This window comes from Bubalus kerabau, unplaced genomic scaffold (assembly GCF_029407905.1).
Source record: "Bubalus kerabau isolate K-KA32 ecotype Philippines breed swamp buffalo unplaced genomic scaffold, PCC_UOA_SB_1v2 scaffold_56, whole genome shotgun sequence".
Taxonomy (NCBI): domain Eukaryota; kingdom Metazoa; phylum Chordata; class Mammalia; order Artiodactyla; family Bovidae; genus Bubalus; species Bubalus kerabau.
This window is the reverse complement of record NW_026577910.1, coordinates 253,664-324,065: the sequence shown is the minus strand read 5'-3', so window position 1 is coordinate 324,065 and position 70,402 is coordinate 253,664. Positions and strand designations below refer to the sequence as shown.

General features: G+C 51.6%; 1 long non-coding RNA gene across 1 annotated transcript; it reads left to right on the top strand.

Moving 5' to 3' along the window:
- Positions 1–21,031: 21,031 nt before the first annotated feature.
- LOC129641025 (uncharacterized) lies at positions 21,032–45,289 on the top strand. Its single transcript, XR_008709047.1, has 3 exons — positions 21,032–21,105; positions 33,837–34,099; positions 44,989–45,289. It is a non-coding gene; the product is annotated as an uncharacterized LOC129641025 (long non-coding RNA).
- The last annotated feature ends 25,113 nt before the right edge of the window (positions 45,290–70,402 follow it).

Below are 70,402 nucleotides of genomic sequence, written 5' to 3'. Positions count from 1 at the left end.
GGGTGCCTCTGAGAAGACACTGATACTGTGGAGTTGGGAGGGGCCTCTCGGGACTCCACTGGGTGTGGTATAATACAAGAGGGCCTCATCTCGTGTTGAGGAAGGAACCTCAGGGTTCCTCTCCATTTCAGACTCCGATCTCAGGATTCCTGCAGAGTTGGGACAGGAGAGTCAGGCCTCGTATTCTGTGGAGAAATGAAACTTAGCTTGCCTCTCGAGTTGTTCACGAGGTAACAGGTCACTTGTCGAGCTGTATGTGGAACCTGCAGAATTTTCCAAAAGATGCACGGGTGTTCAGGGTCCCTCCTTGTTGTGCCTTCATCCTACGGGATGCATTCCAAGAAGTGTACGGGCATCGGGTTCTTATTAATAGCTGACCGGGAAATGGGGTCTTTCTGCATGTGGCACCACCCACGAGGCTACATCTCCAATTTCCTCGTGAGACAGGCCTCATCCTGATGTGCGCTGGGAAGATCGGTAACCCCTTCCACACAAAGCAGGAGAAAAGACACTCCTGTTGCAATCAGGAGGGGAGAAGGGGCTCAAATGATGTGGTGCGGGGAACATGGGTGTTACCCTCGAGTGAGGCCTGTATGTTGGGGAACTTTGGGGGTGCCATCATGGGTGCCAAGTACCGTTTTGCACTTCAGTAGGAACGTGGGACTTCTTTTGAGACGCTGTGGCGGGCAAGGGCCTCATGCTGCGAAGACGATGGAACCACGTGGTTTTTCTCGAGTTGCGGCGGGATTCTCGAGTTACGACGTGGATTTCAGGCTTCCTCTTGTGTTGGCCCTGGGAAGCCCAAACTTCCCTTCGAGTTGCGAGGGAAAGCTGGATGTTGTGCTCGAACCACTGCAAGGCCAAAGAGACCTCATCTAGGCGTGTGTCCAGGACCTAATAGTCCTCTCAAGGGAAGACAAGGATCTCGGGATTGCACTCCAGACTCCCCCGGGGAGTCAGGCCTCGCCTCGAGGGGAAGCAAAGGACTGCGCTCTCCTCTAGAGCCCCGACGCGGATCTCTTGGAGCCCACTGAGTCGCCTCAAGGGAATCCATCCTACTCTTCAGTTTGGAGAGAGGACTCGGGATTGCACTCCAGGCCAGGCAGGAAAAGAAGGCCCTCAGCTCGCGAGGACGGGGGCGTCTCAGGGGTTTCCTCGAGCTGCGGCGCCCGTGGGGGTTTTCTCCCGAGGCACGACGAGGATCTCAGGGAGCCTCTCGTGCAGCGCCAGGGAAGTCAGGTCTCCATGCGCGGGGCGAGGGGGAGCGCGTCCGGGCTCTCGAGTCACGGGAGGGGACTAGGGCCTCGAGATGCGTTGAAGAAGGACTCTCGAGGTCTTTGTCGGGGGGCGGCGGGAAACCCTCGTTTCCCTCGACTTCTGCCGGGAACCTTAGGGAACTTCCCAGGGTGCCTCTGAGAGGCGAGGGATCCTGTGGAGGTGGCGGGGCCCCTCGGGACTCCGCTGGGTCTGGCGCAACGGAAGAGGGCCTCACCTCGAGGGGAGGCAGGAACCTCAGGCTTCCTCTCCATTTCGGACTCCGACCGCAGGGTCCCTGCAGAGTTGGGACAGGAGAGTCAGGCCTCGTCTTGTCTGAAGAAGGGAACCCCGCTGGCCTCTCGAGTTGCTCAGGGGGTCTCAGGCCCCTCGACGAGCTGTGTGTGGAACCCACGGGTCTTTGCGGATGATACACGGGGGTGGCAGTGCCCCTTCGTGTTGTGCCTTCACCCACAGGGTTGCCTTCGAAGAGGGGTCCGGGCCTCGGGTCCTTCTCAAGGGCAGACCGGGGAATCGGGGGCGTTCGGCATGTGTCACCACCCACGTGGCTCGTCTCGAATTTCCTCGTGAGACCGGCCTCCTCCTGAGGTGCGCCGGGAAGGCGAGGAACCCCTTCCAGACCACGCAGGGGAATCGCCTCTCCTGTCGCGATCAGGAGGGGAGAAGGGGCTCAGAGGAAGCGGTTCCGGGACCCTCGGTGTTCCCCTCGGGGGAACCCGGCGTGTCGGGGGACTTTTGGGGGTCGCAGGAAGGCTGTCAGGGACCGTTTCGCCCTTCAGGGCGGAACAGGGGACTTCCCTTGAGACGGCGTCGCGGGCAAGGGCCTCATCTTGCCAAGAGGTGGGAACCACGTGGTTTTTCTCGAGTTGCGGCGGGATTCTCGAGTTACGACGGGGATCTCAGCCTTCCCCTTGGGTTGTCCCTGGGAAGCCCAATCTTCCCCTCGGGTTGCGAGGGAAAGCTAGGGGTTGCGCTCGAGTCACTGCAGGGCCGAAGAGACCTCACCTAAGCGTGTGTCCGGGACCTAATATTCCTCTCCAGGGAAGGCAGGGATCTCGGGGTTGCACTCCAGGCTCCCCCGGGGAGTCAGGCCTCGTCTCGAGGGGAAGCCAAGGACTCCGCTCTCCTCTCGAGTCGCGACGCGGGTCTCTTGGAGCCCCCTGAGCGGCCTCAAGGGAGTCCAGCCTCCTCTTCCGTTTGGAGAGAGGACCCGGGATTGCTCTCCAGGCCATGCAGGAAAAGAAGGCCCTCGGCTCGCCAGGACGGGGGCGTCTCAGGGGTTTCTTCGAGCTGCGGCGCCCGTGGGGGTTTTCTCCCGAGGCACGACGAGGATCTCAGGGAGCCTCTCGTGGGGCGCCAGGGAAGTCAGGTCTCCATGCGCGTGGCGAGGGGGAGCGCGTCCTGGCTCTCGAGTCACGGGAGGGGACTAGGGCCTCGAGACGCGTTGAAGAAGTACTCTCGAGGTCTTTCTCGGGGGGAGGCGGGAAACCCTCATTTCCCTCGCCTTCTGCCAGGGACCTTAGGGAACTTCCCAGGGTGCCTCTGAGAGGCGAGGGATCCTGTGGAGGTGGCGGGGCCCTTCGGGACTCCGCTGGGTCTGGCGCAACGGAAGAGGGCCTCACCTCGAGGGGAGGCAGGAACCTCAGGCTTCCTCTCCGTTTCGGACTCCGACCGCAGGGTCCCTGCAGAGTTGGGACAGGAGAGTCAGGCCTCGTCTTTTCTGAGGAAGGGAACCCCGCTGGCCTCTCGAGTTGCTCAGGGGGTCTCAGGCCCCTCGTCGAGCTGTGTGTGGAACCCGCGGGTCTTTGTGGACGATGCACGGGGATGGCAGTGCCCCTTCGTGTTGTGCCTTCACCCACAGGTTTGACTTCGCAGAGGGGTCCGGGCCTCGGGTCCTTCTCAAGGGCGGACCGGGGAACCGGGGGCGTTCGGCATGTGGCACCACCCACGTGGCTCGTCTCGAATTTCCTCGTGAGACCGGCCTCATCCTGAGGTGCGCCAGGAAGGCCGGGAACCCCTTCCAGATCATGCGGGGGAATCGCCTCTCCTGTCGCGATCAGGAGAGGAGAAGGGGCTCAGAGGAAGCAGTGCCGGGACCCTCGGTGTTCCCCTCGGGGGAACCCGGCGTGTCGGGGGACTTTTGGGGGTCGCAGGAAGGCTGCCAGGGACCGTTTCGCCTTTCAGGGCGGAACAGGGGACTTCCCTTGAGACGGCGTCGCGGGCAAGAGCCTCATCTTGCCAAGAGGTGGGAACCACGTGGTTTTTCTCGAGTTGCGGCGGGATTCTCGAGTTACGACGGGGATCTCAGCCTTCCCCTTGAGTAGGCCCTGGGAAGCCCAAACTTCCCCTCGGGTTGCGATGGAAAGCTGGGGGTTGCGCTCGAGTCACTGCAGGGCCGAAGAGACCTCACCTAAGCGTGTGTCCGGGACCTAATATTCCTCTCCAGGGAAGGCAGGGATCTCGGGGTTGCACTCAAGGCTCCCCCGGGGAGTCAGGCCTCGTCTCGAGGGGAAGCCAAGGACTCCACTCTCCTCTCGAGTCGCGACGCGGGACTCTTGGAGCCCCCTGAGCGGCCTCAAGGGAGTCCAGCCTCCTCTTCCGTTTGGAGAGAGGACCCGGGATTGCTCTCCAGGCCATGCAGGAAAAGAAGGCCCTCGGCTCGCCAGGACGGGGGCGTCTCAGGGGTTTCCTCGAGCAGCGACGCCCGTGGGGGTTTTCTCCCGATGCAGGACGAGGATTTCAGGGAGCCTCTCGTGCGGCGCCAGGGAAGTCAGGTCTCCATGCGCGTGGCGAGGGGGAGCGCGTCCTGGCTCTCGAGTCACGGGAGGGGACTAGGGCCTCGAGACGCGTTGAAGAAGGACTCTCGAGGTCTTTCTCGGGGGGCGGCGGGAAACCCTCGTGTCCCTCGCCTTCTGCCGGGGACCTTAGGGAACTTCCCAGGGTGCCTCTGAGAGGCCAGGGATCCTGTGGAGGTGGCGGGGCCCCTCGGGACTCCGCTGGGTCTGGCGCAACGGAAGAGGGCCTCACCTCGAAGGGAGGCAGGAACCTCAGGCTTCCTCTCCGTTTCGGACTCCGACCGCAGGGTCCCTGCAGAGTTGGCACAGGAGAGTCAGGCCTCGTCTTGTCTGAGGAAGGGAACCCCGCTGGCCTCTCGAGTTGCTCAGGGGGTCTCAGGCCCCTCGTCGAGCTGTGTGTGGAACCCGCGGGTCTTTGCGGACGATGCACGGGGGTGGTAGTGCCCCTTCGTGTTGTGCCTTCACCCACAGGGTTGCCTTCGAAGAGGGGTCGGGGCCTCGGGTCCTCCTCAAGAGCAGACCGGGGAATCGTGGGCGTTCGGCATGTGGCCCGACACACGTGGCTCGTCTGGAATTTCCTCGTGAGACCGGCCTCATCCTGAGGTGCGCCGGGAAGGCCGGGAACCCCTTCCAGACCACGCAGGGGAATCGCCTCTCCTGTCGCAATCAGGAGGGGAGAAGGGGCTAAGAGGAAGCGGTGCCGGGACCCTCGGTGTTCCCCTCGAGGGAACCCGGCGTGTCGGGGGACTTTTGGGGGTCGCAGGAAGGCTGTCAGGGACCGTTTCGCCCTTCAGGGCGGAACAGGGGACTTCCCTTGAGACGCCGTCGCGGGCAAGGGCCTCATCTTGCCAAGAGGTGGGAACCACGTGGTTTTTCTCGAGTTGCGGCGGGATTCTCGAGTTACGACGAGGATCTCAGCCTTCCCCTTGGGCTGGCACTGGGAAGCCCAATCTTCCCCTCGGGTTGCGAGGGAAAGCTGGGGGTTGCGCTCGAGTCACTGCAGGGCCGAAGAGACCTCACCTAGGCGTGTGTCCGGGACCTAATATTCCTCTCCAGGGAAGGCAGGGATCTCGGGGTTGCACTCCAGGCTCCCCCGGGGAGTCAGGCCTCGTCTCGAGGGGAAGCCAAGGACTCCGCTCTCCTCTCGAGTCACGACGCGGGTCTCTTGGAGCCCCCTGAGCGGCCTCAAGGGAGTCCAGCCTCCTCTTCCGTTTGGAGAGAGGACCCGGGATTGCTCTCCAGGCCATGCAGGAAAAGAAGGCCCTCAGCTCGCGAGGACGGGGACGTCTCAGGGGTTTCCTCGAGCTGCGGCGCCCGTGGGGGTTTTCTCCCGAGGCACGACGAGGATCTCAGGGAGCCTCTCGTGCGGCGCCAGGGAAGTCAGGTCTCCATGCGCGTGGCAGGGGGAGCGCGTCATGGCTCTCGAGTCACGGGAGGGGACTAGGGCCTCGAGACGCGTTGAAGAAGGACTCTCGAAGTCTTTGTCGGGGGGCGGCGGGAAACCCTCGTTTCCCTCGCCTTCTGCCGGGGACCTTAGGGAACTTCCCAGGGTGCCTCTGAGAGGGGAGGGATACTGTGGAGGTGGCGGGGCCCCTCGGGACTCCGCTGGGCTTGGCGCAACGGAAGAGGGCCTCACCTCGAGGGGAGGCAGGAACCTCAGGCTTCCTCTCCGTTTCAGACTCCGACCGCAAGGTCCCTGCAGAGTTGGGACAGGAGAGTCAGGCCTCGTCTTGTCTGAGGAAGGGAACCCCGCTGGCCTCTCGAGTTGCTCAGGGGGTCTCAGGCCCCTCGTCGAGCTGTGTGTGGAACCCGCGGGTTTTTGCGGACGATGCCCGGGGATGGCAGTGCCCCTTCGTGTTGTGCCTTCACCCACATGGTTGCCTTCGAAGAGGGGTCCGGGCCTCGGGTCCTTCTCAAGAGCGGACCGGGGAATCGGGGGCGTTCGGCATGTGGCACCACCCACGTGGCTCGTCTCGAATTTCCTCGTGAGACCGGCCTCATCCTGAGGTGCGCCGGGAAGGCCGGGAACCCCTTCCAGACCACGCAGGGGAATCGCCTCTCCTTTCGCGATCAGGAGGGGAGAAGGGGTTCAGAGGAAGCGGTGCCGGGACCCTCGGTGTGCCCCTCGGGGGAACCCGGCATGTCGGGGGACTTTTGGGGGTCGCAGGAAGGCTGTCAGGGACCGTTTCGCCCTTCAGGGCGGAACAGGGGACTTCCCTTGAGACGCCGTCGCGGGCAAGGGCCTCATCTTGCCAAGAGGTGGGAACCACGTGGTTTTTCTCGAGTTGCGGCGGGATTCTCGATTTACGACGGGGATCTCAGCCTTCCCCTTGGGTTGGCCCTGGGAAGCCCAATCTTCCCCTCGGGTTGCGAGGGAAAGCTGGGGGTTGCGTTCGAGTCACTGCAGGGCCGAAGAGACCTCACCTAGGCGTGTGTCCGGGACCTAATATTCCTCTCCAGGGAAGGCAGGGATCTCGGGGTTGCATTCCAGGCTCCCCCGGGGAGTCAGGCCTCGTCTCGAGGGGAAGCCAAGGACTCCGCTCTCCTCTCGAGTCGCGACGCGGGTCTCTTGGAGCCCCCTGAGCGGCCTCAAGGGAGTCCAGCCTCCTCTTCCGTTTGGAGAGAGGACCCGGGATTGCTCTCCAGGCCATGCAGGAAAAGAAGGCCCTCAGCTCGCGAGGACGTCTCAGGGGTTTCCTCGAGCTGCGGCTCCCGTTTGGATTTTCTCCCGAGGCACGACGAGGATCTCAGGGAGCCTCTCGTGCGGCGCCAGGGAAGTCAGGTCTCCATGCCCGTGGCGAGGGGGAGCGCGTCCTGGCTCTCGAGTCACGGGAGGGGTCTAGGGCCTCGAGACGCGTTGAAGAAGGACTCTCGAGGTCTTTGTCGGGGGGCGGCGGGAAACCCTCGTTTCCCTCGCCTTCTGCCGGGGAGCTTAGGGAACTTCCCAGGGTGCCTCTGAGAGGCGAGGGATCCTGTGGAGGTGGCGGGGCCCCTCGGGACTCCGCTGGGTCTGGCGCAACGGAAGATGGCCTCACCTTGAGGGAAGGCAGGAACCTCAGGCTTCCTCTCCGTTTCGGACTCCGACCGCAGGGTCCCTGCAGAGTTGGGACAGGAGAGTCAGGCCTCGTCTTGTCTGAGGAAGGGAACCCCGCTGGCCTCTCGAGTTGCTCAGGGGGTCTCAGGCCCATCATCGAGCTCTGTGTGGAACCCACGGGTCTTTGCGGATGATGCACGGGGGTGGAGGTGCCCGTTCTTGTTGTGCCTTCACCCACAAGGTTGCCTTCGAAGAGGGGTCCGGGCCGCGGGTCCTTCTCAAGAGCGGACCGGGGAATCGGGGTCGTTCGGCATGTGGCCCCACCCACGTGGCTCGTCTGGAATTTCCTCGTGAGACCGGCCTCATCCTTAGGTGCCCCGGGAAGGCCTGGAACCCCTTCCAGTCCACACAGGGGAATCGCCTCTCCTGTCGCGATCAGGAGGGGAGAAGGGGCTCAGAGGAAGCGGTTGCGGGACCCTCGGTGTTCCCCTCGAGGGAACCCGGCGTGTCAGGGAACTTTTGGGGGTCGCATGAAGGCTTGCAGGATCCTTTCCGCCCTTCAGGGCGGAAGAGGGGACTTCCCTTGAGACGCCGTCGCGGGCAAGGGTCTCATCTTGCCAAGAGTTTGGAACCACGTGGTTTTTCTCGAGTTGCGCGGGATTCTCGAGTTACAATGGGGATCTCAGCCTTCCTCTTGGGTTGGCCCTGGGAAGCCCAATCTTCCCCTCGAGTTGCAAGGGAAATCTGGGGGTTGCGCTCGAGTCACTGCAGGGCCGAAGAGACCTCACCTAGGCGTGTGTCCAGGACCTACTATTCCTCTCCAGGGAAAGCAGGCATCTCGGGGTTGCATTCCAGGCTCCCCCGGGGAGTCAGACCTCGTCTCGAGGGGAAGCCAAGGACTCTGCTCTCCTCTCGAGTCGCGACAAGGATCTGTTGGAGCCCCCTGAGCGGCCTCAACGGAGTCCAGCCTGCTCTTCAGTTTGGAGAGAGGACTCGTGATTGGTCTCCAGGCCATGCAGGAATATAAGGCCCTCATCTCGCGATGACCGGGGTGTCTCATGTGTTTCCTCGAGCTGCCGCGGCAGTGTGGCTTTCCTCACGAGGTACGATGAGGATCTCAGGGAGCCTCTCGTGCAGTGCCAGGTTAGTCAGTTCTCCATGCACGTGAAGAGGGGGCGCGTGTCATGGCTCTCGAGTCATGGTAGGGGAATCGCGACTCAACACATTTTGAAGCACTCTCGAGGTCTTTCTCGAGTCATGGCAGAAAACCCAGGGTTCCCTCGACTTGTGCCTGTGACCTCAGGGAGCTTCTCATTGTGCCTCTGAGAACTCAGGGATACTGTGGAGTTGGTAGGGGCCTCTCGGGACTCCACTGGGTGTGGTGCAATGGAAGAGGGCCTCATCTCGAGTGGACGCAGGAACCTCAGGCTTCCTCTCCGTTTCTGACTCGGATCCCATGGTCCCTGCAGAGTAGGGACAAGAGAGTCACACCTAGTCTTCTGTTGAGGAATGGACCTTCGTTTGCCTTTCGAGTTGTTTACAGGGTGACAGGCCACTTGTCAAAATGTCTGTGGGACCTGCGGGTTTTTCTGGACGATGCACGCGGGTGTCAGTGCCCCTTCGTGTTGTGCCTTCATCCACAGGTTTTCCTTCAAAGAGGTGTGCTGGCATCGGGTTCTTTTCAAGAGTGGACCGTGAAATTGGGGTCTTTCGGCATGTGGCACCACCCACGAGGCTACGTCTCGAACTTCCTCATGAGACCGGCCTCATCCTGAGGTGCGCCCGGAAGGTCGGGAACCCCTTGCAGACAGAGAAGGGGAGTCGACCCTCCTGTCGCAATCAGGAGAGGAGAAGGGGTCAGATGAAGTGGTGCCGGGAACCTCGGTGTTCCCCTTGAGTGAGTCTGGTATGTCGCGGAACTTTTGGGGTCGCATCAAGGGTGCCAAGTACCGTTTCGCACTTCAGGATGGAACGTGGGACTTCTCTTGAGATGCTGTAGCGGACAAAGGGCCTCATCTTGCGATGACGAGGGAAGCACGTGGATTTTCTCGAGTTTCGGTGGGATTCTCGAGTTACGACGGGGAATTCAGGCTTCCTCTTGTGTTGGCCCAGGAAGTCTAATCTTCCATTCGAGTTGCCAGGGAGAGCTGTGGATTGGGCTCCATTCACTGAAGGGCAAACTAGACCTCATCTAGGCTTGTATCCAGGACTTAATGTTCCTCTCCATAGGCGACATTGATTTGGGGTTGCATTCCATACTCACCCGGGGAGTCAGGCCTCCTCTCGAGGGGAAGCAAAGGACTCCACTCTCTTCTCGAGCCGCGACAGGTATCTCTTGGAGCCCACTGAGTGGTCTTTGCTCTGTAGGAGAGCTCTAGTGTACATAAGCCTGTACATAAGTGAACACAGACATTCTGTGTGCATGTTGCTGCGTACCCAAAATAGGGCCACAAGGAGCCTCATGCTCTCCATGCGGCGCGGAAGCTGTGCAGCCACGCAGCAGCTGAAGAATCCAACAAATTGCTCTTTTCTTACCTCTGACAGAGCTCGCATTGCCGTAGCCCTTGGCAGTTTGGAAACACTGGACCCTAACCCCTCTCAAAGTAGGCCTGGGTTCTAGTTCGAATAGAAAGTCAATAGCGGAGCTGAGGACAGGAACGCGGCAGTCATTTATCACACGCTCCTGCAGCCTGCTACTACAGGGACACTAACGCTAGAAGCTAGGAATGTCTTTGCAAGGTGCGCAAAGGACAAGGGAGAACCTCGACCCTGACTCTAGTATTTCAGCCCCCTGAGCAGATCTGAGGTTCTCCCGCTGTAGAAGCTAACCCATTCCTTTCAAATACAGGCTTCCTAACACAGGGCCAGTTGGCTGCTTGCTCTTCCACGAAGCAGGCTTCCTTAACTTGCAAACTGCGAATTCCGCTTAACAGCCTGGAGGAAAAATCGCTTCTTGGAAGATTTTTTTCAGAGGCTGTATCCCCGGAGCTGGGGCCAAGCTAGGGGACCCATACTGGCAAGGGAAGGCAAAACCACATCCAATGTCTTTGCTCTGGAGGACAGCTTTGGTGAGCCTAAGTCTTTCAGGAATATCTCTGGCTCCAACAGAGTCAAATTCTGTGTGTGAAGCTGCACAGCCAAAATAGGGGAACAGAGAGCCTGATTCTCTCTGTGTAGCTTTGAAGCTGTCATTCAAACAACAGCTTGAGAATCCATACAATGCTCTCCCTTACTGCTAAGAGAATTCTCATTGCTGTCGTCCTTGACAGTTTGTAGAAATCCGCACCCTAACCCTTCTCCAAGTAGGCCTGGGTCCTAGCTCGGAACAACAGGCAACGGCGGAGCTGAGGCCAGTAAGGCACAAGTGAGGTCTCACACACTCTTGCAGCCTGATCGTCCAGGAGCAGTAAGGCCTCTTTTTCCCTGCAGGAGGCTCGCTTGCCTTGCCTCCTGTGAACTGCATTTCCCAGCCTGGGCGCAAAGCTGTTCCTGGAGATTTTTTCTCAGGGGCTGTTTCCCTGGAGCTGGGTCGGACCTCGGGGGCCCAACTCACAGGGGAAGACAAAACCACATGGACAGGTCTATGCTCTGTAGGAGAGCTCTAGTGAACCTCATCTCTCAGGAACATTCTTGGCTTCTACAGAGACACCTCTGTGCATGAAGCTACACACCCAACATAGTGGCAAAGGGAGTCTGATTCTCTCCGTGGGTGCTGATGCTTTGTGGCAAAGCACCTGCTAAGAATCCATCCGCATAGGCTTCCCTCACCTTGACAGAGGTCTCATTGCTGTAGTCCTTGGCAGTTTGGAAAGAAGCAGACCCTTACCCTTCACCAAGTAGGCCCTTGTCCTTGTTTGAATGGAAAGGCAGTAGCTGAGCTGAGGCCAGTAAGGCACCAGTCAAGTCTGACATATTCCCGATGCCTGCTCCTTCATGGAAAATAACGTTAGAATCTGGGAATGTCTTTGCAAGGCTGGCAAAGGGCAGTCAGGAACCTCGACCCTGCCTCTGGAATTTCTATCTTCTCAGCACATCCGGAGGTCTCGGTCAGGAGAAACTAACCCATTCCTTGCAAATATAGGCTTCCAAACACAGGTCGGTTGGCTGTCTCTTCTTGCCGAAGGAAGCTTGCTTATCCCACCTCCTGCGAACTCCGCTTCCCAGCCTGGGGGATAAGAGGTTCTTGGAGATCTTTTCTCAGAGGCTGTTTCCACGGAGCAGGGGCTGATCCCGGAGACCCACACGCACAGGGGAAGGGAAAACCGCATGGATAAGTCTTTGCTCTCTAGGAGTGCTCTAGTGAACCTCAGTCTATGCGGAATGTTCTTGGCTCCAACGGGGACATCTCTGTGTGGGAAGCTGCATACCCAACATAGAGACACAGAGACCTGATTCTCTCTGTGCAGCTTTGACGCTGTCATTCAAACAACAAATTGAGAATCCACACAATGCTCTCCCTTACCACTGAGAGAGTTATCATTGCTGTAGCCCTTCGCAGTTTCTGGAAATCGGCACACAAACACTTCTCCAAGTAGGCCTGGGTTCAAGTTCAGATGAACATGCAATAGCGGAGCTGAGGCCAGTAAGGCACCAGTCAGGTGTCACACACTCTGGCAGCCTGCTCCGCCAGGGACAGTAAGGCCTCTATTTCCCTTCAGGAGGCTCGCTTGCCTTACTTCCTGTGAACAGCGTTTCCCAGCCTGGGCGGAAAGCAGTTCCTGGAGATCTTTTCTCAGGGGCTGTTTCCCCGGAGTTGGGGTGGACCTCGGGGACCCAACTCACAGGGGAAGGCAAAACCAAATGGACAGGTCTATGCTCTGTAGGAGATCTCTAGTCAACTGCCGGGGTCCAGCCCCAGCTGATCCAGGGTATTCGAAGCAGAGACGGCGTAGGCGAGGGTCAGGGAACAACTGCTTAATTAAACGTTAATTAAGGATATAAAGAGTAATAAAATGAGGATAGCTCAGTAGGAAAATTCATTGGAGAAAAGAGGCTGAGTAGCTTGGTTTACGCGGGGGACCAATAAAACTTCAAGACAAGAAGCTTGCACCACTTACATAGGCCGAAGGCGTCCTTCCATTCTCCCGAAGAAGAGGAGACACTGAGGCCTCCCCGGTCGGATCTTAGAAGCCCAGGCAAAATTAGTAAGCTTGGTGGGTTCCGCGCTCCAGATGGAGACTCAACCAGAGTGAGAGAGAGAGAGAGACATGGGGAGACCAGTATTTCGAGAAACTGATCCCAATTCTTTATTTTCCATGGTCTACTTTTATACACTGAGATGTTATGCAAAAGTCACGTGGGGTCAGCAGTCCTGACTTTTATCAAAGTCAGGTGCTTCATACAAAAGTATACAGAGGTCTTAGGGGTGTTACATCATCTTCTGGCCGGGGGGCCTGCTGACAATTTACGACCCTCTCCTTGTGACAGCGGTCAGTCAACCAGGACACTTATTTCTCCAGGGGTGATTATTCTTAAAACAGACGCCACCCAAATAAAGTTACATTCCTATAGGGTGAGGGTGTAGTGGGTTTTAGTTAAGGAAAGAATTTACTTAGCCTAAGGTCTAACGTGATTTATATCAAAGGTTAATACTTATTTCTTCTATATATTCATTAATGTGTATAAGGGCAGGGGATGTGGAGACTTAGCAGTAAACATCAGCTCAACAAATGAAAAACCCTTCACCAATATGATTTCTAATCAGCCCATTATACTTATACTAATAATTTTCTAACTTTTCTAAGGAACCTGTTTTTAGAAGGTTTAAAGCATCTCGTGCCTCTCATGGTTGGGAGGCTGTGAGCAATCACATGTGGCCAGACAAGCCTGTCAGGCAGGCTAGAGAACCTTCAGAGGAGTTTGTAGGTTAAAACGCTCTTGTCACACCCAGGGGTTTTTATCAACTGGAGCTCTAGGTTAACTCCTTCTCCGAAAGAGGTGGTGGGGGACAGCCCCCCGTAAAGTCAGAGGTGTAGGTGAGAGCACAAAGTAGTAAGGTAGGCAGGCTCTGGTTATGGGGGTAGATGCTCGAGGATTTCCAGGGGGACTCCTGAGGCTCGATCCCGCCTTTGCGTATGTCGAGCCTCCTTCCTCATGACCTTTGCCATGGGCGGAGTGCCTCACTCTGGCCCCCAACAGTGAACCTCCTCTCTCAGGAACATTCTTGGCTCCTATCGAGACACCTCTGTGTGTAGCTACACACGCAATGTAGGGGCAAAGGGAGCCAGATTCTTTCCGTGGGGTGCTGATGCTTTGTGGCAAAGCACCTGCTTGAAAATCCATCAGCTTACGCTTCCCTCGCCTTGACAGAGGTCTCATTGCTGTAGCCCTTGGCAGTTTGGAAAGAAGAGGACCCTTACCTCTCATAAAGTGGGCCCTTGTCCTAGTTTGAAAGGAAAGGCAAGAGCTGAGCTGAGGCCAATAAGGCGCCAGTCAAGTCTGACATATTCCCGAAGCCTGCTCCTTCATGGAAAATAACGCTGTAATCTAGGAATGTCTCTGCAAGGCTGGCAAAGGGCAGTCAGGAGCCTGCACCCTGCCTCTGGAATTACCGACTTCTGAACAGATCTGGAGGTCTCCCTTAGGGGAAGCTAACCCATTCTTCCAAATAGAGGCTTCCAAACGCAGGCCGCTTGGCTGCCTCTTGCTCTCTGAAGGAGGCCTGCTTTTCCCGCCTCCTATGAATCCCACATCCCAGCCTCTGGGAAAAGCGGATCTTGAAGATCTTTTCTCAGGGGTTGTTTCCACGGAGCTGGGGCTAAGCCTGGAGACCCAAACTAACAGGGGAAGAAAAACCACATGTACAAGTCTTTGCTCTCTAGGAGAGCTCTAGTGAACTTCACTCTGTCACGAACATTCTTGATTCATATGGAGACACCCCTGTGTGCGAAGCTGCGTACCCAACATGGGGGCACAGAGAGCCTGATCTCTCTGTGTAGCTTTAAAGATGTCGTTCAAAAAACACCTTGAAAATCCATACAATGCTCTTCCTTACCCGTGACAGAGTTCTCATTGCTGTAGCCCTTGGCAGTTTTTAGAAATCCGCACCCAAACCCTTCTCCAAGTAGTCCTGGGTCCTAGTTCGGAGGAACATGCAATGGCGGAGCTGAGGCCAGTAAGGCACCAGTCAGGTCTCACACACTCTGGCAGCCTGCTCCTCCAGGGGCAGTAAGCCCTCTTTTTCCCTGCAGGAGGCTCACTTGACTTCCCTCCTGTGAGCTGCATTTCCCAGCCTGGGGGAAAAGAGGTCCCTGGAGATCTTTTCTCAGGGGCTCCTTCCCCGGAGCTGGGGAGGACCTCGAGGACCCAACTCACAGGGGAAGGCAAAAGCATATGGACAGGTCTATGCTCTGTAGGAGAGCTCTAGTGAACCTCATCTCTCAGGAACATTCTGGCCTCCTATAGAGACACCTCTGTATGTGAAGCTACACACCCAACATAGGGGCAAATGGAGCCTGATTCACCCCGTGGGGTGCTGATGCTTTGTGGCAAAGCACCTTCTTGATGATCCATCCACTTAGGCTTCCCTCGCCTTGACAGAGGTCCCATTGCTGTAGCCCTTGGCAGTTTGGAAAGAAGAAGACCCTTACCCTTCATAAAGTAGGCCTTTGTCCTAGTTTGAATGGAAAGGTAATAGCTGAGCTGAGGCCAATAAGGTGCCTGCCAAGTCTGACATACTCCCGTAGCCTTCACCTTCATGGAAAATAACTCTAGAATCTGGGAATGTCTTTGCAAGGCTGGCAAAGGGCAGTCAGGAACCAGCACCCTGCCTCTGGAATTACCGACTTCTGAGCAGATCTGGAGGTCTCCTTTAGGAGAAGCTAACCCATTCTTTCCAAATAGAGGCTTCCAAACAGGCCAGTTGGCTGCCTTTTCGCGCCCGAAGGAGGCCTGCTTTTCTCGCATCCTATGAAGCCCTGTTCCCAGCCTCTGGGAAAAGCGGATCTTGAAGATATATTCTCAGGGGTTGTTTCCATGGAGCTGGGGCCGAGACCAGAGACCCAATCGCACAGGGGAAGGAAAACCACATGGACAAGTCTTTGCTCTCCAGGAGACCTCTAAGTGAAACTTACTGTGTCAGGAACGTTCTTGACTCCTATGGAGACACCCCTGTGTGTGAAGCTGTGTACCCAACAAGGGGGCACACAGGGCCTGATTCTCTCTTTGCAGCTTTGAAGCTGTCGTTCAAACAACAGCTTGAGAATCCATACAATGCTCTCCCTTACCTCTGAGAGACTTCTCATTGCTGTAGCCTTTGGCAGTTTTTACAAATCCGCACCCAAACCCTTCTCCAAGTAGGCCTGGGTCCTGGTTTGGATGGCCATGCAATGGCGGAGCTGAGGTCAGTAAGGCACCAGTCAGGTGTCACACACTCTGGCAGCCTGCTCCTCCAGGGACAGTAAGGCCTATTTTTCCCTGCAGGAGGCTCGCTTGCCTTGCCTCCTGTGAACTGCGTTTCCCAGCCTGGGCAAAAAGCGGTTCCTGGAGATCTTTTCTCAGGGGCTCTATCCCCAGAGCTGGGGTGGACCTCGGGGACCCATCTCACAGGGGAAGGAAAAACCACATGGACAGGTCTATGCTCTGTAGGAGACGTCAGTGTGTTTCATCTCTTAGGAACATTCTTGGCTCGTACAGAGACAGCTCTGTGTGTAAAGCTACACACCGAACATAGGGGCACAGGGAGCCTGATTCTCTCCGTGGGGTGCTGATGCTTTGTGGCAAAGCACCTGTTTGAGAATCCATCTGCTTACGCTTCCCTCGCCTTGACAGAGGTCTCATTGCTGTGTCTCTTGGCAGTTGGGAAAGAAGTAGACCCTTACCCTTCACCAAGTAGGCCCTGATCCTAGTTTGAAAGGAAAGGCAATAGCTGAGCTGAGGCCAGTAAGGCACCCGTCAACTCTGACATATTCCCGATGCCTGCTCCTTCATGGAAAATATTGCTAGAATCTAGGAATGTCTTTGCAAGGCTGGCAAAGGGCAGTCAGGAACCTCGACCCTGCCTCTGGAATATCTATCTTCTGAGCAGATCTGGAGGTCTCCTTCTGGAGAAGCTAACCCATTCCTTGCAAATAGAGGCTTCCAAACACAGGCTAGTTGGCTGCCTCTTCTTGCCTGAAGGAGGCTTGTTTTTCCTGCCTCCTATGATCCCTGGTTTCCAGCATGGGGGAAAAGCAGATCTTGGAGATCTTTGCTCAGGGGTTGTTTCCACGGAGCTTGGGTTGTGCCCAGAGACCCACACATACAGGGGAAGGCAAAACCACATGAACAAGTCTTTGCTCTCTAAGAGAGCTCTAGTGAACCTCAGTCTTTGACGAACGTTCTTGGCTCCTATGCGGACACCTCTGTGTGTGAAACTGCGTACCCAACATGGCGGCAAAGAGCCTGATTCTCTCTGTGCAGGTTTAATGCTGTCGTTCAGAAAACAGCTTGAGAATCCATACAATTCTCGCCCTTACCTCTGAGAGAGTTCTCATTGCAGTAGCCCTTGGAAGTTTGTAGAAATCTGCACCTAAACCCTTCTCCAAGTAGGCCTGAGTCCCAGTTCGGAGGAACAAGCAATGGCGGAGCTAAGACCAGTATGGCACCAGTCAGTTTTCACACACTCTGGCAGCCTGCTCCTCCAGGGACAGTAAGGCTTCTTTTTCTCTGCAGGAGGCTCACTTGCCTTACTTCCTGTGAACAGCTTTTCCCAGCCTGGGCGAAAAGCGGTTCCTGGAGATCTTTTCTCAGAGGCTGTTTTCTCGGAGCTGGGGTGGACCTCGGGCACCCAACTCACAGGGGAAGGCGAAACCACATGTACAGGTGAGCACTCTGTAGGATAGCTCTTGTGAGCCTCATCTCTCAGGAACATTCTTGGCTCCTGTAGAGACACCACTGTGTGTGAATCTACACACCCCACATAGGGGCAAAGGGAGCCTGATTCTCTCCGTGGGGTGCTGATGCTTGGTGGCAAAGAACCTTCCTGATAATCCATCCGCTTATGCTTCCCTCGCATTTACGGAGGTCTCATTGCTGTAGCCCTCGGCAGTTTGGAAAGAAGAAGACCCTTACCCTTCATAAAGTAGGGCCTTGTCCTACTTTGAATGGAAAGGCAATAGCTGAGCTGAGGCCAATAAGGCGCCAGTCAAGTCTGACATATTCCCAAAGCCTGCTTCTTCAGGAAGATAACTGTAGAATCTAGGAATGTCTTTGCAAGGCTGGCAAAGGGCAGTCAGGACCCTGCACACTGCCTCTGGAATTACCGACTTCTGAACAGATCTGGAGGTCTCCCTTAGGGGAAGCTAACCCATTCTTCCAAATAGAGGCTTCCAAACGCAGGCCGCTTGGCTGCCTCTTGCTCTCTGAAGGAGGCCTGCTTTTCCCGCCTCCTATGAACCCCACATCCCAGCCTCTGGGAAAAGCGGATCTTGAAGATCTTTTCTCAGGGGTTGTTTCCACGGAGCTGGGGCCGAGCCTGGAGCCCCAAACGCACAGGGGAAGAAAAACCACATGGACAAGTCTTTGCTCTCTAGGAGAGCTCTAGTGAACCTCACTCTGTCAGGAACGTTCTTGTTTCCTATGGAGACACCCCTGTCTGTGAAGCTGTGTACCGAACATGGAGACACAGAGTCTGATTCTCTCTGTGCAGCTTTGAAGCTGTCGTTCAAACAACAGCTTGAAAATCCATACAATGCTCTTCCTTACCCGTGACACAGTTCTCATTGCTATACCCCTTGGCAGTATTTAGAAATCCATACCCAAACCCTTCTCCTAGTAGGCCTGGGTCCTAGTTCAGAGGAACATGCAATGGCGGAGCTGAGGCCAGTAAGGCACCAGTCAGGTCTCACACACTCTTGCAGCCTGATCGTCCAGGGACACTAAGGCCTGTTGTGCCTTGCAGGAGGCTCGCTTGCGTTACCTCCTGTGAACTGCGTTTGCCAGCCTGGGGGAATAGCGGTCCCTGGAGATCTTTTCTCAGGGGCTCCTTCCCCTGAGCTGGGGCGGACCTCAGGGACCCAACTCACAGGGCAAGGCAAAACCATATGGACAGGTCTATGCTCTGTAGCAGACTTCTAGTGAACCTCATCTCTCAGGAACATTCTTGGCTCCTATAGAGACACTTCTGTGTGTGAAGCTGCGTACCTAACATAGGGGCCCAGAGAGCCTGATTTTCTCAGTTCATTTTGACCCTGTCGTTCAGAAAACAGCTTGAGAATCCATAAAATGCTCTCCCTGACCGCTGAGAGAATTCTCACTGCTGTAGCCCTTGGCACTTTGTAGAAATCCGCAGCCAAACGCTTCTCCAAATAGGCCTGGGTCCTAGTTCGGAGGAACAGGCAATGGTGGAACTGAGGCCAGCAAGGCAACAGTCAGGTTTCACACACTCTGGCAGCCTGCTCCTCCAGGGACAGTAAGGCCTCTTTTTCTCTGCAGGAGATTCGCTTGCCTTACTTCCTGTGAACAGCGTTTCCCAGCCTCAGTGAAGCGGTTCCTGGAGATCTTTTCTCAGGGACAGTTTCCCCGGAGGTGTGGTGGACCTCGAGGACCCAACTCACAGGGGAAGGAAAAACCACATGGACAGGTCTATGCTCTGTAGGAGAGGTTTAGTGAACCTAATCTCTCAGGAACATTCTTGGCTCCTATAGAGACAACTCTGTGTGTGAAGCTACACTCCCAACATTGGGGAACAGGGATCTTGGTTCTCTCCGTGGGGTGCTGATGCTTTGTAGCAAAGCACCTGCTTGAGAATCCGTCCTCTTAGGCTTCCCTCGCCTTGACAGAAGTCTCATTGCTGTAGCCCTTGGCAGTTTCAAAGAAGAAGACCCTTACACTTCATAAACTAGGCCCTTGTCCTAGTTTGAATGGAAAGGCAATAGCTGAGCTGAGGCCAATAAGGAGCCAGTCCCCTCTGACACATTCCCGAAGCCTGCTCCTTCATGGAATATAACTCTAGAATCTTGGAATGTCTTTGCAAGGCTGGCAAAGGGCAGTCAGGAACCAGCACCCTGCCTCTGGAATTACCGACTTCTGAGCAGATCTGGAGGTCTCCTTTAGGAGAAGCTAACCCATTCCTTCCAAATAGAGGCTTCAAAACACAGGCAGGTTGGCTGCATTTCGTGCCCGAAGGAGGCTTGCTTTTCTCTCCTCCTATGAACTCCAGTTCCCAGCCTCTGGGAAAAGCGTATCTTGAAGATATTTTCTCAGGGCTTGTTTCCACGGAGCTGGGGCCGAGCCCGGGGCCCAAAGGCACAGGGGAAGGCAAGACCACATGGACAGGTCTATGCTCTGTAGCAGACCTCTTGTGAACCTCATCTCTCAGGAGCATTCTTGGCTCCTATAGAGACACCTCTGTGTGTGAAGCTGCGTACCTAACATAGGGGCACAGAGAGCCTGATTCTCTCTGTTCATTTTGACGCTGTCATTCAGAAAAGAGCTTGAGAATCCATAAAATGCTCTCCCTTACCACTGAGAGAATTCTCACTGCTGTAGCCCTTGGCACTTTGTAGAAATCTGCACCCAAATGCTTTTCCAAGTAGGCCTGGGTGCTAGCTCGGATGAACAGGCAATGGCGGAGCTGAGGCCAGTAAGGCAACAGTCAGGTTTCACACACTCTGGCAGCCTGCTCCTCCAGGGACTGTAAGGCCTCTTTTACTCTGCAAGAGATTCGCTTGCCTTACTTCCTGTGAACAGCATTTCCCAGCCTCGGCGAAGCGGTTCCTGGAGATCTTTTCTCAGGGACAGTTTCCCCGGAGGTGTGGCGGACCTCGAGGACCCAACTCACAGGGGAAGGCAAAACCACATTGACAGGTCTATGCTCTGTAGGAGAGGTTTAGTGAACCTAATCTCTCAGGAACATTCTTGGCTCCTATAGAGACAACTCTGTGTGTGAAGCTACACTCCCAACATTGGTGCACAGGGAGCTTGATTCTCTCCGTGGGGTGCTGATGCTTTGTGGCAAAGCACCTGCTTGAGAATCCATCCTCTTAGGCTTCCCTCACCTTGACAGAGGTCTCATTGCTGTAGCCCTTGGCAGTTTGCAAAGAAGAAGACCCTTACCCTTCATAAAGTAGGGCCTTGCCCTAGTTAGAATGGAAAGGCAATAGCTGAGCTGAGGTCAATAAGGAGCCAGTCCCATCTGACACATTCCCGAACCCTGCTTCTTCATGGAAAATAACTCTAGAATCTAGGAATATCTTTGCAAGGCTAGCAAAGGGCAGTCAGGAACCAGTACCCTGCCTCTGGAATTAACAACTTCTGAGCAGATCTGGAGGTCTCCTTTAGGAGAAGCTAACCCATTCCTTCCAAATAGAGGCTTCAAAACACAGGCAGGTGGGCTGCATTTTTGTTCCCGATGGAGGCGTGCTTTTCTCTCCTCCTACGAACCCCGGTTCCCAGACACTGGGAAAAGTAGATCTTGAAGATATTTTCTCAGGGGTTGTTTCCACGGAGCTGGGGCCGAGCCTGGAGACCCAAAGGCACAGGGGAAGGCAAGACCACATGGACAAGCCTTTGCTCTTTAGTATAGCTCTAATGAACCTCACCCTGTCAGGATCTTTCTTGATTCCTACGGAGACACACCTGTGTGTGAAGCTGCGGCTACAGAGAGCCTGATTCCCTCCGTTTACCGCTGAGTCTGCATTGCCAAGCAACAGCTTGGGAACGCAGCCTGGGGCACTTCCCTTCCCTCGGACAGAGCTCTCCTTGCGGTAGGCCTTGGTAGTTTGCATACAATGGGGCCCTAAGCCCTCTGCAAGTTGGCCTGGCTCCTAGGTCCAAAGGGCAGGCCAGAGCGGAGCTGAGGCTGTCAGGCTCCAGACACATCTCCCATACTCCTACATCCTGCTCCTACCCGGGCGTGAACGCTAGAAGCTGGGAAGGTACCTGGACCGTGCAGGGGCGGGGCGAACGCGGGCAGCGTGGGGCGGGGGTCGGCTTCTGGCGGGGGTGGGGGCGGGCTTCCCAGTTGTGCTCTCAGAGGTGGACACTGAGGCTGAAAACTCGCCGGGAGCGCACCCGGGACAGGTAAACCCGGGCTGCGGGGGTCGAGATTCAGATGGCTTTGGGTGGGGGTCGGTCCCAGTTGTGCTCCCGGGGTCGCCACTGCGGCTGGGAACGCGCAGGGAGCGCGGCAGGGGCGGGGCTAACCCTGGCGGAGCGGGGCGGGGTCGGCTCACGGGGGGGATGGGGAGGGATTCCCAGTTGCGCTCTCGGGGGTTGCAACTGCGGCTGGGAACGCCCATTTCGTCCGCTCCTGGGTCCCCAAGGATCGCCATCCCGTGGGTGCAGCGGAGGGCTGCAGACCACAGGTAAGGGAACTGGGACTGCGTGGAGCAGGGAACCAAGTATTCCGCCGTCTGTTGGCACATTCTCGGAGCTCCCCAACCTGGCGGTCGCAGAAAGGCCTTGCCTTTGGGGTCAAGGCCTTTACCGCTCCACCCGTCTGCTGAAAAATCTCAGAGTCTGCGCGGGTTTTCCAAGCAGCCTAGTGTCCGCTGGAAGTCCAAGGGACAGAACACTGAACTCTGGCCGGCTGGCCCAGCCCTCTTCTGGCACTTTGTAAGCCAGCGGGCCCTTGAGCACCTGCTGGGATGGGAAAGGGAAGGGTCCATGGATTGCACCCTAGAAACTTAGTAGGGTGCATGGATTTCAAACCCTGGTGGCCGCCCAGGCAGCAAAGAAGTGGGGAGGGCACCTTGCTGCCCTTTCATGGCAGAATCTGTGGTTGTCCAGCTGCGTGGGCCTTTTCATGAGGACCCTGTGCAATAAAAGTTTGGTGTTTTGGAACTGAATAATTAGAACGTGTAAAAGCTTTAAATTATGTGGTGGTGTAATTAAAAAACAAAACAAAACAAAACCAAGCTCCAAGTGTTTTGCAAATGGAGGTTTAAATATTGAAGGACTGTATTCCTTGCACTGTGGCATTCTATCAAGAAGTGTGCAGGATTTTTTTTTTTTAAGAAAAGTGTTCGAAGTGAGGGAAACAGGAAACCCAGAGGTGCCCCTGTATTTTGGGGAAGGCCTTAGGAGGTCACTTGGAAATGCTGCTGGCTGTGCGGGAGGGGGGCAGATGGGCTGTGCAGGCTTGTCCTTTGCATGGATGTTCTTGTGTGTGGAAACCCAGCTCGGAGCCATCTCCTGATGTGTAAGAATTTCGCAGACAAACCTTGAGCTAAGCAATGCATTTTTTCCTAAGAAAATGTTTGTCTTAAGCGATGTAAATATCCTATGTATTTCCGCTAGACTCTGGCTTCAGGTCGGTTCCCCCAAAAGGCTCAGAAGCGATTTGAACAAAACAGCATGTTTTCCTCCTAGCTTGTTCTCCTTATCTATGTTAAGGAAATGATATATTTGCCTGCAATACTGCCTTTCTTCAAGATTCATGTCAATCAAGTTTTGGCCCGGGATGACTCACCTGCTGCCAATATTATCTCAATGCATGTCGTGGGGGAGGGGCCTGGTGCCATTCCCTGAAACAGTTCCTTTCTTTCCTTAGCTGACTGCTAGTGCCTGTAGAATATCTGGCTAAAGACCAGCAGGGGGTACTCTTACTACCCCCCCCCACCCCGCCTCGAGTCTAAGACAGCAACTTTCTCTATCTCTTTAATACTTTAATAACACTTGATGACACAAAAGCTCTGAGCGATCAAATCATATCAAATCTTCATTTCAGATTGAAGATGCATTCCATGGTATTGCCATCTTAAGTCTTTCCATCGTTATGGAATATCTGTCCATGTATTCAGGATAGTTTTCAGCCAGGGTGTATAATTTCCAGTGTGCCAGTCTTGTCATCCTCGTTACATCCATGGCAAAGTGTTTTATTCATGTTGATTATTGAAAGGGAATTTTTTAAAATTCCTTTTCAGATTATTATCTGCTAATGTATACAGATAAAACTGTGTAATCATTCATTTTTATCAGTTTGGACAGCTTGATAGTTGTCTTTAATTTCTTTACTTTCTGACACTTTAAGATTATCCTGGGACACATATGTAATGCCTCACCCCTAAATTCAGACATGTGTTCAAAGAACTTCTGTCCTTTTATTTATTTATTTATTTATTTATTTATTTATTCTTTAATATTGAAATCGTTTTGACTATGCTGGGTGTTTGTTGCTAGATGGAAGTAGCTAGGACCTCTGGACTGCAGTCTCTCATCTCTTGCTGACCTCTTGTTGACCTCTGCAGAATCCTGGTAGGTGGGAGCTTGTTAGTTCCTTGTTCCTTATCAGAACCTCCTGTGGTAAGTGTTTTTCTCTTCTCTGTTGCCTGGTAAGGGTGGGTGGTCATGGGCATCCCAAAGTTGGCTAGAAGTCAATTATTTAGGCAGGCTTGTGCACAGATATGGGAGAAGGCAATGGCACCCCACTCCTGGAAAATCCCAAGGATGGAGGAGCCTGGTAGGCTGCAGTCCATGGGGTGGCTAAGAGTCGGACACCACTGAGTGACTTCGTTTTCACTTTTCACTTTCATGCATAGGAGGAGGAAATGGCAACCCACTCCAGTGTTCTTGCCTAGAGAACCCCAGAGACTGCGGGGCCTGGTGGGCTGCCATCTATGGCGTGGCACATGGTCGGCCTCAACTGAACCACTTAGCAGCTGCAGCAGCAGCAGCAGCAGTGCATAGATATCAAAGGGGATGAGAACAGTCAGGTAGGATCACATATGTCATCGTGAAACAATACTTCTCCTCTTAGCCAAAGCTAACAAAAGATTTCTGTTCTAGGTCAACCTAGAAGAGATCACTTAAGAGGTAAAGAAACTTAAACTCCATTAGCAAAGGCAGTTCAACATCTCAAGAAAACTTGTGCTAGGCACAAAACTCTTTTCTGGGGGCCTACTTTCCCTACAACCTCCTTATCCCATTCTGTACCCATTCCTTTGCTTCTCCCGTCCTGAAAATGCCACCTGTAAGACAGAACTACTTCGTTTTCCTTCTTAAAGTGTGATTGCATTCCATACATTCTTGTAATAACAAGTCATACATTTCCCTTCAGCAACCAAGAACTGACTCTTATATTGGCATTTGATAGATTGGTGAGCATACCTATCAGTGATAATAGCGCCCACCCCTCTTCCTGCAAGAACAGAACAAAACAAAACAAAACAAAAAAATTGCTTTCTTACATTTAATATGTTCGGATGGTGCCAGTCACTATTCATGCAGAGTCAAAAATCTCTTTTGTTTCTGTGTAAAAGGGAGGTCCTTTCAAGTCGTGAATGTTTCAGAAGTTTCATTTATTTGGAAGTGACCTAGCTATTCAATACACTGTCGTCACTTAGTTTAGCACCAGGATAGAAACTCAGGTAACCAAAACACCTGGAGGAACGATTGTAAGTTCAGTTCAGTTCAGTTGCTCAGTCGAGTCTGATTCTTTGTGACCCCGTGGCCTGCAGGACGCCAGGCTTCCGTGTCCATCACCAACTCCAGGGGCTTGCTCAAACTCATGTCCATCGAGTCAGTGATGCCATCCAACCATCTTATCCTCTGTCATCCCCTTCTCCTCTGCCTTCAATCAAGACTATGAGAGGCAGATATTTTAGAGTATAATTATTGTTAAGAGTTTATCTAAAAGCTCATATCACATTTACATATTTTACATTGGTTGTTGCTGTTTCCAGGTACTTTCTTGCTGACAAGCTTGTGACACATATAACAATAGAGCAATTTTTACCTCAAAAGAAACCTAGGCACTATGTACATGTTGTGCTTAATGTTGTTGACTCTTTGACATGTCTATAGTGGAGGAGCAAAACCAAAAATACTAGATATTTAATATTGACTAGTTCCCAGTTCACGGGACTCTGACATTCATTTAGGTCAATGTTTTCTTGTATTTCCAGCAGTTTGATTTGGAAGGGCTGCCTTGTCTTGAGACCATTGAAATCAGAACTCAGAACTTGAGCAATATTATCAAAAAACACAAGGCTCACACTGACATATACCTTAATCCAGACAGACAGACAAGACATCTTCCAGTTTTCCGCCTGAGATTTAAAATATTTCTTTGAGCCGTTTTCCTGGGAAGTGGGGGGGGGGGAGTGGGGGTGGCAGCGAGGCAGGCTTGGGTAACAAGCTAATTGTTGGTCATTGCATATGCAAAGAACCAGCTTTCCGGGTTCCAAGGAAAAAAGCTTCCTTGGTACCCAATTTTGTTTGGATCTATAGACTCTCATGGCCCTCCTAGGTCAGGACATCTTTCCTTTCTGTAGTCCTCGTTTGAACCCTAAATCATAGACAGCTTGGATTTTCTCTGTGGGGTGGATGTATTGTCCTCGTGTTTGACCTGGCGGCAGTAGCGAGGTCCGAGAGCCTCTCCTGGAACCGGGCGTGGGGACAGGGCTCACCGGGAGCCCCTGGTGGAAGTGGGCAATGCGCCGGGAGTGCGCCAGGGGCGGGGCGATCCCAGGCGGCGCGGGTCGGGGTTCCGGTCGGGAGGGGGTGGGGGGTGGTAACAGTTGTGCTCTCGGGGGTCCCCACTGCAGCTGGAAACGCGCTGGGAGTGCGGCAGGGGCGGGGTAAACCTGGGCTGCGCGGGTCGAGATTTAGATGGCTGTGGGTGGGGGTTCGGTCCCAGTTGTGCTCTCCGGGGTCGCCACTGCGGCTAGGAACGCCCATTTCCTATGCTAATGTGTCCCCAAGGATCCACATCTAGTGGGTGCAGCGGAGGGCTGCGGGCCACAGGTCAGAGAACTGGGACTGCTTGGAGCAGGGAACCACGTATTCCGCCCTCTGTTGGCACATTCTCGGAGCTCCCCAACCTGGCGGTTGCAGAAAGGCCTCGCCCTTGGTGTCAAGGCCTTTACCGATCCACCCCTTTGCTGAAAAATCTCAGTCTGCACGGTTTTCCCAAGCAGCCTAGTGTCCCCTGGAAGTCCAAGGGACAGAACCCTGAACTCTGGCCGGCTGGCCCAGCCCTGCTTCTGGCACTTTGTAGGCCAGCGGGCCCTGGAGCACCTGCTAGGATGAGAAAGGGAAGGGTCCGCGAATTGCACCCTAGAAAGTTAGTAGGGTGCATGGATTTCAAACCCTGGTGGCCGCCCAGGCAGCAAAGAAGTGGGGAGGGCACCTTGCTGCCCTTTCATGGCAGAATCTGTGGCTGTCCTGATGCGTGGGCCTTTTCATGGGGACCTTGTGCAATAAAAGTTTGGTGTTTTGGTACTGAATAATTAGAAATTGTAAAAAGTTTAAATTATGTGGTGGTGTAATTAAAAAACAAAACAAAACAAAACCAAGCCCCAAGTGTTTGGCACAGGGAGGTTTAAGTATTGAAGGCCTGTTTTCCTTGCACTGTGGCATTCTATCAAGAAGTGTGCAGGATTTTTTTTTTTTTAAGAAAAGTGTTCGAAGAGCTTGAAACAGGAAACCCAGAGGTGCCCCTGTATTTTGGGGAAGGCCTTAGGAGGTCACTTGGAAATGCTGCTAGCTGTGGGGGAGGGGTCAGATGGGCTGTGCAGGCTTGTCCTTTGCATTCATGTTCTTGTGTGTAGAAACCCAGCTCGGAGCCATCTCCTGATGTGTAAGAATTTCGCAGACAAACCTTGAGCTAAGCAATGCATTTGTTCCTGAGGAAATGTTTGTCTTAAGCGATGTAAATATCCTATGTATATCTGCTGGACTCTGGCTTCAGGTCGGTTCCCCCAATAGGCTCAGAAGCGACTTGAACAAAACAGTATGTTTTCCTCGTACCTTGTTCTCCTAATCTATGTTAAGGAAATGATATATTTGCCTGGAATACTGCCTTTCTTCAAGATTCATGTCAATCAGTTTTTGGCCCAGGATGACTCACCTGCTGCCAATGTGACCTCAAGGCATGTCGTGGGGGAGGGGCCTGGTGCCATTCCCTGAGACAGTGCCTTTCTTTCCTTAGCTGACTGCTAGTGCCTGTAGAATATCTGGCTAGAGACCAGCAGGGCGTACACCCCGCCTCAAGTCTAAGTCAGCAGCTTTCTCTATCTCATTTATACTTTAATAACAATTGATGACACAAAAGCTCTGAGCGATCAAATCATATCAAATCTTCATTTCAGATTGAAGATGCATTCCATGGTATTGCCATCTTAAGTCTTTCCATTGTTATGGAATAGCTGTCCATGTATTCAGGATAGTTTTCAGCCACGGTGTATAATTTCCAGTGTGCCAGTCTTGTCATCCTCGTTACATCCATGGCAAAGTGTTGTATTCATGTTGACATTATTGAAAGGGAATTTTTTTAAATTCCTTTTCAGATTATTATCTGCTAATATATACAGAAAAAACTGTGTAATCTTTCGTTTTTATCAGTTCGGACAGCTTGATAGTTGTCTTTAATTTCTTTCCTTTCTCATACTTTAAGATTTTCCGGGCACCGTACATGTACTTCCTCACCCCTAATCTCAGTCATGTGTTCAAAGGACTTCTGTCCTTTATTTGTTTACTTATTTTTTGCAACATTGAATTCGTTTTGACTATGCTGGGTCTCTGCTGCAAGATGGAAGTTGCTAGGACCTCTGGACTGCAGTCTTCCATCTCTTACTGACCTCTTGTTGACCTCTGCAGAATCCTGGTTGGCGGGAGCTTGTTAGTTCCTTGTTCCTTACCAGGACCTCCTGTGGTAAGTGTTTTTCTCTTCTCTGTTGCCTGGTAAGGGTGGATGGTCATTGGCATCCCAAAGCTAGCTAGAAGTCAATTATTTAGGCAGGCTTGTGCATAGATATGGGAGAAGGCAATGGCACCCCACTCCAGTACTCTTGCGTGGAAAATCCCATGGATGGAGGAGCCTGGTAGGCTGCAGTCCATGGGGTGGTTAAGAGTCGGACACCACTGAGCGACTTCACGTTCACTTTTCACTTTCATGCATGGGAGGAGGAAATGGCAACCCACTCCAGTGTTCTTGCCTAGAGAACCCCAGGGACTGCGGGGCCTGGTGGGCTGCCGTCTATGGGGTCGCACAGAGTCGGACACGACTGAAACGACTTAGCAGCAGCGGCGGCGGCAGCAGCAGCAGAAGCAAGGCATCGATATCAAAAGGGCTGCAAACAGTCAGGAAGGATCACATATGTCACCGTGAAACACTACTTCTCCACTTAGCCAAAGCTAACCAAAAATTTCTGTTCTAGGTCAACCTAGAAGAGATCACTTAAGAGGTAAAGAAACTTAAACTCCATTAGCAAAGGCAGTTCGACATCTCAAGAAAACTTGTGCTAGGCACAGAACTCTTTTCTGGGGGTCCACTTTCCCTACAACCTCCTTATCCCATTCTGTACCCATTCCTTTGCTTCTCCCATCCTGAAACTGCCGCCTGTAAGACAGAACTACTTCGTTTTCCTTCCTCAAGTGCCATTGCATTCCACATACTTTCTTGATATAACAAGTCATACATTTCCCTTCAGCAACCAAGAACTGACTTTTATATTGGCATTGGCTATAGCCCGCCCCCCTCCCCCCACCCCCAAGAACAGAACAAAACAAAACAAAACAATTGCTTTCTTACATTTAACATGTCAGGATGGTGCCAGACACTATTCATGGAGAGTCAAAAATCTCTTTTGTTTCTGTGTAAAAGGGAGGTCCTTTCAAGTCGTGAATGTTTCAGAACTTTCATTTATTTGGAAATGACCTAGCTATTCAATACACTGTCGTCACAAGGATAGAAACTCGGGTAACCAAAACACCTGGAGAAACGTTTGTTAGTTCAGTTCAGTTCAGTTGCTCAGTCGTGTCTGACTCTTTGGGACCCCGTGGCCTGAAGGACGCCAGGCTTCCGTGTCTGTCACCAGCTCCAGGGTCTTGCTCAAACTCATGTCCATCAAGTCAGTGATGCCATCCAACCATCGTACCCTTGTCATCCCCTTCTCCTCTGCCTTCAATCAAGACTATGAGAGGCAGATATTTTAGAGTATAATTATTGTAAAGAGTTTGTCTAAAAGCTCATATCACATTTACATTTTTTACTTTTGTTGTTGTCGTTTCCAGGTAGTTTCTTGCTGACAAGCTTGTGACAGATATAACAATAGAGCAATTTTTACCTCAAAAGAAACCTAGGCACTATGAACATGTTGTGCTTAATGTTGTTGACTCTTAGACATGTCTATAATGGAGGAGCAAAACCAAAAATACTAGATATTTCATATTGACTAGTTCCCAGTTCACGGGACTCTGACATTCATTTAGGTCAATGTTTTCTTGTATTTCCAGCAGTTTGATTTGGAAGGGCTGCCTTGTCTTGAGACCATTGAAATCAGAACACAGAACTTGAGCAATATTATCAAAAAACACAAGGCTAACACTGACACATACCTTAATCCAAACAGACAGACAAGACATCTTCCAGGTTTTCGCCTGAGATTTAAAATATTTCTTTGAGCCAGTCTTCTGGGGAGTGGGGGGATGGAGGTGGCAGTGAGGCAGGCTTTGGTAACAAGCTAATTGTTGGTCATTGCATATGCAAAGAACCAGCTTTCCGGGTTCCAAGGAAAAAAGTTTCCTTGGTAACCAACTTTGTCTGGTTCTATAGAATATCATGGCCCTCCTAGGTCAGGTCATCTTGCCTTTCTGTAGTCCTCGTTTTATCCCTAAATCATAGACAGCTTGGATTGTCTCTGTGGGGTGTATGTATTGTCCTCATGTTTGACCTGGCGGCAGCAGCGAGGTCCGAGAGCCTCTCCTGGAACCGGGCGTGGGGACGGGGCTCACCGAGAGCCGCTGGTGAAGGTGGGCAGCACCTCTGGAGCGCGGCAGGGGTGGGGCGCCCCGGGCGGCGCAGGGCGGGTGTCGGCTCCTGGCGGGGGTAGGGGAGGGCTTCCCAGTTGTGCTCTCGGAGACGGCCACTGCGGCTGGAAACGCGCCGGGAGCGCAGCCAGGGTGGGGTAAACCTTGGCTGCACAGGTCGAGATTCCGCTCGCTGTGGGTGGGGGGTCGGTCCCTGTTGTGCTCCCGGGGGTCGCCAATATGGCTGGGAACCCGCCGGGAGCCCGGCAGGGCCGGGATGAAACCTGGCGGCGCGGGGCGGGGTGGGGGTCCTTTCGCAGCGGGGGTCGGCTCCTGGCAGGGGTGGGGGAGGGCTTTCCAGATGTGCTGTTGGGGGTCGCCATTGCGGCTGGGAATGCCCATTTCGTGAACTCCTGGATCCCCAAGGATCGGCATCCATTGGCCACAGCGGAGGGGTGCGGAACACAGGTAAGGGAACGGGGACTGCGTGGAGCAGGGAACCATGTATTCCGCCCTGTGTTGGCACAGTCTCAGAGCTCCCCAACCTGGCGGTCGCAGGAAGGCCTCGTCTTTGGGGTCAAGGCCTTTACCACTCCACCCCTCTGCTGAAAATCCTCAGAGTCTGCGCGGTTTTCCCAAGCAGCCTAGTGTCTGCTGGAAGTCCAAGGGACAGAACCCTGAATTCTGGCCGGCTGGCCCAGCCCTGCTTCTGGCACTTTGTAGGCCAGCGGGCCCTGGAGCACCTGCTAGGATGGGAAAGGGAAGGGTATGCGAATTGCACCCTGGTGGCCGCCGAGGCAGCAAAGAAGAGGGGAGGGCACCTTACTGCCCTTTAATGGCAGAGAGAATCTGTGGCTGTCCTGCTGCGTGGGCCTTTTCATGGGGACCTTGTGCAATAAAAGTTTACCGGTGAACTTAGGGAACTTCCCAGTGTGCTTCTGACAGATGAGGGATGCTGTGGAGTTGGCGGGGCCTCTCAGGACTCTGCTGGGTTTGGCGCAATGGAAGAGGGCCTCATCTCCAGGGAAGGCAGGAACCTCAGGCTTCCTCTCCGTTTCGGACTCCGACCGCAGGGTACCTGCAGAGTTGGGACAGGAGAGTCAGGAATCGTCTTGTCTGAGGAAGGGAACTCCGCTTGCCTCTCGAGGTGCTCAGGGGGTCTCAGGCCCCTTGTTGAGCTGTGTGTGGAACCTGCGGGTATTTCCGGAAATGCACGACGGTGACAGTGCCCCTTCGTGTTGTGCCTTCACCCACTGGGTTGCCTTCGAAGAGGTGTCTGGGCCTCGGGTTCTTTTTAAGAGCGGACCGGGAAATCGGGGTCTTTCGGCATGTGGGACCACCCACGGGGCTAGTCTCAAATTTCCTAGTGAGGCCGGCTTCATCCTGACGTGTGCCAGGAAGGCCGGTGACCCTTCCAGACAACGCAGGGGGATCGACTCTCCTGTCGCCATCAGGAGGGGAGAAGGGGCTCAGATGAAGTGGGGCCGGAACCCTCGGTGTTACCCTCGAGGGAAACCGGCGTGTGGGGGACTTTTGGGGGTTGCATGAAAGGAGTCAGGTACCATTTCGCACTTCAGGACAGAACGTGGGACTTCCCTTGAGACGCCGTAGCGGGCAAGGGCCTCATCTTGCGAAGACGTTGGAACCATGTGGATTTTCTCGAGTTGCGGCGGGATTCTAGAGTTACGACGGGGATTTCAGGCTTCCTCTTGTGTTGGCCCCGGGAAGCCTAATCTTCCATTCGAGTTGCGAGGGAAAGCTTGGGGTTGCACTCGAGTCACTGCAGGGCCAAAGAGACCTCATCTAGGCCTGTGTCCGGGACTTAACGTTCCTCTCAAGGGAAGACAGGGATCTCAGGGTGGCGTTCCAGACTCCCCCGGGGAGTCAGGCCTAGCCTCGAGGGCAAGCAAAGGATGCCGCTCTCCTCTCAAGTCGCGACCCAGATCTCTTGGAGCCCACTGAGTGGCCTCAAGGGTGTCAGGCCTTCTCTTCAGTTTGGAGAGAGGACTCAGGATTGCGGTCTGGGTCAGGCAGGAAAAGAAGGCCCTCACCTCGCGAGGATGGGGGCTTCTCAGGGGTTTCCTCGAGCTGCGGCGCCCGTGGGGGTTTTTCACGAGGCAAGACGAGGATCTCAGGGAGCCTCTCGTGCGGTGCCAGGGAAGTCAGGTCTCTGTGCGGGTGGCGAGGGGGAGCGCGTCATGGCTCTCGAGTCATGGGAGAGGACTAGGGCCTCCAGACGCGTTGAAGAAGGACACTCGAGGTCTTTCTGGGGTTGCGGCGGGAAAGCCTCATTTCCCTCGACTTCTGCCAGGGACCTGAGGGAACTTCCCATGGTGCCTCTGATAGGTGAGGGATGCTGTGGAGTTGGCGGGGCCTCTCGGGACTCCGCTGGGCTTGGCGCAATGGAAGAGGGCCTCATCTCGAGGGGAGACAGGAAACTTAGGCTTCCTCTCCTTTTCGGACTCCAACCACAGGGTCCCTGCAGAGTTGGGACAGGAGAGTCAGGCCTCGTCTTGTCTGAGGAAGGGAACTCCGCTTGCCTCTCGAATTGCTCAGGGTGTCTCACGCACCTCGTCGAGCTGTGTGTGGAAACCGCGGGTTTTTCCGGACGACTCACGGGGGTGTCAGTGCCCCTTCGAGTGGTAACTTCACCCACAGGGTTGCCTTCGAAGAGGGGTCCGGGCCTCGGGTCCTTCTCAAGAGCGGACCGGGGAATCGGGGGCGTTCGGCATGTGGCACCACCCACGTGGCTCGTCTCGAATTTCCCCGTGAGACCGGCCTCATCCTGAGGTGCGCCGGGAAGGCCGGGAACCCCTTCTGGACCACGCAGGGGAATCGCCTCTCCTGTCGCGATCAGGAGGGGAGAAGGGGCTCAGATGAAGCTGTGCCGGGACTCTCGGTGTTCCCCTCGAGGGAACCCGGCGTGTCGGGGAACTTTTGGGTGTCGTACGAAGGGTGTCAGGTACCGTTTCGCACTTCAGGGCGGATCATGGGACTTCCCTTGAGACGCCGTAGTGGGCAAGGGCCTCATCTTGCGAAGACGCTAGAACCACGTGTTTTTTCTCGATTTGCGGTGGGATTCTCGAGTGACGACGGGGATTACAGGCTTCCTCCTCTGTTGGCCCTGGGAAGCCCCGTCTTCCATTCGAGTGGCGAGGGAAAGCTGGGGGCTGCCTTGAGTCACTGCAGGGCCAAAGAGACCTCATCTAGGCGTGTGTCCAGGACCTAATGTTCCTATCCAGGGAAGGCAGGGATCTCGGGGTTGCATTCCAGGATCCCCCGGGGTGCCAGGCCTCGTCTCGAGGGGAAGCCAAGGACTCCGCTGTCCTCCCGAGTCGCGACGCGGATCTCTTGGAGCCCCCTAGTGGCCTCAGTGGAGTCAAGCCTCCTCTTCATTTTGGAGAGAGTGCTCGGGATTGTTCTCCAGGCCATGTAGGAAAAGAAGGCCCTTCACCTCGTGAGGACGGGGGCGTCTCAGGGCTTTCCTCGAGCTGCGGCGCCCTTGGGGGTTTTCTCGCGAGGCACGACGAGGATCTCAGGGAGCCTCTCGTGCGGCGCCAGGGAAGTCAGGTCTCCCTGCGCGTGGCGAGGGGGAGCGCGTCATGGCTCTCGAGTCATGGGAGGGGACTAGGGCCTCGAGACGCGTTGAAGAGGGACTATCGAGGTCTTTCTCGGGTTGTGTCGGGAAAAGTCATTTCCCTCGACTTCTGCCGGGGACCTTAGGGAACTTCCCAGGGTGTCTCTGAGAGTTGATGGATACTGTGGAGTTGGCGGGTCCTCTCGGGACTCCGCTGGGTTTGTCGCAATGGAAGAGGGCCTCATCTCGAGGGGAGGCAGGAACCTCAGACTTCCTCTCTGTTTCGGACTCAGACCGCAGGGTCCCTGCAGAGTTGGGACAGGAGAGTCAGGCTACGTCTTTTCTGAGGAATGGAACTCCGCTTGCCTCTCGAGTTGTTCATGGGGTTTCAGGCCCCTTGTCAAACTGTGTGTGGAATCTGCAGGTTTTTCCAGACGATGCACGGGGGTGTCAGTGATCCTTCGATTTGTGCCTTCATCCACAGGGTTGCCTTCGAAGAGGTGTCCGGGCATCGGGTTCTTATGAAGAGCGGACTGGGAAATCGGGGTCGTTCAGCATTTGGCAGCACCCACGTGGGTTGTCTTGAATTTCCTCATGAAACCGGCCTCATCCTGAGGTGTGCCGCGAAGGTCATGAAACTCTTCCAGACAAAGCAGAGGAATCGACCCTCCTTTGGCGATCAGGAGGGGAGAAGTGGCTCAGATGAAGTGCTGCTGGGAACCTCGGTGTTTCCCTCAAGTGAGACAGGTATGTCGGGTAACTTTTGGGGTTGCATAAAGCGTTCCAAGTACCATTTCACTCTTCAAAATGGAACGTTGGACTTCTCTTGGGGTGCTCCAGCGGGCAAGGGCCTCATCTTGGAATGACTGCGGAACCACTTGGTTTTTCTCGAGTTGCGGTGGGATATTTGAGTTACCACAGGGAATTCATGCTTCCTCTTGTGTTGGCCCACAAAAGTCTTATCTTCCATTCGAGATTCGAGGAAGAGCTGGAGGTGCGCTCTAGTCACTGAAGGCAAAAGAGACCCCACCAAGGCTTGTGTGCAGGACCTAATGTTCATCTCAAGACTCGACAGAAATCTCGGGGTTGCATTCCAGACTCACCTTGGAGTCAGGCCTCGTCTCGAGGGGAAGCAAAGGACTCTGCTCTCCTCTCGAGTCGGACGGGTATGTCTTGGAGCCCACTGAGTGGCTTAAAGGGAGTCAAACCTCCTCTGGTGTTTGGAGGGAGGACACGGGATTGCTCTCCAGGCAATGCATGAAATGAAGGCCCTCATCTCCCAATGACTGGGGCGTCTCGTAGGTTTTCTCGAGCTGTGGCGCTAGTGTGGGGTTTCTCACGAAGTAAGACTGGGAGCTCAGTGAGACTCTCACGTGGTGCCAGGGCAGTCAGGTCTCTATGCACGTGGTGAGAGGGAGCCCGTCATTGTTCTCGAGTCATGGTAGGGGAATTGGGCCTGAAGACGTGTTAAAGAAGGACTCTCAAGGTCTTTCTTAGGTTGCAGCAGGAAACCCTGGGTTCCATCGACTTGTGCCAGTGACCTCAGGAAGCTTCTCAGCGTGCCTCTGAGAAGTCAGGGTCACTGTGGAGTTGGGAGGGGCCTCTCGGAACTCCACTGGGTTTGGTGCAATGGAAGAGGGCCTCATGACAAGTTGAGGCAGGAACCTCAGGGTTCCTCTCCTGGCTTCGAATGCGCCGGATCTGACTCGGATCCCAGAGTCCCTGCAGAGTTGGGACAGGAGAGTCAGGCCTCGTCTTGTGTGGAGGAATGGAACTCCGCTTGACTCTCGCGTTGTTCATGGGGTGACAGGCCACTTGTCGATTTGTATGTGGAACTTGTGGGTTTTTCTGGACGATGCACCGGGGTGTCACTGCCCCTTCGTGTTGTGCCTTGATCCACAGGATTGCCTTCGAGTTGGGTTCTGTCATCGGGTTCTTATCAAGAGCGGACCAGGGAATCGGGGTCTTTTGGCATGTCGCACCACCCATGAGGCTATGTCTCGAATTTCCTCGTGAGACTGGCCTCATCTTGATGTGTGCCAGGAAGGTCGGGAACGCCTTCCAGACAAAGCAGGGGAATCGAACCTCCTGTCGCGATCAAGAGGGGAGAAGAGTCTCAGATGAATTGGTGCCGGGAACCTCGGTGTTCTCCTCAAGTGAGACTGGTATGTCGGGGAACTTTTGGGGTCGCATCAAGGGTTCCAAGTAACTTTTCGCTCTTCAATACGGAACGTGGGACTTCTCTTGAGACGCTGTAGCGGGCAAGGGCCTCATCTTTCGATGACGGGGGAACCACGTGGTTTTTCTTGAGTTGTGGCGGGATTCTCGAGTTACGACGGGGAATTCAGGCTTCCTCTTCAACTGGCCCAGGGAAGTCCAGTTTTCATTCGAATTGCGAGTTAGAACTGGGGATTGCTCTCGAGACACTGCAGGGCCAAATAGACCTCATCTAGGCTTGTGTCTAGGACTTAATGTTCGTCCCTAGGGGCGACAGGGATCTGGGGGTTGCATACCAGACTCACCCGGGGAGTCAGGCCTCGTCTCGAGGGGAAGCAAAGAACTCCGCTGTCCTTTTGAGTCGCGATGGGTATCTCTTGGAGCCCACTGTGTGGCCTAAAGGGAGTCAAGCCTCCTGTGGAGTTTGGAGAGAGGACTCGGGATTGGACTCCAGGCCATGCAGGAAAAGGAGGCCCTCATCTCGAGATGACGGTGGCGTCTCGTGGGTTTTCTCGAGCTGCGGCGCCAGTGTGGGGTGTCTCATGAAGTACCACGGGGATCTCAGGGAGCCTCTTGTGTGGCGCCAGGAAAATCCAGTATTCCTTTCGAGTTGCGAGTTAGAACTGGGGATTGCTCTCCAGTCACTGCAGGGCAAAATAGACATCATCTACGCTTGTGTCCAGGACCTAGTGTTCCACTACTGGGCCGACAGGGATCTCAGGGTTGCATTCTCGACTCACCCGGAGAGTCAGGCCTCGTCTTGAGGGGAAAAAAAGGACTCCACTCTCCTGTCGATTCGCGACGGGTATCTCTTGGAGCCCACTGCGTGGCGTAAAGGGAGTGAAGCCTCCTATGGAGTTTGGAGAGATGACTCAGGATTGTTTTCCTGGCCATGCAGGAAAAAAGGCCCTCATCTCGCGATGACGGGGGCGTCTCGTGGGTTTTCTCCAGCTGCGGCGCCAGTATCAGATTTCTCACGAGGTACGACGGGGAACTCAGAGAGCCTCTCGTGTGGTGCTAGGGACGTCAGGTCTCCGTGCATGTGGTGAAGGGGAGTGCGTGATTGCTCTCGAGTCATAGTAGGCGAATTGGGCCTCAAGACGCATTGAAGAAGGACTCTCGAGGTCTTTCTCGGGTTGCGGCAGGGAACCCTGGGTTCCCTCGACTTGTGTCGGTGACCTCAGGCAACTTCTCAGGGTGCCTCTGAGAAGTCAGGGACACTGGATTTGGGAGGGGCCTTTCGTTACTCAACTGGGTTTGGTGCAATCGAAGAGGGCCTCATCTCGAATGGAGGCAAGAACCTCAGAGGTCCTCTCCATTTCTGACTCGGGTCGCAGAGTATCTGCCGAGTATGGACAAGAGACTCACGCCTCGTCTTCTGTGGAGGAATGGATTTCCCCTTGCCTTTCGAGTTGTTCACGGAGTGACAGGCCACTTGTTGAGCTGTGTGTGGAACCTGTGGGTTTTTCCAGACGATGCACAGGGATGTCAGTGCCCCTTCGTGTTGTGCCTTCATCCAAAGGGTTGCCTTCAAAGAGGTGTCCGGGCATCGGGTTCTTTTCAAGAGCGTACCAGAAAATTGGGGTCTTTCAGCATGTGGTACCACCCACGAGGCTACGTCTCGAATTTCCTCGGGAGACCGGCCTCATCCTGAGGTTCGCCGGGAAGGTAGGGAACCCCTTGCAGACAAAGCAGGGGAATCGACCCACCGGTCGCGATCAGAAGGGGAGAAGGGGCTCAGATGAAGTGGTGCCGGGAACCTCGGTGGTCCCCTCGAGTGAGACCGGTATGTCACGGCACTTTTGAGGTCGCATCAAGGGTGCCAAGTACAGTTTCGCACTTCAAGACGGAACGTGGGAATTCTCTGGAGATGCTCTAGCGGGCAAGGGCCTCATATTGCGATGACGAGGGAAACACGTGGTTTTTCTCGAGTTGCGGCGGGATTCTCGAGTTACGACGGGGAATTCAGGCTTCCTCTTGTGTTGGCCCACGAAGTCCAATCTTCCATTCAACTTGTCACAGAGAGCTGTGGGTTGCTCTCGAGTCACTTCAGGGCAAAGAGTCCTCATCTAGGCTTGGGTCCAGGACGTAGTGTTCCTCTCCAGGGGCAACAGGGATATCGGGGTCGCATTCCAGTCTCACCTGGTGGGTCACGCCTCGTCTCGAGTGGAAGCAAAGGACTCCACTATCCTCTCGAGTCACGACGTGTAACTCTTGGAGCCCAATGAGTGGCCTAACGGGAGTCAAGCGTCCTGTGTAGCTTGGACAGAAGGTTCACGCTTGATCTGCATACCATTCAGTTAAAGATGGCCCTCCTCTCTTGATGACGGGAGCATCTCATGGGTTTTCTCGAGCTGCGGCGTCAGTGTGGGGTTTCTCACGAGATATGATGGGGAGCTCAGGGAGCCTCTCGTGTGGCGCCAGAGAAGTCAGTCCTCCATGCGTGTGGCCAGGCAGATCGCGTCATTGCTCTGGAGTCATGGGAGGGACTAGGGCCTCAAGACGCATTTAAGAAGGACTCTCGAGGTCTTTCTTGGGTAGGGGCGGGAAACACTTATTTCCCTCGACCTCTACCGGGGACCTTAGGGAACTTCCCAGGAGCCTCTGAGAGGTGAGGGATACTGAGGAGTTAGAGGGGCCTCTCGGGACTCGACTAGGTTTGACGAAATGAAAGAGGGCCTCATCTCGATTGGAGGCAGGAACCTCAGGCTTCCTCTCCATTTCTGACTCCGACCGCAGGGTCCCTGCAGGGTTGGGACAGGAGAGTCAGGCCTCATCTTGTCTGAGTAATGGAACTCTGCTTGCCTCTTGACTCGTTCAGTGGGTTTCAGGCCCCTTGTCGAGCTGTGTGTGGAACCTGCGGGTGTTTCCAGAAGATGCACAGGGGTGTCATTGCCCCTTCATTTTGTGCCTTCCCCCACAGGGTTGCCTTCAAAGAGGTGTCCGGGCATCGGGTTCATTTCAAGAGCGGACCAGGAAATCGGGGTCGTTCGGCATGTGGCAGCACCCACGTGGCTCATCTCGAATTTCCTCGTGAGACCAGCATCATCCTGAGGTGCGCCGGGAAGGCCGGGAACACCTTCCACACAAAGAAGGGGAATCGACTCTCCTGTCGTGATCAGGTGGGGAGATGGGGCTCAGATGAAGTGGGGCCGGGACTCTAGGTGTTCCACTCGAGGGAACCCGGCATTTCAGGGAACTTTAGGGGTCACAACAAGGGAGCCAAGTACCGTTTCCCACTTCAGGACGGAACATGTGACTTCCCTGGGGACGCTGTAGCGGGCAAGGGCCTCATTCTGTGAAGACGTTGGAACCACGTCGTTTTTCTCGAGTTGAGTCTGGATTCTCGAAAACGACGGGGATTTCAGGCTTCCTATTGGGTTGGCCCTGGGAAGCCCAATCTTCCCCTGGAGTTGCGAGGGAAAGCTGGGGGTTCTGCTCGAGTCACTACAGGGCCAAAGAGACCTCATCGAGGCGTGTGTCCAGGACCTAATATTCCTCTCAAGGGAAGACAGGGATCTCGGGTTTCCATTCCAGACTTCCCCAGGGAGTCAGGCCTCGCCTCAAGGGGAAGCAGAGGACTCCGCTTTCCTCTCAAGTCGCGACACGGATCTCTTGGAGCCCAATGAGTGGACTCAAGGGTGTCGAGCCTCCTCTTCAGTTTGGAGAGAGGACTCGGGATTGCTCTCCAGGCCAGGTAGGAAAAGAAGGCCCTCATCTAGCGATGACGGGGGCGTCTCATGGGTTTCCTCAGGCTGCGGCGCCCGTGGGGGTTTTCTCACGAGGCACGACGAGGACCTCAGGGAGCCTCTCGTGTGGTGCCAGGGAACTCATGTCTCCATGCGCATGGCGAGGGGGAGCTGGTCATCACTCTCGAGTCATGGGAAGTGACTAGGGCCTCAAGACGCGTTGAAGAAGGACTCTCGAGGTCTTTCTCGGGTGGCGGCGGGAAACCCTCGTTTCCCTCGACTTCTGCAGGGGACTATAGGGAACTTCCCATGGTGACTCTGAGAGGTGAGGGATGCTGTGGAGTTGGCAGGGCCTCTCGGGACTCTGCTGGGTTCGGCGCAATGGAAGAGGGCCTCATCTCGAGGGGAGGCAGGAACCTCAGGCTTCCTCTCGGATTCGGACTCCGACTGCACGGTCCCTGCAGTGTTGGGACAGGAGAGTCATGCCTGGTCTTGTCTGAGGAATGGAATTCTGGTTGCCTCTCGAGTTGTTCCGGGAGTCTCAGGCCCCTTGTTGAGCTGTGTGTAGACCCTGCGGGTTTTTCCGGATGGTGAACGGGGGTGTAAGTGCCCCTTCGTGTTGTGCCTTCACTCACAGGGTTGCCTTCGAAGAGGTGTCCAGGCATCGGGTTCTTATCAAGAGCGGACCGGAAAATCGGGGTCGTTCGGCACGTGGCACCTCACACATGGCTAGTCTCGAATTTCCTCCTGAGACCGGCCTCATCCTGAGGTGCACCAGGAAGGCCGGGAACCCCTTCCAGAGAAAGCAGGGGAATCGACTCTCCTGTCGCGATCAGGAGGGGAGAAGGGGCTCAGATGAAGTGGTGCCGGGACCCTCGGTGTTCCCCTCGAGGCACCCAGCGTGTCGGCGAACTTTTGCGGTCTCATCAAGGGTGTCAAGTACCGTTTCACACTTAAGGACGGAACATGGGACTTCCCTGGAGACGCCGGGAATTTCGGTCTTCCCCTGGAGTGAGACTGGTATGTTGGGGAAATTTGGGGTCGCATCAAGGGTGCCAAGTAGCATTTCGAACTTTAAGATGGAACGTGGGACTTCTCTTGAGACTCTAGCTGGCAAGGGCCTCATATTGCAATGAAGGGGGAACCACATGGTTTTTAAGACTTGAGGCTGAATTCTCGAATTACGATGGGAAATTCAGACTTCCTCTTGTGTTGACCGTGGGAAGACCAATCTTCCATTCAAATTGTGAGGGAGAGATGGAGGTTGCTCTCGAGTCACTGTAGGGCAAAATAGACCTCATCTAGGCTTGTGTCTAGGACATAATGTTCCACTCCAGGGGCGACAGGGATCTCGGGGTTGCATTCCAAACTCACCCGGGGAGTCAGGCCTCGTCTCGAGGGAAGCAAAGGACTCCGCTCTCCTCTCGAGTCGCACCGGGTATTTCTTGGACCCAACTGAGTGGCCTAAAGGGAGTCAATCCTCCTGTGAAGTTTGGAGAGAGGACCAGGGATTGCTCTCCAGGTCAGGCAGGAAAAGAAGGCCCCCATCTCTCCTTGACGGGGGCATCTTGTGGTTTTTCTCGAACTGCGGCGCCACTGTGTGTTTTCTCACGAAGTACGATGGGGTACTCAGGGAGCCTCTTGTGTGGTACTAGGGAAGTCAGTTTTCCTGCTTGTGGCAAGGGGAGCGCGTCCTTGCTCTGGAGTCATGGTAGGGGAATCGGGCATCAAGAGACGTTGAAAAAGGACTCTCCAAGTCTTTCTCGGGTTACTTCAGGAAACTCTGGGTTCCCTCGACTTGTGCCAGTGACCTCAGGTAGCTTCTCAGGGAGCCTCTGAGAATTCAGGGATACTGTGGTGTTGGGAGGGGCCTCTCGGGACACCACTGAGTTTGGTTCAATGGAAGAGGGCCTCTTCTCTAGTTGAGGCAGGAACCTCAGGGTTCCTCTCCATTTCTGACTCCGATCGCAGGGTCCCTGAAGAGTTGGGCCAGGAGGGTAAGGCCTCGTCTTGTGTGAAGGAATGCAACTTCACTTGCCTCTCGAGTTGTTCACGGGGTGACAGTCCACATTTGGAGCTGTGAGTGGAATTGGCGGGTTTTTCCAGACGATGCATGGGGATGTCAGTGTCCCTTCGTGTTGTGCCTTCATCCACAGGGTTGCCTTCGAAGAGATGTCCGGGTGTCAGGTTCTTATCTAGAGTGGACCGGGAATTCGGGATCTTTCAGCATGTGGCACCAACCATGAGGCTACTTTTCGAATTTCCTCATGAGACCGGCCTCATCCAGAGGTTCGCGGGGAACGTCGGGAACCCCTTGCAGACAAAGCATGGGAGTCGACCCTCCTGTTGCGATCAGGAGGGGTGAAGGGGCTCACAGGAAGTGGTGCCGTGAAATTTGGTGTTTCCCTCGAGTGAGACCGGTATGTCAGGGAACTTTGGGGGTCGCATCAAGGGTGCCAAGTACCGTTGTGTACTTCAGGATGGAACGTGGGACTTCTCTTGATACGCTGTAGCGGCCAAGGGCCTCATCTTGCGATGACGGGGGAGCCACGTGGTTTTTCTCGAGTTGCGGTGGGATTCTCGAGTTACGACGGGGATTTCAGGCTTCCTCTTGTGTTGGGCCAGGGAAGTCCAATCATCCATTCGAGTTGCGAGGGAGAGCTGGGGGTTGCGCTCGAGTCACTGCAGGGCAAAGGAGACCTCATCTAGGCTTGTGTCCAGGACCTAATGTTCCTCTCCAAGGGCCACAGGGATCTCAGGTTTGCATTCCAGACTCACCCAGGGAGTCAGGCCTCGTGTCGAAGGGAAGCAAAGGACTCCGCTCTCCTTTCGAGTCGCGACGGGCACCTCTTGGAGCCCACTTTGTGGCCTAAAGGGAGTCAAGCCTCCTGTGAAGTTTGGAGAGAGGACTTGGGACTGCTCTCCAGGCCATGCAGGAAAAGATGGCCCTCATCTCGCGATGACGGAGGGGTCTTGTGGGTTTTCTCGAGCTGCGGCGCCAGTGTGGGGTTTCACACGAGGTACGTCAGGGAGCTCAGGGAGCCTCTCATGTGGCGCCAGGGAAGTCAGGTCTCCATGTGCGTGGCGAGGGGGAGCGCGTTATTTCTCTCGAGTTATGGTAGGGGAATCTGACCTCAAGACGCATTGAAGAAGGACTCTCGAGGTCTTTCTTCGATTGTGGCAGGAAACCCTTATTTCCCTCGACGTTTGCCGGTGGCCTCAAGGAGCTTATCAGAATGCCTATGAGAAGTCAGGGATACTGTGGAGATGGGAGTGGACTCTCGGGACTCCACTGGGTTTGTTTTAATGGAAGAGGGCCTCATCTCGGGTTGAGGCAGGAACCTCAGGTTTCCTCTCCATTTCTGACTCAGATCGAAGCGTGCCTGCAGAGTTGGGATTGGATACTCAGGCCTCGTCTTGTCTGAGGAAGGGGACTCCGCTTTCCTCTCTCATTGTTTAAGGGGTGACAGGCCAGTTGTGGAGCTGTATGTGGATCCTGCGGGGTTTTCCGGACGATGAACAGGGTTGCCAGTGCCCCCTCATGTAGTGCCTTCATCCACAGGGTTGCCTTAGAAGAGGTGTCCGGGCATCGGGTTCTTATCAAGAGCAAGACCGAGAAATCGGGGTCTTTTGGCACGTGGCACCAACACGAGGCTACGTCTCGAATTTCTTCGTGAGACTGGCCTCATCCTGAGGTGCGCCATGAAGGTCGGGAACCCCTTCTAGACAAAGCAGGGGGATCGACCTTCCTGCCGTGATCAGGAGCGGAGAAGGGGCTCAAATGAAGTGGTGCCAGGAACTTCGGTGTTCCCTTGGAGTGAGACCGGTATATTGGGGAACTTTTGGGGTCGCATCAAGGGTGCCTGGGCAATTAGGAGTGTTTAAATCCAAACCCCTCAGATGGTTTTCTAACTCGCCTGACAAGTTTACCCGGTCTCCTACAGCTATGCATACGATTGTGTACAGTCTCCCAGCCTCGAGACGCACGGGAAGTTTAAGATATTCAAATAGCTTAGAGCCTCTCAGAGAGTTAGAAACTGTCAGAATAAAACTAGTAAAAGATTTCATTGATGAACCAATCCTTTTTGCCAAGTTTCCACATCCCCTGAATTGTATCCTTGAATGTGTGTTAATTAATATAGTTGGTATGTAGAAAAAATAAATACTGGCCTTGATGTTAGTAACTTTAGACCCTTAAGGTAATAAATTATTTTCTTTGTTGTAAACCCATTACACATCCTCCCTATAGGAATGCAATTTTATCTTCGAAAGATTGCGCCAAACCTTAAACAATTACTCTTAGAGAAAATAACTCTTATGGTTGATAAGTCTTTGTCAAGAGTCATAAAATGTTAATAGGTCTTCTGGCCAGAAGATGATGTAAATCATCTAAACCATTTTAATACGATAAATCTGCAGAAAAGAAACCCTGGTTTTTGATAAGGATTAAAGACTGCTGACTTTGCATCCCCTATTATCCTCTATGTGTAACTTAGGGTATTAAAACCTGTGTTGAAAATAAAGTTACGGGCCTTGCTCGCCAACGCTTGGTCTCCCCATGTCATTATTCCCCTCAATTTTCAGATGAGTGTCCATCTGGAGCGCGGATATCCTCTGCGACCATTTATTTGCCTGGGCTTCGAAGACCTACTCGATAAGGTGTCTAAGGTGGGGCAACTTCCTCTATTCTAGAGGGCACTTGCAGCCTCCGTGGTCAGAGCTAACCTGGTGTCATGGGTTATATTGATTTTCCGCATAAACCAAGCTACTCAGCTGCTTTTCTCCACTGAATTTTCCTACTGAGCTATCCTCATTCTATTACTCTGTATATCTTTGATGAATAAATAAATATATAAATAGGTCGCCTACTCCATCTTCCCTTCAAATACCCTGGATCAGCTGGGCCTGGACCTCTGCAGGTGGCGCCCGAGACAGGCATTTCGAAGGTAAATCCCCAACCCCATTCCCCCAGTGTTCAGTTTTGGGGACAGATAGGATCCCACTTAGGGGGCTGCAGATCCCCCTGTAGAATAGACAGGGCGAGAGGAGTGGGAAGTGTTGAAGAGTTAGAGAGAAAAAACGGTTTCTAAAAAGGCTGACAAAAAGGGCCTAATCTTTAGATAGCTAAAAGCAAAATCTTTTACTATCCTTAATTTTCTGACATGGGCAACACTGAATCAAATGAAAGACAGCTCTTTATAGGAGTAATTTTACAGTTATTAAGTAAAAGAAGAATCAAGGTTAAAACATCTTCCATTCAATCATTTTTTACATTTGTACAAGACCACTGCCCTTGGTTTCTACAACAAGGCACTGTTAACCTAGATATCTTGAAAAAACTAGGAAAACAGCTAAGAGCTTATTGTGCTCAGCAAGGTTTGGAAAAAATCCCTACTTACACCTTTCCTCTGTGGAATATGACTAGAGATGTTTTAGATCCAGCTCATGAATTTGAAAAGGTACCTGTTAAAGTGGAAAGTAAAGTTGGAAAAGTACCTGTTAAACAAAAAAGCAAATCTGAAAAGGTACCTGTTATAAAGAAAAGTGAAAATGAAGAGGCTATACCTAGCTATCGACAGCTAAATGAATGGCTAGCCGCTATGACTGCCAATGAGCATGTAAAAGATAGGGATGAAAAGAAAGATCAGCTCTCCCCTCAATTTGAAAAAGGTTTAGAGGAAACAGCAGCTCGATGCCATTCTGATGAGGATTGTTTTTTTTTTTTTTTAGCTAAAGATGCTCCTAAAAGTTTAAGAAAACATCCCTAATCAGACCATCCGCTCCTAGGAGGTTGAGGGAAACATCCCCGATCAGACAGTTCGTAAGATTTAGTTACCAAACAGTTAAAGGATCTCCGGAACAGAAGAGGAAAACTTCGGGACGCTCCCATCCCCCTATGCCTCCTCCTCCATGTCGGGGTAAAGGGCCACCGCTAGGAGTTTCCCGGAAAAGGATTTTCTCTAGTCCCAAGGATGAACTCGATCCTCACCTTGAGGCTTCTTTTCTAGTCCCCTCTGAAGTTTAGCCAGGGTAAAGAGGTTACAAAATAAATAAAAATATTCTCTAAAATTAAAAAAAAAATTAAAAATGGATTTCTCTGCATCTAAGAATAGACAAATATTTATTGACTGTGGAATATGATTAGAAATGTCCTGGACCTCCGTCACGAGGCTGTTAAATAGCCTATGGGGGAGGCTATAGAGGTGGATGGTGGTGAGTCTCCATTTACTGCACAGATCATATTTTCTGCCATTGAAAAAAAAAAAAAGGAGGGAGAAAGTGGTCTACCTCCCGAGGAAGGAGAGGGCTTACAGGACGCTGCGGCCGAGAGCCCTGGCGAGCTCCCTCCCCCTCTGCACAAACCTTTAAAAAACTTACCACCACTTTCTGATTTAAGGAGACCACCACCGCCTTCGATTGTGCCTCCCAGGACCCAGGAGTTCCCCACTTTGCCCCCAAAGCCTCCCAAAGGGTTGCCTAAGACTGAGGAAGATAAAAAGTTTTTTAAACAAAGGAGCTTTTAGTACATAATATTCAGAGCGTGCTCCTTGGAGAAAACTCCCTCAGGGGGGTCTCACCCAGGCTAGGAGAAAAGCGAAAAGGCAAGGAGATTTAATAACAATATTAACCCCTGATGTGCCGCTTACTCCAATTCCAACCGGAGTGGCTGGCCCCCTATCTGAGGACATTGTAAGATTTGTCCTGGGGCGTAGCTCGCTTTCTTTTAAAAAAAAATTAAATAAAAAAAAAAAGAAAGAAAAGAAATTTCGCTGGTGCATGGTGTAGTAGATTCTGATGATATTGAGAAATTAAAGTCTTGATCTCACTGCCTATCAAAACTGTACAAATTAATAAAGGTCAAAGAGTAACACAGCTTTTACTTTTACCTTACTATCAGACAAGGAAAAACTTGACTTCTCAAGCTAAGAGCCACAAAACATTTGGATCTAGTGATCTAGCCTTTTGGGTGCAGGAAATTACAGTTCCAAGGCCTTTAAAAGATCTTTTAATTCAAGAGAATAAAACGCCAGGGCTATTAGACACAGGAACAGACGTCTCTTAACATTGCTGGGAAAGACTGGCCCAGCTCCTGGCCAACACATAATACTGAAAATGAGTTGGTGGGATTAGAGAAAGTGGTATGTGCGGTGGAGATGCTGTACAGGTGGTACATTTAACAATACTTTATATATTGTTATAAATACATAATATAAATGTATTTGCCTAATTACAGTTTGCCTAATTAGGTATGGGTATAAATAAAATATAATAAAGGTATACCTAATTCTATTTATAGATCTATACTTAATTAATTTGTATATAAATTAATATGTATACTATATACACACACATATATATATATACTGTATAATTAAATATATATGGCAGAATATAATGTGTGTGTGGCTGATATTAATTGGTATGGATTGATGTGCTGTGATGATAAATGTTCTATATACTGTATAATTATAAATGTGTGACATGTATTATTACAGTATATTGGTTTGTGTTGGTTGGTATTAGCTGTGTATGTGTTGTATTGTTGTAATATATATTAATTAATATATTAATTATAAAGATTAATTCAAGTATATTGATTTATATATATTATATGTCAATAACTTTATACTTGTTGCCATATATAAATACATATATAAATGCATTTTGCATTTAGGTGTATCTGTATACCTGTATACCAAAATGAGATAAGGAGGTTATACATTTATTACTTAAATTTATACAGAGACCTAAACTAAACATTAGACCTAAATTAACATATCCATAGGGAAACAGCTAGACAAATAGTGAAGTTATGTTCCAATTGTAATTAATCACTTAAACGTAAACACACAGGGGCAGACTACAATGATGAGACACTAGATGCCTGAATTACAGGCTACGACTCGGCCCCTGGTCAAGTAAAAAGGCCTCCTTACGGGAGAGTGAAAAAGGCCAGATGTGTTGCTAACTTGTGGGAGAGGGTATGCTTGTATATTTCTACAGAATGCAGATTCTCCGGTTTGGATCTCAGACAAATTCGTCATGTCACATTCCCCAAAGACCAGGTTTGCGGCGCGCGCACTCGCTCGCTCCCCCTCCCCCAGCCAGCTCTCGCCTCCACGCCACCAGCAGTGCCTCGCACCCACCTCGCTGCACCCCGTGACCTAGAGCAAAGAAGTCTGTGCAGCGAGTGAGGGCCAGAGAGGAAAGCGCACCCGCGGAGTGCTGTCCAGACCAGCGTGGCCCCACCGGCGAGAGGGGACCGCCCTGAGCCCAAGCGGTGGCGGCTAGCCCTAAACCACGAACCCTGCCCCTCCGCCCACCATAGGCGCCTTGGCCCACAGCCTGCCGCTCGCGTTCTGCCTCCTGATGCTGGGGACACTGCTCCCCCGGGCTGACGCCTACAGCTGCTCCCTGGTTCATCTTGTTTAAACCCTCAATATAATGTTTGCTCCTTTGTAATGCTACAACATCCACCTTATCTTATGATGTAACCACTTATTGAATTATGGTCTTGCTGTATTACAACAACTACAGGATTTAATGCAAACACGACGGTTTGTGGGCTTACTTATCTTGGGAACAGCAGCTTTGATAAGTGCAATCACTTCTGTTACTGTGGCAGCAATATCATTGACTCAACAAGTACATACTGCTCAATATGTTGATTCTATGTCCAAAAATGTTTCTTTAACATTGGCAACACAGGAAGCTATAGAGAGAAAATTAGAAATGAGGGTAGACGCCCTAGAGGAAGCAGTAATACATATTGGGACTGAATTGCAGGCTTTAAAGGTGAAAATGGCATTGTCTTGTCATGCTGACTATCGGTGGATATGTGGAACACCCCTGAAAGTAAATGAGACAGATTTTGAATGGGAAAAGATTCAAAACCATATTTCAGGTATCTGGAACAGCTCTGACATTGGTTGAGACGTAGGGAAACTTCACTATCAAATAGCAACCATGGAGCACTCCCGATTAGATTTTACTGCTGCTGGAACAGCAAATGATTTCTTCCATACTTTCCCTAACTACATCTCAGGAAAGAATATTCTGTCTAATGTCTTTAGCTATGCTGCGGTGGCTGCTTTAATTCTGCTTCTCATAATCATTCTTCCTTGTATTGTCAGGATTCTTCGGCAGAGTATTCAGAGGCTCGCGACTGAGCTACATCTGGCTGTTTTAAGAAATACAAAACGGGGAGATGCCGGGAGCCGGCGAGAGACATTCCACTCGTGACAAAGGTCATGAGGAAGGAGGCTGGGCATACACAAAGGCGGGATCGAGCCTCGGGAGTCCTCCCGGATATTCTTGAGCATCTACCCCCCAAAACCAGTGTCTGCCTACTTTATTGCTTTGTGCTCTCACCTCTGACTTTACTGGGGGCTGTCCCCCACCACCATCTCATTCTTTCTGTCAAAGAGCTAACTTACACCTCCAATTAATAAAGTTCCTGGGCAATTAGGAGTGTTTAAATCCAAACACGTTAGATGGCTCTCTAACTCGCCTGACAAGTTTACCCGGACTCCTACAGCAATGCATACAATTGTTTACAGTCTCCAAGCCTCGAGAGGCACGGGAAGTTTAAGATATTCAAATAGCTTAGAGCCTCTCAGAGAGTTAGAAACTGTCAGAATAAAACTAGTAAAAGATTTCATTGATGAACCAATGCTTGTTGCCAAGTTTCCACATCCCCTGAATTGTATCCTTGAATGTGTATTAATTAATATAGTTGGTATGTAGAAGAAATAAGTAGTGGCCTTGGTGTTACTAACTTTAGACCCTTAAGGTAATAAATTCTTTCCTTTGTTGTAAGCCCATTACATATCTGCCCTATAGGAATGCAATTTTATCTTCGAAAGATGGGGCCAAACCTTAAAATAATTACTCTTAGAGAAAATAAGTCTTACGGTTGATAAGTCTTTGTCAAGAGTCATAAAATGTTAATAGGTCTTCTGGCTAGAAGATGATGTAAATCACCTAAACCATTTGTATATGATACATTTGCAGGAAAGAAACCCTGGTTTTTGATAAGGATCAAAGGCTGCTGACTTTGCATCCCCATTATCCTCTATGTGTAACTTAGGGTATAAAAACCCCTGTTGAAACTAAAGCTACGGGCCTTGATTGCCAACGCTTAGTCTCCTAATGTCATTCTTCCCCTCAATTTTCAGATGAGTGTCCATCTGGAGCGCGGATATCCTCTGCGACCATTTATTTGCCTGGGCTTCGAAGACCACTTGAGAAGGTGTCTAAGGTGGGGCACTTTTCGCTATTCAAGAGGGAGACTGCGGCCTCCGTGGTAAGAGCTAACCTGGTGTCACGGGTTATACTGATTTTCCGCATAAACCAAGCTACTCAGCTTCTTTTCTCCACTAAATTTTCCTACTGAGCTATCCTCATTCTATTACTCTTTATATCTTTGATAAATAAATCAATAGGTCGCCTACTCTGTCTCCCCTTCGAAAACCCTGGACCAGCCGAGGCTGGACCTTGTCAGAAGAGGGCCTCATCTCGATTTGAAGCAGGAACCTCAGGGTTGCTCTCCATTTCTGACTCTGAACACAGAGTCCCTACAGAGTTAGGACAGGAGAGTCAGGCCTCGTCTTGTGTGGAGGAATGGAACTCCACTGGACTCTCGAGTTGTTCACGAGATAACAGGCCACTTGTCGAGCTGTGTGTGGAACCTGCGGGTTTATCTGGACGATGCATGGGGGTGTCAGTTCCCCTTTGTTTTTTGCCTTCATACACAGGGTTGCCTTCGAAGAGGTATCCAGCCTTCAGGTTCTTATCAAGAGCAGACCAGGAAATCAGGGTCTTTCGGCATGTGGCACCACCCACAAGCCTACGTCTCGAATTTCTTCTTGAGACGGACCTCAACCTGAGGTGCACCAGGAAGGTCGGTAACCCTTTCAGACAAAGCAAGTGAATCGACCCTCTTGTCCCAATCAGGAGGGGAGAAGGGGCTCAGATGAAGTGGTGCCGGGAACCTCGATGTTCCCCTCGAGTAAAACTGGGATGTCGGGGAACTTTTGGAGTCACATCAAAGGTTCTAAGTACCGTTTCAAACTTCAAGACGGAACGTGAGACTTCTCTTGAGACGCTGTAGCTGGCAAGGGCCTCATCTTGTGGTGACGGGTTAACCACGTCGTTTTTCTCGAGTTGTGGCGGGATTCTCGAGTTAGGTCAGGAAATTCAGGCTTCCTCTTGTGTTGGCCCAGGGAAGTCCAGTCTTCCATTCGAGTTGCGAGGGAGAGCTAGGGATTGCGCTTGAGTTACTGCAGGGCAAAAGAGACCTTATCTAGGCTTGTGTCCAGGACATAATGTTCGTCTCCAGGGGGGACAGGGATCTCGGGGTTGCTTTCCTGATGCACCCGGGGAGTCAGTCCTTGTCTCGAGGGGAAGCGAAGGACTCCGCTCTCCTCTCGAGTTGCGACGGGTATCTCTTGGAGCCCACTGAGTGGCCTAAAGGGAGTCAAGCCTCCTGTGGAGTTTGGAGAGAGGACTCAGGATTGCTCTCCAGGCCATGCAGGAAAAGAAGGCCATCATCTCGCGATGAAGGGGGCGTCTCGTGGGTTTTCTCGAGCTGCAGCGCCAGTGTGGGGTTTCTCATGAGGTACTACGGGGAGCTCAGGGAGCCTCTCATGTGGCGCTTGGGAAGTCAGGTCTCCATGCGCATTGCGAGGGGGAGCGCGTCATTGCTCTAGAGTCATGGAAGGTGTATTGGGCCTCAAGAACCGTTAAAGAAGGACTTTCAAGGTGTTTCTTGGGTCACGGCAGTAAACCCTGGGTTCCCTCGACTAGTGCCGGTGGCCTCAGGGAGCTTCTCAGTGTGCCTCTGAGAAGTCAGGGATACCCTGGAGTTGGGAGGGCCCTCTCGGGACTCCACTGGGTTTGGTGCAATAGAAGAGGGCCTCATCTCGAGTGGAGGCAGGAACCTCAAGGTTCATCTCCATTTCTGACTCTGATCGCAGGGTCCCTGCAGAGTTAGGACAGGAGAGTCATGCCTCGTCTTGTAAGGAGGAATGGAACTCCGCTTGCCTCTCGAGTTATTCACGGGGTGACAGGCAACTTGTCGAACTGTGTTTGGAATCTGCGGGTTTTTCCGGACGATGCACGAGGGTGTCAGTGCCCCTTCGTGTTGTGCCTTCTTCCACAGGGTTGCCTTTGAAGAGGTGTCCGGGCATCGGGTTCTTATCAAGAGCGGACCGGGGAATCGGGGTCTTTCAGCATGTGTTACCACCCATGAAGCTACGTCTCAAATATTCTCGTTAGACCGGCCTCATCCTGAGGTGCGCCGGGAAGGTTGGGAACCCCTTCCAGACAAAACACGGGAGTCGACCCTCCAGTCGCAATCAGGAGGGGAGAAGTGGCTCAGATGAAGTCGTACCGGGAACCTCGGTGTTCCCCTCGAGAGAGACCAGGGTGTTGGGGAACTTTTGGAATCGCATCAAGGGTGCCAAGTTTTCACACTTGAAGTGTGAAAACACTTCAAGAAGAAACCTGGGACTTCTCTTTAGACGCTGTAGCGGGCAAGGGCCTCATCTTGCGATGACGGGGTAACCATGTGGTTTTTCTCGAGTTTCGGCGGGATTCTCGAGTTATGATGGGGAATTCAGGCTTCCTCTTGTGTTGGCCCAGGGAAGTCCAATCTTCCATTAGAGTTGCGAGAGAGAGCTAGGGATTGCTCTCGAGTCACTTCAGGGCAAAAGAGACCTCATCTAAGCTTGTGTCCGGGACCTAATGTTCCTCTCCAGGGGCGACAGAGATCTCGGGGTTGCATTTTAGACGCACCCGAGGAGTCAGGCCTTATCTCGAGAGGAAGGAAAGGACTCTGCTCTGCTCTCGAGTCCCGACGGGTATTTCTTGGAGACCACTGAGTGGCCTAAAGGGAGTCAAGCCTCCTGTGGATTTTTTTTTTAATTTTATTTTATTTTTAAACTTTACATAATTGTATTAGTTTTTCCAAATATCAAAATGAATCCGCCTCAGGTATACATGTGCTCCCCATCCTGAACCCTCCTCCCTCCTCCCCCCCATAGCATCCCTCTGGGTCGTCCCAGAGCACTAGCCCCAAGCATCCAGTGTCATGCATCAAACCTGGACTGGCAACTCTTTTCATACATGATATTTTACATATTTCAATGCCATTCTCCCAAATCTTCCCACCTTCTCCCTCTCCCACAGAGTCCATAAGACTCTTCTATACATCAGTGTCTCTTTTGCTGTCTCGTACTCAGGGTTATTGTTACCGTCTTTCAAAGTTCCATATATATGCGTTAGTATACTGTATTGGTGTTTTTCTTTCTGGCTTACTTCACTCTGTATAATAGGCTGCAGTTTCATCCACCTCATTAGAACTGATTCATTCTATTCTTTTTAATGGCGGAGTAATACTCCATTGTGTATATGTACCACAGCTTTCTTATCCATTCATCTGCTGATGGACATCTAGGTTGCTTCCATGTCCTGGCTATTAGAAACAGTGCTGCGATGAACATTGCGGTACACGTGTCTCTTTCCCTTCTGGTTTCCTCAGTGTGTATGCCCAGCAGTGGGATTGCTGGATCATAAGGCAGTTCTATTTCCAGTTGTTTAAGGAATCTCCACACTGTTCTCCATAGTGGCTGTACTAGTTTGCATTCCCACCAACAGTGTAAGAGGGTTCCCTTTTCTCCACACCCTCTCCAGCATTTATTATTTGTAGACTTTTGGATTGCAGCCATTCTGACTGGCGTGAAATGGTACCTCATAGTGGTTTTGATTTGCATTTCTATGATAATGAGTGATTTTGAGCATCTTTTCATGTGTTTGTTAGCCATCTGTATGTCTTCTTTGGAGAAATGTCTATTTAGTTCTTTGGCCCATTTTTTGATTGGGTCATTTATTTTTCTGGAGTTGAGCTGTAGGTGTTGCTTGTATATTTTTGAGATTAGTTGTTTGTCAGTTGCTTCATTTCCTATTATTTTCTCCCATTCCGAAGGCTGTCTTTTCACCTTGCTAATAGTTTGCTTTGATGTGCAGAAACTTTTAAGGTTAATTAGGCCCCATTTGTTTATTTTTGTTTTTATTTCCAATATTCTGGGAGGTGGGTCATAGAGGATCCTGCTGTGATGTATTTCAGAGAGTGTTTTGCCTATGTTCTCCTCTAGGAGTTTTATACTTTCTGGTCTTACGTTTAGATCTTTAATCCATTTTGAGTTTATTTTTGTGTATTGTGTTAGAAAGTGTTCTAGTTTCATTCTTTTACAAGTGGTTGACCAGATTTCCCAGCACCACTTGTTAAAGAGATTGTCTTTAATCCATTGTATATTTTTGCCTCCTTTGTCAAAGATAAGGTGTCCATATGTGTGTGGATTTATCTCTGGGCTTTCTATTTTGTTCCACTAATCTATATTTCTGTCTTTGTGCCAGTACCATACTGTCTTGATAACTGTGGCTTTGTAGCGCAGCCTGAAATCAGGTAGGTTGATTCCTCCAGTTCCATTCTTCTTTCTCAAGATCGCTTTGGCTATTCGAGGTTTTTTGTATTTCCATACAAATTGTGAAATTATTTGTTCTAGCTCTGTGAAGAATACTGTTGGTAGCTTGATAGGGATTGCATTGAATCTATAAATTGCCTTGGGTAGTATACTCATTTTCACTATATTGATTCTTCCAATCCATGAACATGGTATATTTCTCCACCTATTAGTGTCCTCTTTGATTTCTTTCACCAGTGTTTTATAGTTTTCTATATATAGGTCTTTAGTTTCTTTAGGTAGGTATATTCCTAAGTATTTTATTCTTTCCGTTGCAATGGTGAATGAAATTGTTTCCTTAATTTCTCTTTCTGTTTTCTCATTATTAGTGTATAGGAATTCAAGGGATTTCTGTGTGTTGATTTTATATCCTGCAACTGTACTATAGTCATTGGCTAGTTCTAGTAATTTTCTGGTGGAGTCTTTAGGGTTTTCTATGTAGAGGATCATGTCATCTGCAAACAGTGAGAGTTTTACTTCTTCTTTTCCAATTTGGATTCCTTTTGTTTCTTTTTCTGCTCTGATTGCTGTGGCCAAAACTTCCAAAGCTATGTTGAATAGTAATGGTGAAAGTGGGCACCCTTGTCTTGTTCCTGACTTTAGAGGAAATGCTTTCAATTTTTCACCATTGAGGATAATGTTTGCTGTGGGTTTGTCATATATAGCTTTTATTATGTTGAGGTATATTCCTTCTATTCCTGCTTTCTGGAGATTTTTTATCATAAATGGATGTTGAATTTTGTCAAAGGCTTTCTCTGCATCTATTGAGAAAATCATATGGTTTTTATTTTTCAATATGTTAAGGTGGTGTATTACATTGATTGATTTGCAGATATTGAAGAATCCTTGCATCCCTGGGATAAAGCCCACTTGGTCATGGTGTATGATCTTTTTAATGTGTTGTTGGATTCTGATTGCTAGAATTTTGTTAAGGATTTTTGCATCTATGTCATCAGTGATATTGGCCTGTAGTTTTCTTTTTTTGTGGGATCTTTGTCAGGTTTTGGTATTAGGCTGATGGTGGCCTCATAGAGTGAGTTTGGAAGTTTACCTTCCTCTGCAATTTTCTGGAAAAGTTTGAGCAGGATAGGTGTTAGCTCTTCTCTAAATTTTTGGTAGAATTCAGCTGTGAAGCCGTCTGGACCTGGGCTTTTGTTGGCTGGAAGATTTTTGGTTACAGTTTCCATTTCCGTGCTTGTGATGGGTCTGTTAAGATTTTCTAGTTCTTCCCTGGTCCAGTTTTGGAAAGTTGTACTTTTCTAAGAATTTGTCCATTTCTTCCACGTTGTCCATTTTATTGGCATATAATTGTTGATAGTAGTCTCTTATGATCCTTTGTATTTCTGTGTTTTCTGTTGTGATCTCTCCATTTTCATTTCTAATTTTATTGATTTGATTTTTCTCCCTTTGTTTCTTGATGAGTCTGGCTAATGGTTTGTCAATTTTATTTATCGTTTCAAAGAACCAGCTTTTGGTTTTGTTGATTTTTGCTATGGTCTCTTTTGTTTCTTTTGCATTTATTTCTGCTCTAATTTTTAAGATTTCTTTCCTTCTACTAACCCTGGGGTTCTTCATTTCTTCCTTTTCTAGTTGCTTTAGGTGTAGAGTTAGTTTATTTATTTGACTTTTTTCTTGTTTCTTGAGGTGTGCCTGTATTGCTATGAACTTTCCCCTTAGGACTGCTTTTACCGTGTCCCACAAGTTTTGGGTTGTTCTGTTTTCATTTTCATCTGTTTCTATGCAAATTTTGATTTCTTTTTTGATTTCTTCTGTGATTTGTTGGTTATTCAGCAGCGTGTTGTTCAGCCTCCATATGTTGGAATTTTTAATAGTTTTTCTCCTGTAATTGAGATCTAATCTTACTGCATTGTGGTCAGAAAAGATGCTTGGAATGATTTCTATTTTTTCGAATTTACCAATGCTAGCTTTATGGCCCAGGATGTGATCTATCCTGGAGAAGGTTCCATGTGCACTTTAGAAAAAGTTGAAATTCATTGTTTTGGGATGAATTGTCCTATAGATATCAATTAGGTCTAACTGGTCTATTGTATCATTTAAAGTTTGTGTTTCCTTGTTAAATTTCTGTTTAGTTGATCTATCCATAGGTGTGAGTGGGGTATTAAAATCTCCAACTATTATTGTGTTAGTGTTAATTTCTCCTTTCATACTTGTTAGCATTTGTCTTACATACTGTGGTGCTCCCACGTTGGGTGCATATATATTTATAATTGTTATATCTTCTTCTTGGATTGATCCTTTGATCATTATGTAGTGACCTTCTTTGTCTCTTTTCACAGCCTTTGTTTTAAAGTCTATTTTATCTGACATGAGTATCGCTACTCCTGCTTTCTTTTGGTCCCTATTTGCATGGAAAATCTTTTTCCAGCCCTTCACTTTCAGTCTGTATGTATCCCCTGTTTTGAGGTGGGTCTCTTGTAGACAACATATGTAGGGGTCTTGTTTTTGTATCCATTCAGCCAGTCTTTGTCTTTTGGTTGGAGCATTCAACCCATTTACGTTTAAGGTAATTACTGATAAGTATGATCCCATTGCCATTTACTTTATTGTTTGGGGTTCGAATTTATACACCGTTTTTGTGTTTCCTGTTTAGTATTTGTTGGAGAGCTGGTTTGGTGGTGCAGAATTCTCTCAGCTTTTGCTTGTCTGAAAAGCTTTTGATTTCTCATTCATACTTGAATGAGATCCTTGCTGGGTACAATAATCTGGGCTGTAGGTTATTTTCTTTCATCATTTTAAGTATGTCTTGCCATTCCCTCCTTGCTTGGAGAGTTTCTATTGAAAGATCAGCTGTTATCCTTATGGCAATTCCCTTGTGTGTTATTTGTTGTTTTTCCCTTGCTGCTTTTCATATTTGTTCTTTGTGTTTGATTTTTGTTAATGTGATTAATATGTGTCTTGGGGGTTTTCGCCTTGGCTTTATCCTGTTTGGGACTGTCTGGGTTTCTTGGACTTGAGTGATTATTTCCTTCCCCATTTTAGGGAAGTTTTCAACTATTATCTCCTCAAGTATTTTCTCACAGTCTTTCTTTTTGTCTTCTTCTTCTGGGACCCCTATGATTCGAATGTTGTAGCGTTTAATATTGTCCTGGAGGTCTCTGAGATTGTGCTCATTTCTTTTAATTCGTTTTTCATTTATCCTCTCTGATTCATTTATTTCTACCATTCTATCTTCGAATTCACTAATCCTATCTTCTGCCTCTGTTATTCTACTATTTGTTGCCTCCAGAGTGTTTTTAGTTTCATTTATTGCATTATTCATTATATATTGACTCTTTTTTTATTTCTTCTAGGTCCTTGTTAAACCTTTCTTGCATCTTCTCAATCCTTGTCTCCAGGCTATTTATCTGTGATTCCATTTTAATTTCAAGATTTTAGATCCATTTCACTATCCTTACTCGGAATTCTTTATCAGGTAGATTCCCTATCTCTTCCTCTTTTGTTTGGTTTGGTGGGCATTTATCCTGTTCCTTTATCTGCTGGGTATTCCTCTGTCTCATCTTGTTTAAATTGCTGAGTTTGGGGTGTCCTTTCTGTATTCTGGCAGTTTGTGGAGTTCTTTACTCTGGCATTTCCTCGTTGTGTGTGGGTTTGTACAGGTGTCTTGTCAAGGTTTCCTGGTTAGGGAAGCTTGTGTCCATGTTCTGGTGGGTGGAGCTGTATTTCTTCTCTCTGGAGTGCAATGAAGTGTCCAGTAATGAGTTATGAGATGTTTGTGGCTTTGGGGTGACTTTGGGCAGCCTGTATCTTGAAGCTCAGGGCTGCGTTCCTTTGTTGCTGCAGAATTTGCTTGGTATGTCTTGCCCTGGAACTTGTTGGCCCTTGTGTGGTGCTTGATTTCAGTGTCGGTATGGAGGCATTTGATGAGCTCCTGTCAATTAATGTTCCTTGGAGTCAGGAGTTCCCTGGAGGCAGGGTTTGGACTTAAGCCTCCTGCTTCCAGTTATCTGTCTTACTTTTACAGTAGTTTCAAAACTTCTCCTTCTATACAGCACCATTGATAAAACATCTACGTTAAAGAAGAAAAGTTTCTCTACTGTGAGGGTCACTCAGAAAGGTTCACAGCGTTACATGGAGAAGAGAAGAGGGAGGAGGGAGTTAGAGGTGACCCAAATGAGATGAGGTGGAATCAATAGTGGAGAGAGTGGGCTGGCCAGTAGTCACTTCCTTATGTGCACTCCACAACTGGACCGCTCAGAGATGTTCACAGAGTTATACAGAGACAAGAAGAAGGAGGAAGGAGACAGAGGTGGCCAGAAGGATAAAAGGGGGGAATGAAAAGGAGGGAGACAGATCCAGCCAGTAATCAGTTCCCTAAGTGTTCTCCACCGTCTGGAATACACAGAAATTCACAGAGTTGGGTAGAGTAGAGAGGGGTTAGGGAGGAGACACAGGCGACCTGGTGGAGAAAAAGGAGAGTCCAAAGGGAGAGAGAGCAGTCAAGCCAGTAATCTCGCTCCCTAGTGAAAAATGGGTACTGAAGATTGGGTTCTTAAAGGTACAAAATTGGTAACAAATACATAAAAGCAAAAATTAAAAATCTAGAGTAGAGTTTGGAATTTCAAAAATACGATGTTAAAGAAAAGAAGAAGGAAAAGAAAGAGAGAAAAAACGAACAAAGAAAAACAAACATGGTCGCAAAAATTATCAAGAAAATACAGGTACAAAATTGATAACTAATACCAAAAAGCAAAAATTAAAAATCTAGAGTAGAGTTTGGAATTTCAAAAATACAATGTTAAAAAAAAGGAAGAAGAAAACTAAAGAGAAAACAAACAAACAAAAGCAAGCAATGTCGCAAAAATTATAAAGAAACTACAGGTACAAAATTGATATCAAATATCAAAAAGCATAAATTAAAAATCTAGAGTACAGTTTGGAATTTCAAAAATACAATGTTAAAGAAAAGAAGAAAAAAAAAAACAAAACAAAAAAACAAGGTCAAAAAATTATTATATATATATATATATATATATAAATATATATATATGAAGTTTGCTGAAGAAGAAAAAAATAGGGTCTTTTTTTTGCAAAGTAATAGGTTATAAAAGTGAAAATTAAATGAACAATAGAGGACTTAAAATTAAAAAAATTAAAAAAAAGAAAGAATGATCATAAAAATATATCTAGGACTTTCTCTGGTTTTGTTGTGAGTATCGTGGGTTCGGTTCATTTTTGGCTAGTTCCTTGGTCCGACTTATATTTCTCAAGATCTATAGGCGCCTTCCTATGTAGTCCTAATAACCACAGGGTTTTAATCTATTGCCTGTAGCTTCCAAGGCGTTTCCCTCTGTTATAGCTTCTTTTGTTTGCTGGTCTCTTCAGTGTCTGGTTTACGCCCTGACACAAAGGGGACGGTGGAGGACACTTTTTTTTTTTAGGCTCACTTGTTCAGTTGCGCTGTGGGGAGGGAGGGAGGGAGTGATGCTGCAAACAAATAACACTGGCGTGCGGTCACAGTGCCTCAGCCACACTGGGTCTGCCCCCGCTCACGGCGCGTGTAGCCTTCCTGCCCACACTGCTCGGGCTCTAGGTTGTTCCACCGGGAACAATCCGAGGCTGGCCCTGGGCTGCATGCACCTCCCAGGTCCAAGCCGCTCAGGTTCAGGCACTCGGGTAGTCCTCAGAGGCACAGACTCAGTTCGGCCTGTGTTTTGTTCTCTTCCCAGGTCCGAGCAGCTCAGGTGATGAGGTGTTTGGTGAGCGCCAATGTTGTGACTTATCGCCTCCCCACCACTCGGTTATCTGGGTGTAAAACAGGCGCACTTTCTCAGGCAGATGTTGACCGTCCAGATCCCCAAGAAGTTTTAGTTAGCAAAGAAGCCTGCTTACAGTTTTATAGATAATGTCTCTCTGGGGCTGCAATTGCCCCCTTCCGGCTCTGGCTGCCTGTCACCGGAGGGGGAAGGTCTGCAGCCGGCTATCTCTGTTCAGTCCTTTGTTCCGTGCGTGGGCCTGGCGGTGTCTTAGGTTAGGGCTGGCTTTTTGCGTGGTAGATATCCCAGAGTCTGGTTTGCTAGCCCAAGTTATTTCGTTCAGATAGCGCTCATGGTATTCAGGCCAGATTCTTACTCTAAGCGATGCAGCCCACGCCGCGCCTCCCTGCCCAGCCCCTGCTTGCTAATGGTGTGAGCAGGTGTCTGCACTGCTTCGCGGCTGGGGGAGTTACCGTAGGGCTTGCAATCTGCGAGTTTTAATTGTTTATTTATTTTTATCCCCCTTATGTTGCCCTTTGTGCTTCCAAAGCTTGGCAAAGATTTGGCAGTGAAAAGCTTTCCTGGTGTTTGGAAACTTTTCTCTTTTTAAGACTATCTTCCCGGGACGGAAATCCCTCCCTCCCTCTTTTGTCTCTTTTTTTGTCTTTTATACTTTTTCCTACCTACTTTCCAAGAGTTGGGTTGCTTTTCTGGGTGCCTGATGTCCTCTGGCAGCATTCATAAGTTGTATTGTGGAATTTACTCGACGTTTAAATGCTCTTTTGATGAAATTGTTTGGGGAGGAAAAGAGTTCTCCCCGTCCTACTCCTCAGCAATCTTGGCTCCTCTCTTGTGGAGTTTGGAGAGAGCACGCGGGATTGCTCTCCAGGCCATGCAGGAAAAGAAGGCCCTCATCTCGCGATGTCGGGGGAGTCTCGTGGTTTTTCTGGAGCTGCGGTGCCAGTGTGGGGTTTCTCACAAGGTACGACCGGAAGCTCAGGGAGCCTCTCGTGTGGTGTCAGGGAAGTCAAGTCTCCATACGAGTGGCGAGGGGGCACACGTCATTGCTCTCGAGTCATGGTAGAGGAATCAGGGCTCAACACAATGAAAAAGGACGCTCGAGGTCTTTCTCGGGTTGCGGCAGGAAACCCTGGGTTCCCTCGACTTGTGCCTGTGACCTCAGGTAGCTTCTCAGGGTGCCTCTGAGAAGTCAGGGATACTATGGAGCTGGGAGAGGCCTCTCGGGACTCCACTGGGTTTGCTGCAATGGAAGAGGGCCTAATCTTGAGATCAGGAAGGAACCTCAGGGTTCCTCTCCATTTCGGACTCAGATCGCAGGGTCCTTGCAGAGTTGGGACAGGAGAGTCAGGCCTCGTCTTGTGTGGAGGAATGGAACTCCGCTTGCCTCTCGAGTTGTTCAAGGAGTGACAGGCCACTTGTCGAGCTGTGTGTGGAACCTGCGGTTTTTTCCAGACAATGCACGGCGGTGTCAGTGCCCCTTCGTGATGTGCTTTCATCCACAGGGTTGCCTTCGAAGTGGTGTGTGGGCATCAGGTTCTTATCAAGAGCGGACCAGGAAATCGGGGTCTTTTGGAATGCGGCACCACACACGAGGCTACGTCTCGAATTTCCTCATGAGACGGGCCTCATGCTGAGGTGCCCCTGGAAGGTGGGGAAAGCCTTCCAGACAAAGCAGGTTAATCGACCCTCCTGTCGCAATCAGGAGGGGAGAAGGGGCTCAGATGAAGTGGTGCCGGGAACCTCGGTGTTCCCCTTGAGTGAGACTGGTATGTCAGGGAAGTTTTGGGGTCTCATGAAGCTTGCCAAATACTGTTTCAAACTTCAAGACGAAACGTGGGACTTCTCTTGAGACGCTGTGGTGGGCAAGGGCCTCATCTTGTGATGAAGGGGAAACCACGTGGTTTTTTTCGAGTTGCGATGGGATTGTTGACTTACAACGGGGAATTCAGGCTTCCTCTTCTGTTGGCCCAGGGAAGTCCATTCTTCCATTCGAGTTGCCAGAGAGAGCTGGGTGGGAATTGCTCTCGAGTCACGGCAGGTCAAAATAGACCTCATCTAGGCTTGTGTCCAGGACCTAATGTTCCTCTCCAGGGGCGATAGGGATCACGGGGACGCATTCCAGACTCACCCAGTGAGTCAGGCCTCGGCTCGAGGGGAAGCAAAGGATTCTGATATCCTCCTGGTTCATGATAGGTATCTCTTGGAGCCCACTGAGTGGCCTCCAGGGAGTCAAGCCTCCTGTGGAGTTGGAGAGAGGACTCGGGATTGCTCTCCAGGCCATACAGGAAGAGAAGGCCCTCAGCTCGCAATGACGGGGGCGTCTTGTGGGTTTTCTCGAGTTGGGGCGCAAGTATGAATTTTCTCACGAGGTACAACGGGGATCTCAGGGAGCCTCTCATGTGGCGCCAGGAAAGTCAGGTGTCTATGCGTGTGATGAGGGGGAGCCCATAAATGCTCTCGAGTCATGGTAGGGAAATCGGGACTCAAGACGCGTTGAAGAAGGAGTCTCAAGGTCTTTCTCAGGTTGTGGCAGGAAACCCTGGGTTCCCTCGACTTGTACCGGTGACCTAGGGAGCTTCTCAGGGTGCCTCTGAGAAGTCAGGCATACTGTGGACTTGGGAGGGGCTCTCGGAACTCCACTGGGTTTGGTGCAATGGCAAAGGTTCTCATCTCAAGTTGAGGCAGGAACCTAAGGGTTCCTCTCCATTTAAAACTCCGACCACAGGGTCCCTGAAGAATTGGGACAGGAGAGTCAGGCCTCGTCTTGTGTGGAGGAATGGAACTCCACTTGCCTCTCGAGTTGTTCACAGGATAACAGACCATTTGTTGAGCTGTGAGTGGAACGTTCGGTTTTTTCCGTAAGATGCATGAGGGGGTCAGTGCCCCTTCGTGTTGTGCCTTCATCCACAGGGTTGCCTTCAAAGAGGTGTCCGGACATCGGGTTCTTATCAATAGCGGAGCAGGAAATCGGGGTCTTTCAGAACGTGGCACCATCGATGAGGCTACGTCTCGAATTTCTTCGTTAGACTGGTGTCATCCTGAGGTGCGCCATGAAGATCGGGAACCCCATCCAGACAAAGCAGGGGAATCGACCATCTTGTCGCGATCAGGAGGAGTGAAAGGGCTCAGTTGAAGTCGTGCCGGGAACCTCGGTGTTCCCCTCGAGTGGAACCGGTGTGTCGGGAAACTTTTGGGGTCGCTTCAAGGGTGCCAAGTACCGTTTTGCACTTCAATACGGACTTGGGGCTTCTCTTGACACGCTGTAGAGGGCAAGGGCCTCATCTTGGGATGACGGGGGAATCACGTGGTTTTTCTCAAGGTGCGGCGGGATTCTCGAGTTACGACAGGGAATTCAGGCTTCCTCTTGTATTGGCCCAGGGAAGTCCAATCTTCCATTCGAGTTTCGAGGGAGAGCTGGGGTTTGCTCTTGAGTCACTGCAGGGCAAAAGAGACCTCATCTAGGCTTGTGTCCAGGACCTAATATTCCTCTCCAGGGCCGACAGCGATCTCGGGTTTGCATTCCAGACGCATCCTGGGAGTCCGAGCTCGACTCGAGGGGAAGCAAAGGACCCCGCTCTCCTCTCGAGTCGCCACAGGTGTCTCTTGGAGCCCACTGAGTGGCCTAAAGGGAGTCAAGCCCCCTGTGGAGTTTGGAGAGAGGACTCGGGATTGCTCTCCAGGCCATGCAGGAAAAGAAGATCCTCATCTCGCGATGACAGGGGCGTCTTGTTGGTTTTCTCGAGCTGTGGTGCCAGTGTGCGGTTTCTGACGAGGTGCGACGGGAAGCTCAGAGAGCCTTTCGTGTGGCGCCAGGGAAGTCAGGTCTCCATGCGCATGGCAAGGGGGAGCGCGTCATTGCTCTCGAGATATGGTACGGGAATCGGGCCTCAAGATACGTTAAAGCAGGACTCTCAAGGTCTTTCTCAGGTTAGGGCAGGAAACCCTGGGTTCCGTCGACTTCTGCCGGTGACCTTAGGGAGCTTCTCAGGGTGCCTCTGAGAAGTCAGGCATACTGTGGATTTGGGACGGGCCTCTCGGGACTCCTCTGGTTTTGCGGCAATGGAAAAGGCCTCGTCTTGAGTGGAGGCAGGAACCTCAGGCTTCCTCTCCATTTCTGACTCGGTGCGCAAGGTCCCTAGAGTTGTGACAGGAGAGTCAGGCATCGTCTTGTGTGGAGGAATGGAACTCCGCTTGCTTCTCGAGTTGTTCACGAGGTGAAAGACCACTTGTGGAGCTGTGTGAGAACCTGCGGGTTTTTCCGGAAGATGCACGGGGTGTCAGTGCCCCTACGTGTTGTGCCTTCACTCACAGGGTTGCCTTCGAAGAGGTGTCCGGGCATCGGGTTCTTATCAAGAGCGGACCGGAAAATCGGGGTTGTTCGGCACGTGGCACCTCACACATGGCTAGTCTCGAATTTCCTCCTGAGACCGGCCTCATCCTGAGGTGCACCAGGAAGGCCGGGAACCCCTTCCAGAGAAAGCAGGGGAATCGACTCTCCTGTCGCGATCAGGAGGGGAGAAGGGGCTCAGATGAAGTGGTGCCGGGACCCTCGGTGTTCCCCTCGAGGGAACCCAGCGTGTCGGCGAACTTTTGCGGTCTCATCAAGGGTGTCAATTACCGTTTCGCACTTAAGGACGGAACATGGGACTTCCCTGGAGACACCGGGAACTTCGGTGTTCCCCTGGAGTGAGACTGGTATGTTGGGGAACTTTGGGGTCGCATCAAGGGTGCCAAGTAGCATTTCGAACTTTAAGATGGAACGTGGGACTTCTCTTGAGACTCTAGCTGGCAAGGGCCTCATATTGCGATGAAGGGGGAACCACATGGTTTTTAAGACTTGAGGCTGAATTCTTGAATTACGATGGGAAATTCAGACTTCCTCTTGTGTTGACCTTGGGAAGACCAATCTTCCATTCAAATTGTGAGGGAGAGATGGAGGTTGCTCTCGAGTCACTGTAGGGCAAAATAGACCTCATCTAGGCTTGTGTCTAGGACATAATGTTCCACTCCAGGGGCGACAGGGATCTCGGGGTTGCATTCCAAACTCACCCGGGGAGTCAGGCCTCGTCTCCAGGGAAGCAAAGGACTCTGCTCTCCTCTCGAGTCGCACCGGGTATTTCTTGGACCCAACTGAGTGGCCTAAAGGGAGTCAATCCTCCTGTGAAGTTTGGAGAGAGGACCAGGGATTGCTCTCCAGGTCAGGCAGGAAAAGAAGGCCCCCATCTCTCCTTGATGGGGGCATCTTGTGGTTTTTCTCGAACTGCGGCGCCACTGTGGGTTTTCTCACGAGGTACGATGGGGTACTCAGGGAGCCTCTTGTGTGGTACTAGGGAAGTCAGTTTTCCTGCTTGTGGCGAGGGGAGCGCGTCCTTGCTCTGGAGACATGGTAGGGGAATCGGGCATCAAGAGACGTTGAAAAAGGACTCTCCAAGTCTTTCTCGGGTTACTTCAGGAAACTCTGGGTTCCCTCGACTTGTGCCAGTGACCTCAGGTAGCTTCTCAGGGAGCCTCTGAGAATTCAGGGATACTGTGGTGTTGGGAGGGGCCTCTCGGGACACCACTGAGTTTGGTTCAGTGGAATAGGGCCTCTTCTCTAGTTGAGGCAGGAACCTCAGGGTTCCTCTCCATTTCTGACTCCGATCGCAGGGTCCCTGAAGAGTTGGGCCAGGAGAGTAAGGCCTCGTCTTGTGTGAAGGAATGCAACTTCACTTGCCTCTCGAGTTGTTCACGGGGTGACAGTCCACATTTGGAGCTGTGAGTGGAATCGGCGGGTTTTTCCAGACGATGCATGGGGATGTCAGTGTCCCTTTGTGTTGTGCCTTCATCCACAGGGTTGCCTTCGAAGAGATGTCCGGGCGTCAGGTTCTTATCTAGAGTGGACCGGGAATTCGGGATCTTTCAGCATGTGGCACCAACCATGAGGCTGCTTTTCGAATTTCCTCATGAGACCGGCCTCATCCGGAGGTTCGCGGGGAACGTCGGGAACCCCTTGCAGACAAAGCATGGGAATCGACCCTCCTGTTGCGATCAAGAGAGGAGAAAGGCCTCAGATGAAGTGGTGCCGGGAACTTCAGTGTCCCCTCTAGTGAGATCGGTATATAGGGGAACTTTTGGGGTCGCATCAAGGGTGCCAAGTACTGTTTTGCACTTCAAGACGGAATGTGAGACTTCTCTTGAGATGCTGTAGGGGGCAAGGGCCTCATCTTGCAATACGGGGAACCACATGATTTTTCTCGATTTGCGGCGGGTTTCTCGCATTACGACTGGAAATTCAGGCTTCCTCTTGTGTTGGCCCAGAAAGGCCAATCTTCTATTCGAGTTGCAATGGAAAGCTAGGGGTTGCGCTTGAGTCACTGCAAGGCCAAAGAGACCTCATCTAGGCTTTTGTCCAGGACCTAAGGTTCCTCTCCAGGGGCGACAGGGATCCAGGGTTGCATTCCAGACTCACCCTCGTAGTCAGGCCTCATCTCGAGGGGAATCAAAGGACACTGCTCTCCTCCTGAGTATCGACGGGTATCTCTTGGAGCCCACTGAGTGACCTAAAGGGAGTCAAGCCTCCTTTGGATTTTGGAGAGAGGATTCGGGATTGCTCTTCAGGTCATGCAGGAAAGAAGGCCCTCATTTCACCATGACAGGGGCGTCTCGTGGGTTTTCTCGAGCTGCGGCGCCAGTGTGGGGTTTCTCACGAGGTACGATGGGGAGCTCAGGGAGCCTCTCATGTGGTGCCGGGGAAGTCAGATCTTCATGCGCGTGGCGAGGGGCAGCGCGTCATTTTTCTCCAGTCATGGTAGAGGAATCGGGCATCAAGACGCGTGAAGAAGGACTCTCGAGGTTTTTCTCAGGTTATGGCATGAAACCCTGGGTTCCCTCGACTTATGCCCGTGACCTCAGGGAGCTTCTAAGGGTGCCTCTGAGAAGTCAGGGATACTGTGCAGTTGGGAGGGGCCGCTCTGAACTCCACTGGGTTTGGTGCAGTAGAAGAGGGCCTTATCTCGAGTTGAGGCAGGAACCTCAGGGTTCCTCTCCATTTCTGAATCGGATCTCAGTGTCCATGCTGAGTTGGGACAGGAGAGTCAGGCCTCGTCTTGTGTGGAGGAATTGAACTCCTCTTGCCTCTCGAGTTGTTCATGGGGTGACAAGCCACTTGTCGATCTGTATGTGGAACTTGTGGGCTTTTCCAACGATGCACGAGGGTGTCAGACCCCTTCGTTTTGTGCCTTCATCCACAGGATTGCCTTCGAAGAGGTGTCCTAGCATTGGGTTCTTATCAAGAGCAGACACGGAAATCGGGGTCTTTCGGCGTGTGGCACCAACCACAAGGCTACGTCTCGAATTTCCTCGTGAGACCGGCCTCATCCTGAGGTGCGCCGGGAAGGTCCGGAACCCCTTCCACACAAAGCAGGGTAATCGACCCTCCCGTCGCGATCAGGAGGGGATTAGGGGCTCAGAACAAGCGGTGCACCGAACCTTGGTGTTCCCCTCGAGTGAGACCAGGGTGTCGGGGAACTTTTGTGGTCGCATCAAGGTTGCCAATTATCATTTTAAACTTGAAGATGGAACGTGGGGCTTCTCCTCGGACGCTGTAGCTGGCAAGGGCCTCATCTTGCGATGACGGGGGAACCACGTGGTTTTTCTCGAGTTGCGGCGGGATTTTCGAATTACGACGGGGAATTCAGGCTTCCTCTTGTGTTGTCCCAGGGAAGTCCATTCTTCCATTCGAGGTGCGAGGGAGAGCAGGGGATTGCTCTCGAGTCACTTCAGGGCAAATGAGACCTCATCTATGCTTGTGTCTAGGACCTAATGTTCCTCTCCAGGGGCGACAGGGATCTCGGGGTTGCATTCCAGACTCACCTGAGGAGTCAGGCCTGGTATATAGGGGAAGCAAAGAATTCCGCTCTCCTCTCGAGTCCCAACGGGTATCTCTTGGAGCCCACAGAGTGGCCTAAAGGGAGTCAGGCCTCCTGTGGAGTTTGAAGAGAGGCCTCGAGATGCTCTCCAGGCCATGCAGGAAAAGAAGGCCTTCATCTCGCGACGACGGAGGCGTCTCGTGGGTTTTCTCAAGCTGGGGAGCCAGTGTGTGATTTCTCACGAGGTATGACGGGGAGCTCAGGGAGGCTCTCTTGTGGCGCCAGGGAAGTCAAGTCTCCATGCGAGTGGCGAGGGGGAACGCGTCATTGCTCTCGAGTCATGGTAGGGGAATCGGAATTCAAGATGCGTTGAAGGAGGATTTTCGAGGTCTTTCTCGGGTTGCGTCAGGAAACCCTGTGTTCCCTCGACTTGTGCCGGTGACCTCAGGGAGCTTCTAAGGGTGCCTGTGAGAAGTCGGGATACTGTGGATTTGGGAGGGGCCTCTCGGGCCTCCACTGTTTTTGGTGTAATGGAAGAGGGCCTCATCTCGAGTGGAGTCAGGAACCTCAGGGTTCCTCTCCATTTCGGACTCCGATGGCAGGGTCCCTTCAGAGTTGGGACCGGAGAGTCAGGCCTCGTCTTGAGTGGAGGAATGGAACTCTGCTTGCCTCTCGAGTTGTTCATGGGATGACAGGCCTCTTGTCGAGCTGTGTGTGGAACCTGCGGCTTTTACCGAATGATGCACGGGAGTGTCAGTGACCCTTCGTTTTGTGCCTTCATCCACAGGGTTGCCTTCGAAGAGGTGTCCGGGCATCGGGTTCTTCTCAAGAGTGGGCCGGGAAATCGGGGTATTTCGGCATGTGACACCACCCACGACGCTACATCTCGAATTTCCTCGTGAGACCGTCCTCATCCTGAGGTGCGCCGGGAATGTGGGGAACCCCTTCCAAACAAAGCAGGAGAATAGACCCTCCTGTCTCGAACAGGAGGGGAGAAGGTGCTCAGATGAAGTGGTGCGGGAACCTCGGTGTTCCTGTCGAGTGAGACCAGCGTTTCCGGGAACATTTGGTGTCGCATCAAGGGTGCAAAGTACCGTTTCGCACTTCAAGACGGAACGTGGTTCTTTTCTTGAGACGCCATAGCAGCAAGGGCCTCATCTTGGGATGACGTTGGAAACACGTGGTTTTTCTCGAGTTGCGGCGGGATTCTCGAGTTACGAAGGGGATTTCTGGCTTCCTCTTGTGTTGGCCCAGGGAAGCCCAATCTTCCATTCGAGTTGCGAGGGAGAGCTGGGGGTTGCGCTCGAGTCACTGCAGGGCAAAAGAGACCTCATCCAGGCTTGTGTCTAGGACCTAATGTTCCTCTCAAGGGATGACTGGGATCTTGGGGTTGCATTCCAGACTCACCCGGGAGTCAGGCGTCATCTCGAGGGGAAACAAAGGACTTCTCTCTCTTCTCGAGTTGCGACGGGTATTTCTTGGAGCCCACTGAGTGGACTAAAGGGAGTCAAGCCTCCTCTGGAGTTTGGAGAGAGGACTCAGGATTGCACTCCAGGACATGCAGGAAAAGAAGGCCCTCATCTCACGATGACGGGGGGGGGTCTCGGTGGTTTTACCGAGCTGCAGCGCCTGTGTTGGTTTCTCAGGAGGTACGACGGGGAGCTCAGGGAGCCTCTTATATGGCGCCAGGGAAGTTAGGTCTCGATGCGTGTGGCGAGGGGGAGTGCGTCATTGCTCTCGAGTCATGGTAGGGGAATCAGGCCTCTAGACGCATTGAAGAAGGACTCTCAAGATCTCTCTCGGGTCTTGGCAAGAATACCTGGGTTCCCTCGACTTGTGCCGGTGACCTCAGGGAGATTCTCCGGGTGCCTCTGAGAAGTCAGGGATACTGTGGAGTTGGGAAAGACCTCCCGGGACTCCACTGGGTTTGGTGAAATGGAAGGGGGCCTCATCTCGAGGGGAGGCAGGAACCTCAGGGTTCCTCTCCATTTCTGATTCCGATCGCAGCCCCCTGCATAGTTGGGAGAGGTGAGTCAGGCCTCGTCTTGTGTGCAGGAATGGACCTCCGCTTGCCTCTCGAGTTGTTCACTGGGTGACAGGCACTTGTTGAGCTGTAAGAGTAACCTGCGGTCTTTTCCGGATGATGCACGGGGTTGTCAGTGCCCCTTTGTGTTGTGCCTTCATCCACACTATCTTCGAATAGGTGTCTGGGCATCACGTTCTTATCAAGGGCGGATCGGGAAATCACGGTCTTTCGGCATGTGGCACCACCATCGAGGCTACGTCTCGAATTTCCTCATGAGACAGCCTCATCTGAGGTGCGCGGAGAAGGTCGGGAACCCCTTGCAGACAAAGCAGGGGAATCGACCCTCCTTTCGCGATCAGGAGGGGAGAAGGGGCTCAGATGAAGTGGTGCCAGGAACCTCGGTGTTCCCCTCGAGTGCGACCCGTATGTCGGGGAACTTTTGGGGTAGCATTAAGGGTGCCAAATATCATTTCGCACTTGAAGACAGAACGTGGGACTACTCTTGAGACGCTGGAGCAGGCAAGGGCCTCATCTTGCAATGACGGGGGAATCACGTGGTTTTTCTCGAGTTGAGGCGGAATTCTCGAATTACTCCTGGGAATTCAGGCTTCCTCTTGTGTTGGCCCAGGGAGGTCCATCTTCCATTCGGGTTGCGAGGGAAAGCTGGGGAGTGCTCTCGAGTTACTGCAGGGCAAAAGCGACCTCATCTAGCCTTGTGTTCAGGACCCAATGATCCTCTCCAAGGGCGACAGGGATCTCAGGTTTGCATTACAGACTCACCCGGGGAGTTAGGCCTCGTCTCGAGGGGAAGCAAAGGACTCGGCTATCCTCTCGATTTGCGACGCGTATCTCTTGGAGCCCACTGAGTGGTCTAAAGGGAGTCAACCCTCCTCTTCAGTTTGGAGAGAGGACTCGGGATTGCTCTCCAGGCCATGCAGGAAAAGAAGGCCCACATCTCAAGATGACGGGGGCGTCTCGTGGGTTTTCTCGAGCTGTGGTGCCAGTGTGGGG